The following is a 72,089-nucleotide window of genomic DNA, read 5'->3' as shown; positions in this document are numbered from 1 at the left end:
TAGCATTGTATGTTGTTATTGAAATCATCCAGAAAGGATGCTGTAGAGAAGGAAATTCGAGGCCCTTCTTCCAACCACACGACACCAAAAAAGAAACTGGACTTTCCCTGGGAATCTTATGTTGGGACAAGGACAATGCTGAAGTCTGTTGCTGACCAAAGGAGGGATTTGGTTTGTCGGGATAACTTGTCAGACCACCTTGGTGGGAGAGGTTCTTTAAGATACTTGTGGGCTCGAGCTGGAGAGCTGTCTCAGTGGTTAAGAGCACTGACTGCTATTTCAGAGGTCCTGAGCTCAAACCCCAGCAACCACATGGTGGCTCACAGCCATCTGTAATGGGATCTGATGCCCTCTTCTGGTGTGTCTGAAGACAGCTACAGCATACTTACATATAATAAATAAATAAATCTTTAGAGAAAAAAGAAAAAAAAAAGATATTTGTGGGCTGATGAACAGTGGAACCAGGACTCGGTCAGAACTGCTTAGCTATGCATACCTCTTACCCACTGCTTAAACCTAAATCAGGTCAGGACACTGAAGTTAGCTATGCATACACCTCTTACCCACTGCTTAAACCTAAATCAGGTCAGGACACTGAAGTTAGCTATGCATACCTTTACCCACTGCTTAACCCTAAATCAGGTCAGGACACTGAAGACAAGGAGCAGGTCACTGTGCCTCTCCCTGTTTGTTTCTCTGCCTCTCACTAGTATCTGACTTCCTAATCGGCCTGTAGGAGGTGGGTGGCAGAGCCCAGCCTGTTAGGACTGCCTAGGTGTCACCATACAGTACCATATTCCCTTCTGGCTTTAGAGTCTTGCTGAGAAAACGATTTAAAAACAGAATCAGGAGGAGGCTCAGGCACGATTTTATTAGTGTTTAAGAGAATAACAAGGCAGGTAGTTTGTAACTCTCAGCCGCTTCGGAGGGCAAGTGAGAAAAGAAAAGGAAAAGGCACAGTTTCTGGAGACCAGGGCGGAGAGAACCAGCACAGTCAGCAAGGGCCATCAGTGAGCAGCAATGTGACAGAAGAGGGTGGGGCTTCAGTGAAAACGTGAGGAAGCCTGCCCACAGTGTAAGGGAACACAGGCTTAAGGGAAGGGGAGGGGAAGGGGAGGGGGAGGGGAGGGGAGGGGAGGGGGAGGGGAGGGGAGGGGGAGGGGAGGGGAGGGGAGGGGGAGGGGAGGGGAGGGGAGGGGAGGGGGAGGGGAGGGGAGGGGAGGGGGAGGGGAGGGGAGGGGAGGGGAGGGGAGGGGAGGGGAGGGGAGGGGAGGGGGAGGGGAGGGGAGGGGAGGGGAGGGGGAAGGGAGGGGAGGGGAGGGGAGGGGAGAAGGAAGGGAGGAGTCCACCGAGGTCATGTGATTAGAGATAAAATCAGACTGGAGGGAAAATGCTCCTGCAGATAGGTGTGGCTAGAGTATTGAGGAGGAAACCAATCAAACCAAACCAAATCACGGGGCCACAAGGTAAGCACCCTTTATGGTTACATAGCAACCATTTCTCTGGTTCAAATGTCAAGGGCTTTTTCCCCAGCCCGATCTTAATTATGTGAAGCCAGATGGGGAAAGTCTGTCCTCTGCCAGCTAGCCTCTTGCCTGCTGTCCTGACTCTATGCCAGGAGAGCTCGGGCTTTGACCTAAGAACTCCAGTGACATTCTCATGTACTTTTGTATCTTCTTCGGAGGGTTGTCTAATTGAACCCTTTGACCATTTTTTAATTGTTTTTTGTTCTTGTTTTCACTGCTCCTGTTGGTTTTGTTGAAGTTTAGTTCTTTATGTATTCTAGACACATATTTTAGACATGATTTGTGTATGGTTTTTTCACCTCATTTGTAAGGAGACTTTTCATTTTCCTAATAGCATCTTTTGATGCACAAAATACTTGGTGTCCATGAAGTTCAAATTTTAAAAAATATGTTTAAGAAGCTAAACATTTGAATCATGTATAAATATGAAGCTAATATGTCAGAGATTTTATTTTACCAACTAATGAGGCAATCAGTAAGATGTTATAATTGGCTCAGAGAAGAATTCTAAGAGCACACAGGCCTTCAGGAAAACTATGGTACTTTCAGACTCTGAAGCAAAACTGGTTGAAAGCCACAGGGACAGTGCCAATCGCCCCTCTGCCGGGCAAACATCTACTGGCAGTTTATATACATTTATATTGCTATCAGTGTTCTGCAGTATTTCTACCTTTCAGCACCACGTCGCTACTGAGGACAGTTTGCTTCGGCTGGGGACTGCCAGGTGGTAGGGCTTGTTCAAGCTGCCTTTCCTGTTAAAACCAGCATAGAAGGGGTGTGAGGTTCCTGGTCTCGCCCCCTTGAGCCTTACTCTCCAGAAGGAGACAGGAAGAAGGGAAGCAAATAATTACAACCTGTGATAAATACAACAAAGGCGAGCAGTTGCTAACACGGGATCACACAAAGGGACCTCAGCCTGGCTGCCAGGTCAGACTATTCCCGAAAGAGAACTTTTAAGGCGAGACCTAACCAGAGGAGCACTTAGAAGTGCATGGTAGGCGTGGTCGTGGGTAGGCGTAGCCATGGGTAGGAGTGGCTATGGGTGGGCGTGCCCGTGGGTGGGCATGGCTATGGGTAGGAGTGGCAGGAAGTCAGCCCACTGGTCAACTCTGTAGTCTTTCCTCACCCTCTGTGCTTCTAGGGACTGGCCTATTGTGACTGCAGTTATTGCTTATTCTTGCCCAAAACTTAGAAGGTTCAAATCCTGCCCTCCCAGCCGTTTGACTGTCTGGTTTTCAGTCTACTCTCCTGGAAGTGTCGAAGAGAGGAGCCAGCCCTTCTCAAATCAGCTCCCCCTACCCCTTGGTCTGAGCTCTTCTGAATCACCCTGTCTGCTAAGGGAAGCTTGAAATAATAGGGTTGAAACCACAAAGACAGACGTAAAAGGCTTTACAAATGCAAGTGACTGAGAAAGTGGCCGTGTAAACAGATCAGCTCTTTCCTTGGAACTAATCTGATTAGAAAACTGCAAAGCAGAAGATCTTAATGGAAGAGAAAAGGCCCAGAGCAGGGTGGGGCGATGGAGCAGCAGCACCAGTATCACCTGCCTCACGTCTAAGTCCCGGACCCAGGCTGAATGAAGTGCAACTCTGTTCCCAAATCCACGGGATCTCACTAGGAGGCTGGCATTCACCAGGGCAAGGTTGGGAACCATCTGCCCAAGTTGGAGCCATGCCCCAGGGGACAGACAACAGAGGAAGGAGCAGATAGTCTAGGGACAGTGGTACAGGCAGGAGAGGAAGTGGGAGATGGAAAACAGAATTAGAGAGCCCACAGAACTTGGCGGGAGGGGTGTATCATAGCAACCAAAGGGAAGTGTTTAAAGGAAGGATGCTGCCAATTATGTCAATACAGAGGACTGTTTCTCAAAATGTGGTTCTGAGAACACCCACGTTAGAGTCGCTCGGAGCTGGTAAGAATTCAGTGGATGCTGGCAATGCCTACTTCAGAACCTCCGCCATTGAAACCAGAACCACGCCATTTAATAGGCATTTAGGAGTTCTCCCGCTGCAGCTTCTGGAGTTCTGTTGTCCGTGATTTACTTACCTCCACAACTTGCTGTGCAAACCGTTAAGTGGAAAAATCCCAGAGATGAATAATTGATGAGTTCTAAACTGTTCCTCATGGTGAGTAGTGTAATAAAACCTCAGCCTACCTGGCTGTCAAGTCCCAAAGAAACTTGGGGACAAATGGCTAGCCGAGGTGCCTATTAGCAAACCAAAGCACATGCTGGTTCTTCTCGCCATACTCTACCCTAAATCTCTTTAGTCCAGGAGCTTGGCCACTCTTCCCTGCCGGCTTCCCTTCCCTATAGAGTCGAGGCATTTCAGCCTCTCTTGGTTATTCTCTGTCTCTTAATTGCTGTTGGTTTTCCTAGTCTGATTGTCCCCACTCTTCTTTTTCTCTCTCACCCCTGCCCCTGTTTTCTCCTCTTATGGCCTGGTTCAATCTGGACGCTTCCAGACGCCTCTGGCTGTGCCCTCCTTCCTCGATACAATAAAAACCTTCCCCCGAACCATAATTCCGAGTGGTCAGGTCCTCAGTTTATATATCCTCAGTTTATAAACAAATCACAGTATAGTTATGGTGGTTCAATTTTATTATTTATTGTATGAAGCGAAAACACAGCAAACAAGGCTGCATGTTACATGCAATTTTAGTCAGCTGCCAGGGGCTTGGCATCTATCCTCCATGGATCTGGGAAATTCCTGCAGCTGAAGTGTTAAAAATATGGGGCTATTAGGCAACTTACTTGTTTTCTCTGAGCCTGTTTTCATTCATAAAGCAATACTTAATTCATTCACAAAGTTGACTTAGGATAACTGTCACATAAGACATTTCTGTATACTATGTAGTGTTTAAGCAAAAGACAGAAAAAACTTGCAAGCCAGAAACTGACAGTTATAAGGAAATTCACTGGGGGCCAGTGAAACAGCTCAATGGGTAAGGATGCTTGCTGTGAAACTTTACGGCCTGAGTTTGATCCCTGCAACCCAGGCAAAGATAAAGGTAGAAGGAGGGAGCAGGAGAAAATTGTCTCTCTAAAAATGTCTTCTGACAAAGATTAAGTATCTTGCCCCAAGTCACAGAAATATATGTAGTAGACTCAGCTTCCTAAGCAGGCCTGATTATGTTACTAAACATTACTGGTTGGCTGTTTTCTACTCTATCTGCATGAGGGATATATGTGTCTAGTGTAAGGAAGACTTTAGTGTTGGTGGTGAAAATATTTAAGAATCACCTTAACATATTTAATCTTTTTATTGGTTATTTTATGTATTTACATTTAAAATGTTATCCCCCTTTTCCCCTTTCACCCCCTTTCCCCTTGCTTCAATGGGAGATGCTCCCACTTCCAACCACCCACTCCCACCTCATCTCCCTGGCGTTCTCCTACACTGGAAATATGAGCCTTCACAGGACCAAAGGCTTCTCCACCAATTGATGACAGACAATGCCATTCTCTACTACATAAGCAGCTGGAGCCATAGGTCTCTCCGTGTGTACTCACTGGTTGGTGTTTTAGTCTCTGGGAGCTCTGGGGGGGGGGTGATATTGTTGTTCTTCCCATGGGGTTGCAAACCCTTTCAGCTTCTTCAGCCCTTTCTCTAACTCCTCCATTGGGGTCCCCATGCTCAGTCCAATGGTTAGCTGCAAGCATCCTCATCTGTATCAGTATGGCTCTGGCAGAGCCTCTGAGGAGACATCCATATCAGGCTTCTGTCAGCAAGCACTTCTTGGCATCAGCAGTAGTGACTGGGATTGGTGGCTGCATATGGGATGGATCCCCAGATGAGGCAGTTTCTGGATGACCTTTCTTCGGTTCCCGCTCCACTATTTGTCCCTGTATTTCCTCCCTTCTAAGAAGGACTGAAGCATCCACATTTTTGTCTTCCTTCTTTTTTAAGCTTCTTTTGGTCTATGAGTTGTTTCTTGGGTAATCTGAGCTTTTGGGCTAGTATCTGCTCATCAGTGAGTGCATACAATGTGTGTTCTTTTGTGACTGGGTTACCTCACTCAGGATGATAGCTCCTAGTTCCATCCATTTGTCTAAGAATTTCATATAGTCATTGTTTTTAATAGCTGAGTAGTACTTCATTGTGTAAATGTACCACATTTTCTGTATGCGTTCCTCTGTTGAAGGACATCTGGGTTCTTTCCAGCCTCTGCCTATCATAAATAAGGCTGCTATGAACATAGTGGAGCATGTGTCCTTGTTATATGTTGGACTGTCTTTTGGGTATATGTCCAGCAGTGGTATATAGCTGGGTCCTCAGCTATGTCCAATTTTCTGAGGAACCTGCAGACTGATTTCCAGAGTGATTATACCAACTTGCAATCCCACCAACAATGGAAGAGTGTTCCTTTTTCTCCACATCCTCGCCAGCATCTGCTGTCAGCTGAGTTTTTGATCTTAGCCATTCTGACTGGTGTGAGGTGGAATCTCAGGGTTGTTTTGATTTGCATTTCCCTGCTGACTGAGCATATTGAGCACTTCTTTAGGTGCTTCTTAGCCATTGGGTATTCCTCGACAGAATTCTTTGTTTACATCTATACCCCATTTTAATAGGATTATTTGATTCTCTGAAGTCTAACTTCTTGTGTTCTGAAGCAATCCCACTAAAATCAGGGACTAGACAAGGCTGCCCGCTCTCCCCCTACCTATTCAACATAGTGCTGGAAGACCTGGCTGGAGCAATTAGACAGCAAAAGTACGTCAAAGGGATTCAAATTGGAAAGGAGGAATTCAAAATATCAGTATTTGCAGATGATATGATAGTATATTTAAGTGACCCCAAAAATTCCACCAGAGAATTCCTAAACCTGATAAACAAGTTCAGCAAAGTGGCTGGATATAAAATTAACTCAGACAAATCAGTAGCCTTCAAGGCTTATGGTTCAGCACAAACTTGAACAAGCATTAATCTTTTCAACACTTACAGGAGTTTCATGTTTTTTTGTATACTGGCTGGTTTTGTGTCAACTTGACACAAGCTGGAGCTATCACAGAGAAAGGAGCCTCAGCTGAGGAAATGCCTCCATGAGATCCAGCTGTAAGGCATTGTCTCAACTAGTGATGGGGGGGGGGGCAGCCAATGGTGGGTGAGCCATTGAGAAATTAAGAGCTCTGTGAAATGTTCTGTAGGAGCTTGGAAGATAATGTTAAAAACAGTGCAGAAGATTGAGCCCTGGTTTGTGAAATTTTGGAGGGAAGATTAAAGACTCTTGTCAGGTCTGTTGGTGTTTTGATTGTAATGATTCTGTGGTTTTGGTTAGCTGGGCTTGATGAATCAGCTGTGATTAACAAGATACCGGAACTACTAAAGCAAGACCTTTTCATTACCAGGACCAGATGCTGGAAAGCTGGAGCTAAAAAAAATTAGTGGTGATTAAGAAGAGACCAGTATCACTAAGGTAAAATCTTCTGGGAAGTGTTTCCTGAGACTACAAGAAGCTGTGTTTTAGAGATAGCCAACGTTGTACCTCATGCTGTGGCTGGACTTGGTAATGTGTAAGAGTCACCAGGTGGTACTGGATTTGAAGGAATGGAGGGGTTATGGAAAGCAGCTGAGGCTCAGCACTATGAGAGGCCATGGAAAGCCATTGGAGAAGGTGCAGCCTCAGTTGCAATTAATGCCACAGGAAGCAATGTTTTGGAGATACCTGTGCCATGGGGTGACTGCAAAGAGCAGCAGTGGCAGTGGAGAATAGGCACCTGGACCCTAGAGGACAACGTGTGTGCTACAAAGAGAAAGTGACCCAAGACCTTGAAGGAGCCCAGAAGTTCATGAGTGGATCCCAAACATTGGGTGGTTAGAGTTTGATTTTGCTTTTGATTGTGACTGTGCCCTGATATTTTTCCCTCTTGAAGGAAGAAGTGGAGCCTGCAGTTAAGAGACTTTGGATTGTAAAAAGACTGATTTTCAAAAGAGACTGGATATTTGAAAGGGATTGCAATATTAATATGTAAGAATTTGTAAAGACTGTGAGACTCTTAAGGTTATTTAGATCTTGGGAATGAATAAGAGTTGAGGCTTAATGGAAATATGTTTGTGTGTCAAGTTGACAAGGGGTCAGTTGTACTGGCTGGTTTTGTGTCAACTTGACAAAAGCTGGAGTTATCACAGAGAAAGGAGCCTCCGTTGAGGAAATGCCTCTATGAGATCCAGCTGTAAAGCATTTTCTTAACTAGTGATCAAGGGGGGAGGGCATAGCCCATTGTGGGTGGTGCCATCCCTGGGCTAGTAGACCTGGATTCTATAAGAAAGTAGGCTGAGTAAGCCATGGGAAGCAAGCCAGTTAGTGACATGCCTCCATGGCCTCTGTATCAGCTCTTGTTTCTTGACCTGTTTGAGTTCTAGTCCTGACTTCCTTTGGTGATGAACAGTGATATGGAAATGTAAGCTGAATAAACCCTTTTCTCCCCAACTTGCTTCTTGGTCATGATGTTTTGTTCAGGAATAGAAACTCGGACTAAGACAGTTTGTTTGTATTTTGTTTTGTTTTTGTTCGGATCATTCTTTAATATTCTTACAAGCCAATGCAACACCCACTGGGAATTAGAAGGAATCAGACTTAATCAAACCTCAGTGGCTTTGTCTTCCAGACTTCCTACAAAGAGTTTGGGATTTAAAGTTGACAACTCAGAAGCCCAATGTCTCTTTCTTCTATCTCTCTTTCTGGTACCTGGTTCTGTTCCTCAGGCCTTGGGTTTTCTTTGCTCTTTGTGGGAGACACTAGTGCCACCCAGGACAAAGTTTAAGACATCACACTTGAATCATTCATACTGATGGGAACCTAATCCAGGCTAAGGCATGAGGAACCAAAGCCTTAAGTGGCTGATGTGAGAATGAACCCAGACCCAGGTCTCCTGAGGCTCTCATGACACCAGCTCACTCCTTCCCTCTTCTTGAAATATAACAAACAAGAATGCAAAACTAAAATATTTTGAACTCATAAGTACCCGGACCCTGGTCTGCTTAAATGTGCCGAAATATGTCACAATCCAACATCTACAATTCAACATCTCCATCAATTCAATAATCAAACAGCACTATCTAAGCAGGCTTAGCTTAGAAAGGGGAGAAAATGAAGAATTTTCAAAGTCTTTATGTTGTACTTACTATCAGCAGTAATTGGTATTCTTGGGTGCTTCTCTAACACATCACAATGGTTCTTCTCTCTGAACCATGTCTGTGTTTGCCTTGTAATCAGTGTACAATCTATTAGGGGTCAAACCTGCTGAGAGGGAACGACCACACCTCATGTATTTCTCATTTCCTCCTGGTTGCCTGGCCTGGTTTTAGCACATTGTTCCTACTGAGGTTCAATGTGGCTTTTAGTTTTCACAAGTATTTGCTGTATGACAACTCTTAAAGGAACCCAAAGCCAGTGTTTTTGCAATGGTTACCTTCCAGATTTAAAGGGAGCCAAACAGCAAAACGAATGTGCCACATCAGTGGGGGAGTTTAACAAACTGCCTTTTAAAGAGGGAACAGCTGAGGAGGTGACAGGCTCAGATACACAATTCAGAAATCAAAATCATAAGATGAGTCAGAAGCGTTGGACCAAATCTTCGGAGGCAAATTAAAATTTCAGACCATAGCAACCTTGGCGAGATCAAATCAAACATCAAATTACATTTAAGCTAATTTCCCTTTCTATTGTCAACGTGTTGTTTTGAGGCAAATAATAACACATCTAAGGGACTGGATGTATTGGCAAGTTTTGAAAGAAACACTGCCTGCTTGCTTTCCTGTTGAAATGGGAGAAGGGAAGGGAAAGGCTCCTACACAATATTGCTGAAACGTGAAACCAGCTCCCCGGCCAATAACTGAAAAATGAAGGGGAAATTGTGCCAAACACTCAGCAGCAGCTGGAGCAATTAAGTAAGCACCTGCTGCCAGCTTCATCTGCTGCCCCCCACCACCACCCCCATACCACCTCCACCTCCCTGCTTCATCTGGGCTGTTTGCTGGGGTTTTGGGAAATATCTGCAACTCACTGTGCAAGCATATAGATGTGACTTTCTTCTCCATGTGTCTTCTGTCCCCTTGGCTATCATCGTTGACTCAAGACAACCAAGTAGCAGGAAGCCTCAGGCAAGATGGTGACAGCATCTGCCTCTTACACTCTTGAGCTTTCAGACTGACAGGAGAGTGCCAGTGTCCCCTTCTCTGGTGTCACCCCAGAGAGACCCTGCAAATGAAGAAATAGATTAAACTCCCTGAGGGTGGATCACTATTGATTTAGCCTAGAACAAAAGCAAATTGGGCTGCAGAGATTTGGGTTTCCAAATTGCTGCCCGTGTAGCACATGGTTAGCGTGGTAGCCTTAGAAGACACATGGCCAGGCTGCGAATTGCTGAATCGTGCAAATGCAATGCAGGTGTTAGCATTAAAATTTTTATAAAAATTCAACCAAAGGGAATAAAACAATAAGTTAGTCCTCTACCAGACGTGAACTAACAGTCCAGAGCCCCGGGCTGCCATGTCCTCTTGCTGTCTATAAAAGCTAGCTAATGATGTTCTCTTCAGAGGTGTCTGTGAGGTCAGCTGAGATGTATACGAGAGACACTTGGCTCCATGTTTCCCTTATAAAAAGATAATGCGTGAATGCGAATTGCATTTCAAGTGGAGAATCAAGTTCACTATCCTGAGGATTCTGCCTGCTCACGGTCCACTAATAGATGCTTCACATCAAATTAGATGTTTTCAAAAGGGAAAAATGGAAGGGTTCCCATTAACACTTGACAATCAGTGACGCTGGCTACTTCTCCAATGGAGGGAACAAACCTGAGGGAATGTGACAAGGACCCACTTGTCCCTCAATCTTAAATGTCAAATTAACAATTTTCCATCCATTCAGATTCCTACTCTGTTCCCTTGGGAGGAAATTATTTTAAATCCGCTTTTGTGTTCCTCCTAACGCAGCGAGGAACCTGCAAAGAGGAGTTCTTAGAACACAGTCAAAGCTTCTGGCTACAGTCTCAAAGCTCCCTGAGGGCAGGAGCCACTCTGCCTGTCTGGCTCCCCTGCCATCTTCCAGCATCTTCTAGAACGCTTCCCACACTGTGGCTCTCCGTTCAGTTACAGCAAGGCTTCTGTGCACCACCATGAGGAGAAAGGAACAGAGGAAGAAGACTAAAGTTGTTTGTATTTGTTGACTTCACTGGCATTCCCCACACTTGTCTTATTGTTTAAATCATAACGCTGACATTCCTAATTTGTTGGTGGGGACATTAGTCTTGTTCTTCATAGCTCCTTGTGAATAAGACCCACAGTTCTAGAAGAAGAGTCTTGAATGGTTAACTTACTAATTGTCAATTTGTTAACAGAGTTCACAGAAGAAACCAGAAAGATTACTCAGTCCCCAAGTCCTGATAGTCTAAGGGCTTAAATGCTTCTCTCTCCCTCCTCCCTCTCTCTTTTCCTCTCTCCCACCTTCCCTAGGTCTCCTCCCTCCACCATTTTCTCCCTTCCTCTGGCTCCCTTCTTTCATTCCCCTTTCTTCCCATTTCTCTCCACACCCTGGTCCCCTTCTCCCTTTCCCACCTCTTGGCTATCCTTGGAAAACCTGGGCCAAACAAGTAACAAGTGTGAGCTTCGGGTTGAAACATACACACACACACACACACACACACACACACACACACACACACCTCCCTCACAAACTGACATAAAGCCTCTTTGTCCTCAAAGCATGTCTATGATGCCTAGGCAGCTAGATTAGCAGATTCAGCATCCAGCCTACCCTAAGCAGCATCCAGCTTACCACATCCTCAGAGTCCTGCTTTAATATTCTCTCTCCTATAAAGCCTGGGGCTCCTGTGCTCAAGTTCAAGGGGAAAGCATTGAAGCAGAACCTTGGAAATAAAGAGGGAAATGAACATGGAAGAAAGGGAAACTGACCTAAGACAAGAACAGGAAACCCAGAGCAAAAGCAACTCCATTTGTCTGGACACAGTCAGATAGTGTGGACAGCCAAGAAGGCAGGGCCATTGAAGTAGCTCTAACACCATCATGGACTGAATGGAGAAAAGAGAAACCAAAATTAAAAGCAGTCTCCATTGTCTCGGGTATGACAAAAAGCCTAGACAAAAAGCACTATTTATATCAATGTTTAGCTCAGGGAAAGAAAAAGAAGTCACTGTCATGGTTTCAGTGTCCTTCAGATCAGTGATGGCCCCAAAGTGAGCCTAATGACTTATAATGGCACGTGGAATGGACAGTGTTTCAAATCCATAAATGAGACCCTTCGGTACAAATCTGTATAACATGGACTAATTCTATGACAGGAACCTACGAAAGATGCCTTACGAGCCCTGGAAAGCATACTGGGGTGGATCTAGGACAATCAGGGAGTGACAGATCAAGAGAGCGGACCCTCTTAAAACTCATCTATCTTGGTTAGAAAAGAATATATTCATTTGTCCATCCAACCACAGAGAATGTGTGTGGTTGATTGGCTTAAGCTGATCCAGGTCTGGGGGTGGGATCAGAGAGCATGAAATGCTGAGGAAACTATTCACAGTTCTATATAGCTGGAACTTTGAGAGAATGAGGAATGAGCAAACAAACTCTTCACCTTAGGTCTGAGATGACCCACGGAGGGCTGCTGCTCCTTTGTCCCCAGGTCTAGAATGTGGCAGGGATCCCCATAGTTCTAGAACAGCAGAGGGTATTAAACAAGGGAATAAAAAATGTCCAGGAAAAAAGGGCACAGCCATGGTGAAGGTGAGCTCAGTTGTACCTTCTAATCCCTAAGGAATGAATGAGCCAGGAGGCCTGCTGATGCCCGTGGGGAGATGGAAAGCTAGAGATGCGCATGCTCGGATCACCTGGTCCTCACACTGTTGCAACTTCCTTCCTTCTGTTGCGGTCTTGAAAACTGTAACATCATGTGTTAACTTTCAAATGTCCTGCGATGGGAGACTGTTCTCAGGAGGAGTGACAGTTTCTTCTTTAGCTTCAATGCACCTAACCTGTAGTCAGGTTCTTAGGTCCATCCCCCCACAAGAACGAATTGCACCAAGAAGTTGTCTGCCGCTTGTTTGCTGTGTATCACTGGGCAAGTTCCTTTACCCACCTTAAAGCTCAGTTTCACCTATAGTATTGGTGCAAGCATGATTAACTGTTTCTTTTACCCCTTGGTTATTTCCAGTGAACATTTCTTTGGGATATTTTGGTTTTTTAAAGTGCAATTAACCTATATGTACTAATAAAACAATTATAACACACATTAAATGATAATGTGCATATCAAATGCTTGATAAATATTTATTATGTATTTACGTCACTTGAGGCACCTGGATTTTTCCCATGGCGACTTCTTCCCTTCAATCACATGACTGTGGTCCCTGAGTGTAGAGTGCTACCTCATCTTTTAACCTGATCACTATTTTAGTGCACGGTCTCTCTCCAGACCTTGATTTTCTAACTCCATCTTCTTGCAAAACTCTGGGAAGGGTGCAGAGGGGATGTTTCTATTGACAGGATAACAGCTCTGAAGTGAGTCAGAAGCACGAGGCCGTCCAACTGGCAGGGTTCATCCCAGCTCCGTCTTCGCTCTCCACGTTTCTGTACGAAGGCTAAGGCTGGGAGTTAAATTAGTGTGGGAGCTGACTCCATGATCAGCACAATCTGCTCCTCTGGGGAAAACATTTCACAGAAACCATTCCTGTCGAATTTTCGTGCAACTTCCAATTTTTAATTAGAAACAGGGGGAACCAGATGGGCTTCGAGAGGAACTTAAGGTAAAGAGGGAGAGCAAGTGCTCGTAGCCTGAGGTCAAAATCAATAACTGTGGTTGCTGGTGACATTTCATCGATATGATTAGAGTAGTTTCAGGGTGTGCTTTCTGGAGGACCTCCGACGTCTCTTGCACTGCAGGTCGGCAATGCCTGAAGTACTTCCCAGCCACTTTAAAGTTTGTCTTTGAGATATGGTCTTGCTATATAGTCCAGGCTGGTCTTGAACTCATGATTCTCCATGTGCCTATCCTCCCAAGTGCTAGGATTATGGATGTGATGATTTTTAGACCTTGCACTTCTCCTTCGAGTCATATATATATAGTCACAGATGAGGAGAATCCATAAAACCAAGGCATCTGTACAAGCTAGTAAAAAGCAAAGCAAAAACTCCTCCACGTAGCCAGGTGTTGCAGAAACTCATCCACATAACAAGGCGTCATAGTCTTTCTTGGGTCTGCTACTGTTAAGGTTTCGTTCCTCTAGATAAAACATTTCATAAGTAATTGATCACTCAAACAAAAATCTTATTCAAATCTTAATATACAACCAGAAAAGATTCTGGTGTTAGTAATTTAGGAATGTAGAGGTCAGCCCAAGAAATGAAACATGTAAGCTAATGAGGTTAAAGTACCAGTCCTTTGTTTAGGTGCAAATAGCATGAGCCACTACAGGCACTTTTAGATGATGGATCCCCATCATCTGAGAGGAAACGGTTCAATAACAGGCCCAGAATAAGCATCTCAGAATATAATGAAATGGGGAGAAACGAAGGGAGGAGAATAAGACACAACTTCACGTTTGCTTCAGGCTCGGTCTGATTGTGGAAGGATCTAAGTAAGATCTCTAGCTAGCAGAGTTCACAGTTCTCACCACCGATGCTTCCAAAGTGTTAATGGAGAAATGGGGGGAAATCTAGGGTTCACAAGAAAAACAAATCCCAACCTAAAAGGCCTTATCTTCCCTTAAAGTGTGTTTAAACTCTAGAAATAATGGAGTCCTTTGTGTGCTTTTTAAAAGGTCAATGGTCTGACCTTTATGTAAACATCAGTGGTTATGTGTCAGGGCCTTGTTTGGTTTGTTAGTATAAGATGGTAAAGGTGGCTCAGAGGAGAGTTGAAGAAACCTGCATCATGCAGGAGCTGGAGAGCAAACATCATAAGAGCAGCTCTGTAAGACCAGTTAATACGTATTTGAGCAAAACCAAAGCCTCAGGCAACCTTTTAACCAAGCCTCTGTTAACCTTTCAAATTCATTCATATCCGTGCTGAAGCCAGGGCTGCAGGCTGAGCTATGGCTTCTAGTCCTGAGCCTTTGACTACATGATATGAACAATGTAAAGAGAGAGGGGTTTACTTTTGGTTCCTGGTTTCCATGGAGGCTGGTTGTGTTGTGTCTGGGCCTATGGGAAGGCAGTGTTCACTACGATAGAGCAGGGCCATTGAGCTAATTCGCAGCTTCAAGGAAGAAGAAAAAGCAACCGGAAGAGACAAAAGAGATCTTCCTTCCTTCCTTCTTTTTTTCTTTCTTTCCTTTAAAAGAGAGTTTTTTGTTTTTGTTTTTGTTTTTGTTTTTTTTTTTTTTTTTTTTTTTTAATTTTGTGTGCAAGCATATGTTTGCTTGTGTCCTTTGTGGCTTTCTGGAGAACCAAGAATGCTGATTTGCAAGAAGCAGAGAGGGGATAAAAATGAGCCAGTAAGCAGGCTGATGGAAGACAGAGGGGCGTGAGCACTGACTTGTGACTTGACAAGGGCCAGGACAGGATCTGGCAAGTTGAAAGAGACAGAGGCACTCCTCTTGTTTCCTTGTGTGGTTCTTGTCATTGATAACTCTTACCAAGGATATCTGTCTTCCTTCTGCCCAAAGACCCTTGCTAGAAACAGTGTCACTCTTACCCTTAGGGGCATTTTTTTTTAAAAAAAGAAAAAAAAATGGCCTTAATGAGAAATGACCAGGCCTGGCAAGATTGCTCAACTGGTAACACTGCTTGTCCCTAAAGCCACTTCAATCCCTGGGACCCAGAAGGTAGAAAGAAAGAACTGACTCCTCCCACATACACTGTGACACCTGGGCACACATCCACAGACAAGTAAATGAATATATGCTATTAAAAAAGAAAAGAAATGACCAATTAGATCTCTTTGGGTGCAAATCTTATTTCCGCCGTTGCTAAGTTTGTGAGTGGCAATTCCATGACTTTCTTTACTGAGAACATGGGTGCATGCTCAGTGCAGACCTCGGAGAGATGCTGTGAGGAGTGAGTGGTGGAGTGTGGTACATTCTAAGACTCTCAGTGAGGGTGGAGCCTATTTTCTTGACCACCGTTCTTATTTGCCATTCTCCCCATTCTTCTCTGGTGTCCCGAAACCCTTTGCAACTTCTTTGTGAGGACTTGGAAGGTGAAGCAGGGAGGATTGTCCCTACTCTTTCTGAAGCAAAATGGCCAAGAGGGGAGCCGTCCACTGCCACATCAGCTTGATGGGTGCCACAGCTAATAGGCCAAGGAAAGCCACAACCCCTGTGACAGCCCATGGGACAGACTGAGGCAGTCATAGAGACTTACGTATAAATGTGACCAAGTCAGTCAGAAATTTGGGGGCCATTGCTGCCCCCTAGACTGGCCTGGCCCTTCCTCATACATTCTGTTCTCTCGCTTGCCTCTACCTCAGGATCAAATGAGGCTTGAAGTCAGGAACTCCGCAGGTCTCTTTTTGTATGAATGTCTAGTGACATGCTGTGTTTCACATGGAGGACATATACTTGTTGAAAGAAGTGATGAAGGATTAGTGTGTTCACCATGAAGAAAAAAAAAGTAGAGTTAAACAGATTCAGTGTTGTGTAGGTGTCTTAATCAGGGTTTCTATTCCTGCACAAAACATCATGACCAAAAAGTAAGGTGGGGAGAAAAGGGTTTATTCAGCTTACACTTCCATATTGCTGTTCATCACCAATGGAAGTCAGGACTGGAACTCAAGCAGGTCAGGAAGCAGGAGCTGGTCCAGAGGCCATGGAGGGATGTTACTTACTGGCTTGCTCCTCCTGGCTTACTCAACCTGCTTTCTTAGAGAACCCAAGTCTACCAGCCCAGGGATGGCACCACCCACAATGGACTGGGCCCTTCCCCCACATTGATCACTAGTTGAGAAAATGCCTCAGAGCTGGATCTCATGGAGGCATTTCCTCAACTGAGGCTCCTTTCTCTGTGATAATGCCAGCTTGTGTCATGTTGACACAAAACCAGCCAGTGTCACTGGACTTTCTTCTCCCTATAAACTTCTTCCGCAGTTCTGAATCTGTTCAGCGGCCTTGGCACTCCTGGCGGGTTTCGGCACCACTAGTCACGCACCCACGCTTCCCGCCGCTAGGAACAGGCGTGCAACAAAACAAACAGCTTCTTCTGCGGATAACCTTTATTGAACAGCACTTTGAGCAGGGGCTTCATGAGCAGGAAACTTGTCTCTGAGTCGGGGACTCCCTACCGAGTTCTACTGTCTAGACAGCCTCTCACGCGCAGTCCCCCACGAACGATCTCTCTGTCCAGTCTCTGTCCACGCGGGACCTCCCGCAATCTCTTTTACCGAGTCTCTCTCCACGTGGTGCCTCTCCGCCATCCCTTCACGTGGGGTCTCCCGCAATCTCCCCACTGTCTTCCTCTTCTTCTCCTCACGTGGGGGAGAAAATGCACTGCTATACATGCCTCAGAGACTTGTGTTGCTACCTGATTGGTGCATCCTCCTGTAGCTCAATCATGTGCCCCGGGGGTGGGCTGTGACTTATGTGGCGCATGCGCATTAAGTCTCTTGGCTGGGCAACAGCTCTGTTTGCTGAGTTCTCGGCGGGAAGCCAGCACCATGTTTGGGTGCAGCACAAATGGCTCCCTACAAGCCAGTACAGTAGGTACAATCTAGGTAATGTAATATACATCAGTGAATCTTAGACAATGCACAAGCCAAACACTCAGTCAAGGCCTGTGCTCTCACCAGTGTTAACTTAGAAGAGTAACAAAAAGAGCTACTTTCTTTGTAATATGTTAAGTATGTAGAGTTTAGAATCATTTGTTAAGCTAATCCTTCTTATATCTGACTGCACGTTAGAAAAGAGACCTGAACTATGCCTCTCAATTGTTCTGAGACTTACCCCTGTGCTGCAAGAGGAGTCCCTGGAACACAGGCCTGAGGCTCAGTGGGTACTGTCCTCACTCAATCTTACCCAAAAAAGCTGAGAATCAATGGGGGAGCTGGTCTTGATCTGGGTTATAGATATTCACATCTGTTCTCTGGATGCCAGGACCCATTTTTTTTTCTCTTGCCCGCTCCTTCCAAGACCCTTTTGACAGATTCAGGAGGAGGCTCTTAGGTTAGGTAAGGAGACATTGGATAACAGGAGGCAGGCTACCATGAGCAGTGTCTTGTATATGTCATTTCTTTGTCGTAACTGTCCTGAGAAAGCACATATTATATCCACGCCACCAGTTTAGAACTTAGAATGCAAAGTCATAAAAACTCGACCCAGTGCCCAGCTTATAACTAGAAAAGCCAAGACCTGAGTCATAACCCTCACACTAGATGTGTCACATTGACTTAAGAAGTCCCTCAGGTGTCCCCAGAGCCTTGAGAGCCAGTAGGTGTCACCTGAGAGCCTCCAGAGCAAGGAGGAGCTCACATAGATAAGGACTGTCCACACTTTATTTCATAGGTTCTGGAAAGTAGAAATCACACAATGATCAGTTTGGAAACGGACAGAAGGCAGAATACAAAATATCTGTTCCTCGGATTATCTCTGTAGTTTCCCAGGTGCCTGGTTCCTCGCCTGTATTGTGAGAACATTGGTGCCCAGTGTCCAAAGCTGGTGAAATAGCAGTCAGGATAACACATGAGAAGCTCTAGGCCTGAAGGAGACCCAGAAGTCTGACTTTCTCCATCTTCTTGCTTCCATCTCTCAGAGCAGCTGGGCCCTGTGAGACCAAGCAAAAGCATGGCTCAGAAACTGTTAAGGCCCCACCCCCCTTGCCCTGGACCCATGGGGCATTAATCCTATGGTCATAGCTTGTTCTCTCATCCCCTTGCTATTTTCTGGGGTCAAACTCTTTGCTTCTTGGGTCACCATTCCTCCAGAAACTAAGGGGTGTAAGAGAGGCAGCAAGTCACTGCAGCAATAGAGCACACTCAGTTCTTCCGGAATGAGAGCATAAGGCAAGACAAAGGGAAACAGAACCCTTCCAAAGGCGAAGACAAAAGACAAAAGCCTAAAACCCAACAACATACAGTCCAAGTTTCTGAAGCTTTCGCAGCCTAGCTGTGTGGTTTTCCACTTAACTTCACAAAGCCCAAGCATGACATTTTAATAAAAGTAAATTTTAAAAGGACAGTTAACGTTTTCCCTTGACTGCTGGGAACTGTCTTCAGACTGACTCGGGTGGGCATCAAACAGAAGGAAGACAAACCCACATGATTTCTGTTTTATAGTTCAGTGACCCAGCCTCGTTCCGAGGCAGCAGCTCTGAAAACCACGACTATTCCATAGCACTACCCCAAAGTACATTTTAGCTCAATTGTTTTTATTCTGCCCATGGTTTAGAATTAACCTTACTTTATTCCCAAGCAACCTTGTTTTGTAGAATAGAGTTCTGTCTCAGGGAAGTTCATGGACAGAGTATGTGGATCAGATAAAATTCAAATATTCATACATATTTCTGAAAACAGAAACACTGGGTTAAGATCATACTTTTTTATCTGAGATCACTTCATCCTGTTTATTTCTTATTTATTGTTCTTTACCATAGTCATTGTTGTTTTGGACAGGCTTTTTATGCAGCCTAAGCTGGACCAACTAGAAATTGTTCTTTAGTTCAGGCTGGCCACAAAGCTACAATCCTCCCAGCTTCCCACAGGCCAGATCACAAGTGTGGATCACCTTGTATGGGTGATCACAATTATTACTCCATACAACTCGTGTATGTTAAGGGTTTTACTGTGGCATTTCCACATATGCATATGGCCTGTGCTGTTCGTTTTTAGTTTAAACTTATGCATTTTTGTTAAAGGAAGTACACGCGTTAACCATTCACAACGTGAAAACATTTCTAGACCTTGATTTTTTAGCACAGTATTTTTTTTTTTTTTTTTTTTTTTTTTTTTTTTTTTGGAGAGAGAACTTAGGGAAGTCAAAGGATACTAGTCCTATAAAGATGGAGACAGTAAAGCCTAATAAAAAGATGACTTGGCTAAGGGCACGGGGCCATTCCTCTACTCTTATCAGAACCGTCCACTTGTTCTGGATTCTGTATTGGCAATATGCAGGTTCCCCGAATTAATGGATAAGTTATTGATCAATGTTCAGAAAACTACACCAAAGGATTCTCTGTGTTTTCAACCATGTCATCCTCTTCAGTTCCCTCTTGGCCAGAGACCTAAGCACATTTGGGACAGGATAATTCTTCACTGTGTATGAAGGACCCAAGATTTGTAGCCTCAGCACTGTCCATTCAAAACATGCAAATAAAATTTTCTAGCTAGGTTGGTGGCAGAACTCCCCACACACATTTCCAAGGACTTCCTAGAAAGGCATGAGTGTTCTGAATTAATATCCAAACGCAGGATGGGAATCCTGGAGCCAAACAAGAAGTTCTCATGTGCTTCCACATCCTCTGCTTCCACGGCCTCCTATAGCATTCTCCTTGCTAAAGAATGACTCATTCTGTCCTGCGTTCCTTGAGCATGCAGGAATATCCATAAATAATGTTCATCTATTCACTAGCTACAAGTCTGTAGCGCCAAGCAAAACAAAACAAAACACTGAAGGGAAAAACAGCCCCGAAGGCAACCAGACCTAATGTCTTCAGATCTCTAGAATACTCAAGTAGCTCTCCGCTCATTATTTTTCAATGTATGAAAACCTGTTTGACACAGCCCTTGCCTTTTCAATAATTACTTCCTAATTGGGTTTGCTGGCAGGGGCAGTTTATAAGGAGAGCATCATTAGAGATAACTCGGCCCAAGAACGTCCTCGGAAAACCAGCGCAAAGGCATTAAGAGTTGTACCCAAGGTGGCACTGGTTGCAGGTTCGTAGCAGAAACCAACCGTAGTCCATCACCTTTCCGTTATGGCTCAGAGACAATCCTCCAATGTTCCAGCACTCCCAAGACCCGGTGCTGTCTCTGCAGCTAGAGCAGTGTCCCAGCCCAATGCTCACCATCTCGTGAAAGCCCTACAATCACACAACTTTCGCTGTGGACAGGGTGAGATCACCTTGACTCTCCTTTATTCCAGGAAACCACTGTGGTTTGTGGAGACCGGAGGAGATGGAGAGATTATTAAATTTATAGACTCTACCATTTGAATGTTTTCTTTTTAAGCCAGCTAGCTAACTAATGTTGCTGAGCCTCAGTTTCCTGACTTAGAAACTGGGGGCCAATAACCAATCTATGTTATAATGACTAAGTGGGATATTTTATTTTAAAACATATAAAACAGTTTTAAGAACAATATAAAGCAACAATATTGATTGATTGTCATTTACCACCACCACCACCACCACCACCATCACCATCACGCTATTTATCATCACCAAGATTAGTTAACAACTGTCTTTCCTTCTCTGGGAAGTAATTGAATCAGGCAAAAAGGCAAGGGTGGTTCAATCTCTGCTGCCAGCATAAGCTCGGAGTGGCTCTGCTCTCGAAGAGCTAAGCAAAAGCCACCAATCATTTTCTACTTGGCCTTGGAACATGAAGATGTATAAAGTCAGCAGCAAAGGCCAGTGGTACAATTAAGCAAAATGTGATTTAATTTTTTTCCAAGAGTAAACAAGTGTTCAAGCTCGTACCTCTAAGCCAACATTTCTTTTCTACACAACCGTTTTACTTCCTTTCCCTGGTGAGTGACTACTCCCTTAAAGGAACAGAGAAGTATGCTGTGTGTCTTCCCTTTAAATAAGCCGTCAGATTTGCTCCCTTTCTTCTCACTTGACTGGGATGGGCGAGGAATCTTGGTGAACAAAACACCCTGGACTTCATTCAGTTCCCACTTGGCTTTCTCCTTGTCCTTCTGTTGGAGACCACCACTCCTACTGGAGTTGTCTTCAAGCTCCCATATTGCTTATAGTTCTTTTATGGCCCGATCAGCTTTCTACTGGAGAATAAATGGGTAGAGGACAGGAGGGAAGTATGTCTTCTTTCCTATACTCCAGTGTGTTGGCATCCAGGCCCAGGCTGAACTGGAGGGACCGCCTTTCTCTAGCTAATTTCTAGAGATGGCAATTGACTTACTGAGGAGGGTGTGCCTTTCACATACAGAGGGATCAATGCAGGCCCCCTTGCCTGTCACACACCGCTCTATCAGGCTTTCAGACTCCAGGCCCCATCTGATCACCCCAGCCAAGAACCATAAATCCAGGAACAGCCTTACTCTGCCTCACCTATTTCTTCAGAAGAGCTTGTTTCTCCCTGTTCTGTCTGCCTCTTGGCCAACCCTGTCACCTCCCTAGGTATCAAGCTGGGCCTCCTGTTTCATGCCTCTACACGATCCCTTGGAATTCACTGGGAGATTCCCTCAAAAGTTCCAATGGGTAGACTTTCAAAAAAAAATAAAAACAAAAAACAAAAACAAAAAACAAAAACAAAAACAAAAAAAAAAAACCAACCAAATCATAGCTGGGCATCATGGAGCACATGGGAAGCAGAGGTAGGTAGATCTCTGTGAGTTTGAGGCCAGCTTAGTCTACAAAGTGAGTTCCAGGACAGCCAGAGCTAAATAGTGAGACCCTGTCTCAAAACAACAATTAAATTATAACCTCTCTGTGACATAGGTATCACTAGATTTCAGATTTTCTCGTGTGATTCCAAAGTTTAGCCAAATTTGAGACCCATGTTGAGTTTCCACAGTGTACGTTTCAGATCTTCATTGTGTTCAATCTCCCATGTCTTCTTTTGGACACTGGAAATGCAAAAGCTATTTTAACCTAGAAACTCATCCAATCCACAACTACCTTCACACAATTGCACAGACAGTGCATAGAGAGGTTGAATTTTGTTCTTGAAAATGATTTTATGCAAGGCAGTGAGAAGCTTCTGGTGAAGAAGGAGTTAAGATGAGAGCTAGCTCAGATGCATGCTGGGAATTGTAGTTCAATAGCAATGCCTTAAGGTTCTGGTACTGTTGGCCTCCAAAGCAACACACAGCATATCTCATTCCCTATGGATCATCAGAAAGGCAGCTAATACTGTGGGTATCAGTCAGAAGTCCCAGGTTAGAGCCCAGGACCAATCTCACTAGCTAGGTTCACTGAGCCAATCTTACTGAGCCAAGTTTCTTCCGCCTGCATTTCCTTTTCTGTGACTATGGGGTAAATAATAATAGTTCTTTCTAGAAGCTGTAGGGGTGAGAGAATAACAGCACCTAGCACATGGGAGTGCTGTGATTTAGTGCATGGGATGTGCATTAGGATGTCAGCTGGCATCGGACAGCCATTATATAAGCATCTGATTTCATGTTCATTCTTTTCAACCCCACCCTGAGCCAAAAGCTTTATTCTCTCGGGTCAGAAGAGGTGAAACCCCACCGATGCTCTCATTGCCGGAGCAAGGTCTAGCTGTCCTTTGAGAAATGACCCATAGCCATTTGTGCCAACGGTCTTCTCACCGTGTCTCTGTAAAGCAGCGCAGCTGGGCGTGGTGTGATGTGCCAGAGAAACAGCAACAATTAACTAACAGATCCAGGTGCCATGGTCTATGCCCCTCGGTTTCACCTGCCCAGCGCCCATTCCTCTGCCTCTATAGCAGCAGCAGTCCTTCCTTCAGGAAGCACCCCTCTCCATCGTACACCTCCGTGGGAATGTCAGCCAAGACGCTTGTGATTTCACAGCTAATGGGTGACAGGCACCTGGCACCAGCAGCTCAGTCCCCAGTCTCTCTCCTTTGAGGAGATACAGAAAGATAAAAGAATGCCACCAAGGTCCCTATGCTCTCACAAGTTTCTCTATCTTAAAAGCTGCTTGGCCAGCCCTTTCCTGGATGCATGAGGCTATCACCATAGAAACAGGTTCCTGTATGCTTAGGTTGGCAGAGGTGTAGCAGAGTCTCTCACTTGCTACCAAAGAGTCCTAAATGATACTACTCCTAAATCCCCATAGAGAGCTGGCCCTCCTCTGGCCATCTTTACCGCTTCCTACGTAATTCAGGCAGAACCGTCAGTCACTGAATACCTCCATCACACACACACACACACACACACACACACACACACAGGCACACTCCATGCATATAATTTATTCTAATGTTAATAACGTAAACATGGTATTATTTTGTCCTTTCCATGTAGAAAGTGAGACACAGAGAAGCTAAGCAATGTGTTCACAGCCACAGAGCTAGTAAATAGTAGAAACAACATTCCAGCAGGTCCAATTTCTGCCTCCCATCAGCAAGTGAAGGTTACTGGATCGTTTCTCTGCTGCTTCAGAGATCCAGGGGTGGTCAAAGATTCTTAGCCTATTCTAATATGGTGTGTTAAGGGGGGTATTTCCTTCCCTCCCCCTTCCTCTTCACCTCATCTTCTGTAAGTCACTTACAAGAGACACAGTTTCTGTCGGCACAATGGACTCACGCACACGTATTGGATGGAGTCAAATGATTCACCATGGCAATGTTTCCCTTACGAGAACAGTCCACTGCAATTTGGAATCACATACTTTCAAAATCTGCTCGTACCCACAAGACCGATTTCCATCTAACTGCTTCACCTGACTCTCAGCTTCAAAAACCCCTGATCTACTCAGAAGGCTGTTTTAAATGACACTGGTTTGCTTGCCTGGCTGTTTGCAGAAGGAGGTGGGGCCAGGCCTGATTCTTTAGGGTTCCTAATGATTTGTTTACCACAGTTAATGTGGGGTTTCCTAGGCCACGCCAGGCTGAAGGGAAAATTGGGCTCCTACCCACAGCACAGGCTGTTCCTCTCTCCTCCGCTTTCATCCGCCCTTCCAGATCACCAGCACACTCCTGGGACCCACTTCAGCAGCTCTGAGCATGGCCAGTTCCTCCGGTGGCTGCAGCGTGGGCCACCAAGGTTGCAGTGCTGCTGCAGCAAAGCATCAGTGACTGTTGACTCTCAGCCTTGGCCCTGGATAAAGATGTCATTTGCCTCATATCTCTGCATCAGCCTGGTCCCTCCTCTGTGTGCGATTGTTCCTAGTATACACCACATACACACACCATGATGATGTCTCTAGCTAGGGGAGACACCCACCTTGGTACAGGGATCTCGAAACAGACTCCTCTTACCTTCTTCAGCACACACATGCTCAAGAGCAGTGGGTTAAGAAGAACCTTCACCCTCTCTCTTGGAAACCTCTTTTTCAAGCTCTGGACCATGTCTAGGTCAACCCTAGGTGTGTAAACTCTCACCAGACTAGTGGGGTTGTTTTGGTTTCTTGGATCATTTTGGTTCCTTCATGTGGCTAAACTCTTAATAGCATCAGCACCTGCCATCTTGTGAGAAGTGGCAGCTTCCTAGAGTGACTATAGACCTCAACTGATGGTATTTATGTGACAACATCGCTTGCCAAGTACTGGGAGCCACATGATCTGAAGTCATCTTGTTTTGCTGTTGCTGCTGCTGCTGCTGCTGCTGCTGCTGCTGCTGCTGCTGATGATGATGATGATGATGAATATTTCTTATTTATCAGAGTCACGCCAAGCATTTAGATATGTGATCTTCTTTACTATTCTCAGCAGCTCTATGTGCCATGTCCCCATCAACAAGGAAAAAAAAGAACCAACAACTGTGATTTAGGAAGTTAAGTAGGTCCACGGTCACACTGCTGGCAAGGTACAGAGCCAGCCTTGGATTCTTCTCAGTTGTTCCTCTGCAGCTCAGACTAGGCTCAGAGCCTGTTCCAAGCAGTCTTCCAGCTCCTCTGGGTCTCCCGCCAATTCCGCTTTCATCCTTTCTAGGACCTTCTCCCAAAGACAACCAGAGTCCACAGGTAGGTCGCCAACTCTATCTAGGGACCTCCAAGTTGTGGAAACTTCTAGCACCACATTCTCCACTTCTTGTATCTGCTCTCCACGCCCCAGGGGCTTCCCAGGAGAGCAGGATGGGAGGCATCACCAACAGGATGGCCTGTTGTCTGACCTCGGGTCTCTCAAGATTTCCCAAGTCCCTCCTCAGATTCATTTCCAGAGCTTCTTCCCAGAAAGACTGTCTGCATCCTGCATGGCACTGTTTAAACCGTGTGAGATCTTGGTGGGCATTTTAACTGAGTAAGGAATTCAAGTCTGGGCCTTAAATGCCATAGAAAAAAATAAAAGGTTACTGCCTTTCAAAATGTCCATTGTAGCTTGTCCTTAGTGTCCCACTCCCCAATGGTCCTTTCTCCATTTGAACTGGCAAATGGGCTGAGCAACTGCACGGGGATCATAGAGACATAGTGTCTTAGTGGCATGTGTCATCCTCCTGGCTTTACCACACCGAAAAAAGAAAGACTGCTTGGCTGTCTGGGTGCCCAAAGCCAAAGGCTGGTCAATCTTGATGACTGGTTGTATTTGAGAGCCAATCCTAGAGAGGGAACGTCCTGTTTGACCACATTGATTGTTTGAACCACATATTTACCATTGTTTTGTGCCATGCAGAGTAGTGGCTCTGTCAATAGGTTTTGTGTGTGTGTGGGGGGGGGGCTTAGTACCTCAGTTTCCCCATCAATATGTAATATGCAGGGATTGAATCCAAGATCTAAGGTGGCTGAAGATGTTCAAGGCCAATGCTTTGTTGTTACGAACCTTATTAGAAATCAGGGAATCAAGAGAACAACAATTTGAATACAAGGACTGAATAAAGCACTCACAGTGTGGTCACACTGTACGTGGAGTGATCCCATCCTGCACTTGCAGGAGGACTTTTAAAAGATTCAAATTGTGACCAGCTTTGAAGTGACACTGTACTGTTTAGCTGAGGCTTGCCCACGGGTCTGGGTTTCTAAGAACGGCCTCTTTCCCCTTCTCCAGTGAGCAGTGTTCCCTCCTCCCTCACTCCCTGTTGCTTTATGGAAGGGTGCCCCGACTTCTTTGACCAAGGCAACTCCCTTTATCATCAATCATACTGTGGGGCAATTTGGAGTTTACTGTGAATAAACCATGCTCTGCGCTCCCATGGGCACGTTGGATGCCCACCTTGTACACAGTGAGTGCTGGCCCTGGTTTTGTAGCAGTTTCTGCTTCTGTGGAACTTTTAATTCTCTGGAATCAGCAGCGGCAGCATGACCCCCATCATCGTCATCCCAGCAACCCAATAAGAGAGTGAACATGACGGTCACGCCCTCCTCTCACAAAGCCATTAGGAGCAACTGAGCCTGGAGTCATAACACCTACCTGTAATCCCACAACTTTAGAGGCTGAGGCAGAAAGAACACAATCTAAGACAGCCACAGGCTACAGACAGACAGCAAGACTTTTTCGAAGCCAACAAACAAAAGACTTACTGGAAGCTGGCCTAGGGTCATCTACAAGGGGGAAGGGAAAGGCAGTGTACAGACCTCTGATAAGGGTGGCTTTGTTTCACAAAGGCACTTGAACAAGTCATTTTATACGGTCAAGAGAAGGAAGGGCCGTGCCTGACTTACCAGAGTGGCTGTGCCACTGTGAGGGATGGCTGCCATCAGCATGGTCAAAGGACACTCTCTTCTACATCCCTACGGATATTTTCACCCTCTTAGACTGGACCACCCCACACCAAGGCCAAGCTCTCTCCATTTTGTCCTTAAAAGAAACTTTCTTTTCCAAGGGAGTGTCTTCTTTCCTGCGATATATGCCAATAAGATCCTGTGATTTTTATTTGATTCCCAAAGTCATGACAAGACCATCTGTCATATCGTCCCCATTCTACCGGCAGGGTAGCTCCCTTGTCTGTAAAATCCGTTTCCAGATGACCCTGGATCTCAAAGCGGGGTCTCTAGCTTACTCTAGCATTTTCCCCGGATTATCGCAGCCTGCTGGGTGAGCCAGGCCCACTTTCAAAGCCCCAGGAAGCTGGAGTTGGCTGCCTCCTGCTGGCAGGGAGTTCGTTCCAGCCTTTTCGAAGGAACTCTGCCAAAGAGGGGAGAGCAAGAAAGGAGGAGACAGGATTATACCCAGAGACGCTTACAATTCTGTCGCCTCCGTCATCGTGGAGGGAGGAGTGGACATGGTCGGGGGGGGGGTTATAAAAATCAATAATTCGTAATAGTTGGTAAGTGTCAGGGAAGTATTCAGTCACATGCATTCCCCTGAAGTAGACAGTCTCCGTGTGTCCACCGGTTTATCACTCAGCGGTGGCATCCACCAGGTGGGCTCCGCCAGGGAGAGCACGGATTTAACGGCAGACAGTTTGATTTAATTTCACCTTCCCAGCAAAGACTGGCCCCCAAGCTAGTTTTTCTCACTAGGCTGTTTGCTACATGAAGAGCAAATTCCCAGAGGTTCCCTCCCGAGATTGCCCACATCCTATGCCAAGATGACTGCTCCACCGCCCGCCCACCCACCCACTAATAAGACATAATGCCGTTCTATTTTTGGTAACAATTAAAGGGCCTCCCGGTGAAAGCAGAAAGTGTTTATTTTCTGTTACATCACTTCGCTTGCCTTCGAAGACTGCTCTGTGCTCCGTGTTTTCTGTGAAGTGAGTCGGCTCTCTTCCTCCAGCAGTTGGCTCGCTCCCACCTCACAGGTCTCTTCCCCCAGCCGCGCGCTGCCTGAGCGAGGAACGGCTCACGAATCAGCTGGAGGTCCCTGTTTTGAAAAAGCAGATACAGAGGAGGCGAAGGGTGGACTCCTATGTGACCTGTTCTTAGAGCAAGACAATCAGCAGCTGAATTCCAGAAACCCTGTTCATGTGTGGGGATATTTTCTCGACTGCATGGAATCGGAAAGCATCAGAAGGATGGGAAATGCCTGCATTCCCCTGAAAAGAATTGCCTATTTCCTATGCCTCTTTTCTGTGGTTTTGCTGACTGAGGGGAAGAAACCAGCGAAGCCAAAATGCCCTGCCGTGTGTACTTGTAGCAAAGATAACGCTTTATGTGAGAATGCCAGATCCATTCCACGCACCGTTCCTCCTGATGTTATCTCACTGTAAGGCCCGTAAGCATTTTGATGTCTAATTTACAATTTAAAAAAAAAAAATTCCAGCTGGTGGATTTGGGGATTTTTGTCTGTATTCTGAGCGGGGCATGGAGCTCGTGAGACAGATTCCTCTTGCATGCTTGACCTTTGGACAGCACTAACATATGCTGTATTTAAAATGTGGGATTTTGATTAGCTGCTAGGGAACATGCTTAGCTAGCCCCCACCCTGGACATTATCCCGAGGCACCTGGAGCAGGCTCGTCTCTCTCTTGCTTCATCTGGGAAGGAACAGAATCCATACTTTATAAAAAAAAAATTAGTGTGGAAATATAGCAACTGTTATTGTAAATCAGATTAACATAAGATCTGTTCTCTGTGTGTGTCTCTTTGTGTGTGCGTCTGTTTGTTTTTTTGTGTGTGTGTGTTTTGTTTTCTTTCAGATCCTTTGTGAGATCTGGTTTTACTGAAATCTCAGAAGGGAGTTTCTTATTCACACCATCGCTGCAGCTCTTGTGAGAAACATTTATATCATGACTATTTTTGATATGGCATATATTTGGATAAGCCTTCTAGTAAAATGAGCTTCATATTGTTTCTGTTGAATGTGATGTTGCTTCTGAAAGGGACGAGGACACTGGTAAAGCAGGAGGTAGATGGATTGTTTGTAACTTCATATCCACCGTGCAGGTTGAGTCTCGCGTGGGTAAATTCACTAACCCGTAACGCTGTCCAGTTTAATGGCTGTTTATGAAGTTGCTGGGACAATGCAACAAGAACAGTAATTTTGATGGTCTTACTTTCATTTTTAACTTGGGAACTTGGGTTATTTTGCGCTGGAGTTCTTGGGTTTGTCAGTACAGAGACCAGCATCACATATGCGCTCAAGATGTTGTCTCGCGGGGATCCGGGGCAGACAGCTCCTCTGTATGATTTTCCATGTGGGGAGAAAAAGGGGAGAAAACACTCTTGGTTCTTTCTAGGTAATTTCTTAAAATACTAATTCTCAAGAGACTGCTTTCTAATTTATAACTAGTCCTCTCACAGCGAGGGAAAGATGATAGTAACATAGCAAACACTCCTTGTTCTATGTTTTGAGATGGCCACAAGGGAACCACATATTCAGTCCATGCCTGAAAAATATTCAAAAATAGCACGGGACTAGGAAATCAGACCTCTTCACAGGGAGAGTGAAATATGTATAATTTGTTCTGATGTGTAATGTTTGGCAACTGGAGTCTAGTTCTTAATGGGTTCTTAATCACATGAGAGGCAAGGGGTCTCCCCTGCTCTAGGATCATTTATAGGCTAAGGGATAGACATCCCAAGACAGTCAACTGTCAATATACTGATTGAAGGTATTCTAACTGTGTGATTAAGGTCCAAGTTTTTATTTGCTTTCTAGATTTAAATTTGTTTCTTACCATCCAGGCTAGCCATTGTGTTGACATATTTGTGCACAGGCAAACACTGTGAGTTTGCCATTGGAGAGCCCCGTGTTCAAATCTCACCCCGCTAATCTCATCTCACTAATCACTGGAATTTTGCCATGTGGTCTTGTTCAGACCGGCTCTCCCTCCTCTCCCCTCAGCTCTCTTACCTACCAAAACGGAAAGGATAAGACAGATTTTTGAAGTGTTGGGATCAGAAAGAAATAAAATTTAATACATAAATTTTTTTTTTTTTTTAAAGAAAGGGTCTCACATAGTTCATGCTGTCTGGCCTTGCCTGGAGCTCTACTGGCCTTCATCTTCTGATGTTCCTCTGATGTTCCTCCCTTTTCCTCCCCTCCTCCGGGATCAGAGGTGTGAACCACTGCATGCAGCCTTAGATTAAGCTCAAGATGTGGCAAAGTCTTACATGTTCTATAAGGCTGCAGCTTTAATTCTCCACATCAAGACAAAAACACTAAAAGTTACTTAATATGTTCTGTGCTCTGTCAGAAATCCTAAAACCCCTCCGACTGGTTGATTGCAGTTACAAACTTGATCAGGTGTTTCGACGTTATATAACAGAGCTAGTTATTGTCCTTCCTTGGCTAATGCCTTTGGTTGATTGGCAGTTAAGTGCAGAATTCCTAAAGGTTTATTTATCCCTTTGATTTAAGGGAAGTGTTAACATGTCAAAGAAAACAATTTCATACAGGTTTGATCATTCAGAGAGGGGCAAGGTCTGTAAGTCTGGGATCCTTCTGCAGACTGCTCATCCGGAGAACACAATCAGTTTGCTTACACTATTTATTGGTCAGATAAATGGCTTGTTTAAAATATGCTCTTTTGTAATGTGCACTTGGGGTAGTCCGATAGATCAGTCCTTAACTTTCAAGACCTCTCAGTCCCCCCCCCCCCCAGTGCTCTCTCAGTCTGACACTAGGGGGACATTAGCTAGACGCTGGCAACTTGGACTAGACTCCACTTGTTTTTGTTGGGTGGACCCAGGCGCTCTGAGCCCAGATGCTGGGCAGTGTCGTAGAAATAGTCACCGGCTGCTGCAGGGCAATGTGATTTCACGTATTTAGAATCACAGAGGGAAGCCAAAGGCCTGGTTTTAAATAGCCCACACTGAGTGTGTGCCATATCCCTCAGTCCCATGCTCAGAGTTCCTATGGACCATTCCAGCCCTTATTTCTAAAAGCGGTTCATGTTTCAGAGGTAACAAGGGAGCCAGTGGTTCCGTCCTGTGTGTCCTTTATTACCTCATGTTAGCTGACCTCGGCAGAGTGGTTCGGAAATACTGGTTTGAGGTAGAACCATCAAACGTCAAAGTTTATCCGTAGGCTCCAGGATCATGTTCGGAAGAATCCTAAAGTCGTTCTCTGCTTCTGCCTGTGTGTAAGAAAAAGCCAAATAGAAGCATTTTCACTAGTAAGAGGGTACATAGCTCTGGCAGGCTATGACTGGAGACAGAGAGCGCCCTGAGGACAGTGCTGCTTCATACCCCAAGTGCTGCCCCATGCCATTGGAACAGGAAGACCAAGGTGCCACTAGCACTGTGTGGGGTTGGCAGTGAATCTAGACCATGGATCTATGGATCCATTGTGTATCTGTGAAGAGAACAACTTCAGGATCGATTCTGCATGACCTTTGTTGAAGGCAGTCAACTTCTTTGTTTGGATAGAATATGACATGTCTGGTTCCAGTTAGGCGTGGTACACCCCTGTGACCACAGGAGAGCTTGAGAGAACGAGGCAGGAGGGTCTAGAGTTTGAAGCCAACCTGGATAAAAAGAATGAAAAAGAAGGAGGGGTCTGTCATGGGGTGTTTCATTCCTGTCACCCACTGTTACAATCTGATATTATGGTCATAGTCCCAGGTGCTTCTGACCTTTCCTAAGCTAAGAGGGATGATGAGGGCTGTGGCTGGCTGTATGGCAGGTTATGTTGGAGAGCAGAAAAGATAAGACCCATCCTCTACTAGAGAAGAGAGAAAAATTCAACTGATCCGATAAAATTGGATCAGATCAGCTGTACAAAACATTCCCTTTGTGGGGGAAAAAAAGAAATGTTCCCCAGCAAATGTTTTTCTTCATGTTTTTCACAGGACCGACTTGAAACATAGCCAGTGAGCATGCTTATGTATTCCTGCTTGCTCTCTGTGCTGGAGAGATACTTTCAGTGAATGCAATTTGGAGAAATGTGTTTTCACACGTTACGGCCCTGTTCCCTCCCAACTACAGACAGGACTTCCCGGTGATGTGGGCCCATGATGGAAGACTCAGACTTAAGAGAAAAAAAAAATGTGGCTACGTTGCCACTTGTTTATGACATTTTAATGAATTAAGGCTCTTCAACTCCTAAGACACTCCTATTTGCTGGCAGTGAATTTCAGAAGTGGTTCTTAGTATAACTCTCAAACACATAACAAAAAAAAAAAAAAAAAAAAAAACTGTACAAATTTAATAAGGCCAGAAAAAATATATCCACTTTTTTTTTTTTTTAAAGTGAGATTTGGCCTTGGGTGAAACATAGAATTTACCTTTAATATAGAGAAAATAGCATTTAACAAAATTAATGCACAACTGACACATAAATATATAGTCCACAGAGAATCAAAACTCAAAAAAGAAAAGAAAATGGCATGCATAAGCAATAAGCTTATTCTTACCTCAACACTTCATTAGGACCTAGACTGTCTTATTTGGTCAAAGAAATACCCACAGCAGATCTTGTTCTTTAAAACCACTGGGTTCTCTACTGTAAGAAATAGGAACCCAATTTGGCAGTGTTGAACAACTATTCAAGTTAGACTGGTCAGCTTCCAGGGTATGAGGACACTTTCTTAACTGGTTATGTGTTGATGAATAGGTCTTGATTTGTATCAAGTAGATGCTCTTGATGAAGATACCTGCCCCTCCCCCCAAATTTCCCCTTTTCTCTAAAATCTATAGGTCTGAATCTTTTTTTTTTTTTTTTTTCTTTTTTTTTTTTTTTGAGACAGTGTCTCACTTGCTCCAGGCTCTTCAATCTAGCATGGACAATCTTGAACTTCTAATACTCCTGTAATTAAAGGCATGCACCCCCACACCCGGCTACCAAAGGCTGTTATGTGCTTCTGGGGATCAAACGTGGGGCTTCATGCATGCTTTGAAAGCGTTCTGCCAATTAAACTACATCACCAGCCCAATTACACAGAATCCCAGTCCTGTGTAAATTACCTTTGGGTGAGGAGAGCTTCCACCGAAAGCATGTTTTACTCTTTTCACTTATTAGGGCCAGACGCTGGATGGTGACCTGCCTCTCCTCCCGTGATTCATTTTCACCCGGGAATTCCCCTTTCCCAGCAACCTGAGAATCCGATTCTTCCTCTTCTCACCTCCAGCCGCCCCCTCCCCCACACACCTCACCCCACCCCCCAGCTTTCAGTTAGAAGCCTTTGCATTCCTGTTGACTTCTTTGAAACAATAGCTGTGATGGTTCCATCCAAGTGCTTGGAAGCTGTTAGTGGTTCCCGGGAAGGAAGAGAAAGTCAGAGGACCAGAGCTGGTGTTAATAGCACTTGGCTGTTTCCTGTTTATCCAGGAGTATCAAGCACAAGACTGACCCTGACCTCTCCCACCCCATATACACCAGGAATATTCATGTGAGAATGGAGTGCTCCAGTCTCTCTCTGGTATCTCCCATTCTAGATGCTGCTAAATACTGTCTGAAGTTGGTTACTTATTGTTCTTATATCTGGTCCATGTCTAACATGCTGGGCCAGAAGAGAGCCATGGCCTAGGAAAGAGCCTTGGGGCTGTAAAAGGTCAAACTTTGCTTCCTAAGTTTTTGTTGATACTGATCACCATAGCCACGGTAAAACATTTTGTTTTAGTACCTTGGTCAAATTTCCAGCCTTTCACCCCAATTTCACATAAATTAGTGGGGTAGAGTCCTGGGAAATGGTAAGTCACCAGAAAGTGGCCTACCTTCCCTCCAACATGCACACGACAAATGCAAGGGTATATTCAAAGTTCTCTGGAAAACATCTCCAGCACTTAGAAGGGACACGGCTAACCCCATCTGACACCCACTTTATGTTTAGCCCCCTTCTCCCACCCTTGCTTCACATTTAGTTTCCTGGGTTCTTAGTTTGGCTTTCTTCTATGAAGGGTAAACAGTCTGTTTACTCTTCCCATAGGAACACCCAAACAGACCTGGTTGAGAAGCATTAAGAAGAGAAAAACCATGAAGGCATCATTTTCTTACTTATTCGAATATGCTTAGTTGAAACCCATGTTTGTTCGGGACCAAGGGAGAAAACAAAGCAGATAAGTCTTTCCTGTATAGTTGCAAGCAGTTAAAAAAACCAAAGCAAGGTTTTTCCACAGCAGTAAACGAGTTCGAAGACCCTACTGTGTAGCAGGCACAGTGGCTGACTTCTTGAGGGATGCAAAAGTGACTGGCCTGCTGTCACTTCACCCCAGCATGGCAGCTCCAGGCAGGTGGTGATGGACGGCAGGCACATTGTATTTCAGTTGTTCCTGGATGCACTGTAACGTCTCAGGTGGCCCTGCTAACCTGTGATCAGAAGGTGACGGGATGGCAGCTGGGGGTGAGGTCCTGGTTAACAAGGGCAGCAGAATGGTTGCAGGGCAGGAGCTGGGAAGTCGCCCCTGCCTCCTGGAGAGCTGGCACTGTGGCAAGTGTTAATAGCTTTGTGGTCAGATGCTCTTGAGTACCAGCTTCCTTTGATGCTTATTAGTTGTGCGTTTTGGGCCAAGCTTTGACATCTATGAGTGTGAGGTGAGAAATATGCATTAGAACCTAGTGCATTGGAGAGCAGTAAGGACTAAAATTCACAGAGGACACTGTTCCTTTAAATGAGTGAATGCTGGATTTATGACGGTGGTCGAATTTTATTATTATTGAACCTATCATAGCATTACTATATGATCTGAGCTTGTCTACGACCCCGGCTTTAAGGTTCTGTGGCCCTACACACAGGTCTCTGTCGGACCTGCTGAGAAATCTTCCATCAAGTTTTTTTTTTTTTTTTTTTTTTTTTTTATAAAATGTGCATCATTTATCATTAAAACATGTTTAACCCTCTCACTTCTTCCTCATGAATAAATAACCACAACCACAATTTATAAAACAGGTCAGATTTTGCTTAAAGTAATGAACCTGGGCCAGTCTTCAGATGAGAGGTCCTACGGTAGGATGCAAACGGATCTAGACTAGGATTTAGACATAGGAGTCTGAAATCCGGTATGACCATAAGTAGACTGTAACTTTGGGCAGAGTGCAAAATGGTGCTGGGCCTTAGATCCTATAAGCATAAAACACCAAAGGAAGAAAGAATGGGTTCTGGCTTTGAAACTCAAGTATAAGTTGGGCTGATGAGATAAATAAAGAAGGCAGTTGGGTATGAGACAGGAAGCGGAAGTGATGGGTAACCAGTGAAGATACGACTTACATGAGAGTGACATCCTCATCTCCTCTTGATTATTGTTGATGGATGAGCATGCGGTCATTGTCCTCCTCACTCTTCAGGGAACCTGGGATCAGATCTGAAGCAGGAGAAAAGCAAAACAAAGCACTGAGTTGACATTGGAGGATCTTCACTCTAATACTTCTTCCAATCTTAAAATTCTACTATGTTCTGCGGAGTTGGAGAGATTGCTCAGTGGGTAAGGGGATCTGCTCTTGCAGAGAACATAGGTTCAGTTCCCAGCTCCCAAATAGTTGTTCACCTCTGTCTCTAACTCCAGTCCCATTCTCCTGGCCTCTGTGGGAAATGCACACACATGGGGGACCCACATCCTCAGACACATAGAATAGATACATCTAATAAAAATAAAATTACAAAAATATACTTTAAAATCGATTCTATTCTAATCTATGAATACTTTACTATAAGATAGAAAATCACTTTGTTAAAGAAACTGATAAGAAATTATTATATCAATTCTCATAAGACAGTAAATTAGGTTGGTAATCAAAAGAACCCACAATATAGAATTGGCTCTAATTGTTAAAAAAAAAAATACTAATGAATTGCTTTTATGACACTCTGGGTTTGGTCCCCAGCACCTCTATCAAAAATAAATCAAAACAAATAATATTATTTCTAATCTCCTAAATAGCGTAATGGCACCTAACAAGGCCTTCTGCATGGTAGTTGAAAAGAAACCAGATTTAATATCAATCTCATAGGTCTACAATTCAAAAGGAATTGTTGGACCCACTTACATAGCATGATGGTGGGTGTTTGATTATGTAACATGCAATTAAAAAGCAATAAACCGGGGCTGGGGAGGTGGCTCAGTCTGTCCTACTTGCCACTCAAGCATGAGGCCCTGAGTTCAAGCCCTGGCACCCAAGAAAATTTCCAGGCATGATGGCTTATACCTATGCTAGGAAGAGATAAGAAGATCTTTGGAGTTTGCTGACCAGCTACTCTGTGCACCCCAGATTCAGTGAGAGACCCTGTCTCAAAAAAATAAAGGAGGGAACAATAGAGAAAAACAACCAGTATCAACCTCTAGCCTCTACATGCATATAACACACACACACACACACACACACACACACATACACACAGACACACACATTTGCACATGTGTACTTAAAAAATATTAAGGAAATCTCTAGAAATTAAAGTGTATAACTGCAGATAGGTCTCAGAGATTTCCTCAGGAAGAGCCATGGCTACATCCCATGCTTCCAAAGTCAACTGTTTCCAGTCTCCTTTGAGACCTTTACTGAAGGTTTACGGGCCGCACAAGAAAATCAGCAGAGCTTTTGGCTAGAGGCACTGGTTACTTTTATAGTCTCTACTGCTGCTCACTGTAAATCTTTCAGTTTTTATATCATTATTGTGACCTCCTGAGGTACACACAATTTTCTCCAGAGGAAGTACTAAGTACAGAGAGGAAGTACTAAGTACAGAGAGGAAGTACTAAGTACAGAGAGGAAGTACTAAGTACAGAGAGGAAGTACTAAGTACAGAGAGGAAGTACTAAGAACTAAGTACAGAGGAAGTTGCGTTGAACTCTTCGCCCTTACTGTCAACCACTTCTGTTGCCTTCCTTCTGACATGAATGATCTTGGGTGAGTTTGACTTTGCGGTAGTCTTGCTCCCCAAATCAAATCCCATCTGGCAGGGTCAACCCTTGCCATTAATGAGGTTATTCAGGGGAAATGTGCCCTGATTCCTGGGAACAATGACTGAAAGGGAGTTTCAAAGGCTCTCTGAAAAAAGTGGCAGAATCGCTGGCAAAGGCTTCTCAGTTTCCCTAGGTTTCATCCTCATTTGTATGTGTAAGCCCTGGCCTCCTTGCTTGAAAAGAGAGACAGACAAGCTGACAGGAGAGAAAAAAAGAAAGGAAGGAAGGAAGGAAGGAAGGAAGGAAGGAAGGAAGGAAGGAAGGAAGAAAGAAATAGTAAAAGAAAGGGCCTTCTCTCTCTCAGAGTCATGTCAAAGCACCGTGTTCTCCAAACCTGTGTCCAGAGGAACAGTTATCTTGCAAGGATAGAATTGGGTGTCCCAGTGAGGGTAGCTGCATGCTCCACCCCTGCTTGGCTGGACACAGCCCACCTCAGCATGGAAAAGACAGTTATTAACGTTCTTCCCAACCTCCCCTAGAGTACGGGTTCTATGAAATATCTTTTGGAAATGCCCCACACGAAACTCAGTTATGAGCTTACTTAACTATACCTCACTTTTGCTCTAAAGCAATGGTTCCCAATCTTCCTAATACTGCAACTCTTTGATACAGTTCCTCATCTTGTGGTGAGCCCAGCCATAAAATTACTCTCATCCCTACTTCATGACTGAAATTTTGCTACTCTTGTGAATCATAATGTTGAGGTGTTTTCTGGTGGTCTTAGGTGACCCCTGTGTAAGGGTCATTCAACCTTTCAAGGGGTTGTGACCCACAGGTTGAGAACCACTGTTCTAAAGAAGCCTGGTGGCAAGGCACAGACAGATCATATCTACTATTCTAAAGGAGAAATGGAAGCCATCTGCTCCCTAAAGGAATGACCTCGAAATAATTTTCTCAAGAGCCATGCCTCACCACCAGGTTATTCACCTGGTCAAGCAGCTTGGTATAAGTCTGCCTTTTCCTTAGGGACCTCCAAGTAGATGCCCCCTCCCAGGAAGTAGATAAGTACTTGCAGTTTGGTCATCAGGGGAAAGGCTCCAGAGCTTGAATGTGCTCTCTGGTTTTTTTGTTTTGTTTTGTTTTTAACTGAAATGACTTTTCTCATTGTCATTTACTTTGTGGCTGAACCAGCTCTGCTCTGGAACCATTCCATGAGACACTCGGTTTCTGTAGATTTCAGTGACTGATGGATCCTACTACCAATTAGATTGAGAAACCTGCATGTTTAATTGCCCTCCAAAGAGTCTCTCTATTTAAGGGAAGAAAGGACATGCAGAGCTAAAAAGCCCGATTACTTTCTTCAACCCACTCCTCCTAAACTTAGCTGCCTTTTCCTCTGCCTGTGCCTCTCTCAGTCCCTGAAAGGTCTTGGGTCTGAACACAAGGGGGTGCTGCCCGGGAAATATAGGTCAGCTCTTCTGGTTTATGGCTAGTCGGGAGAGCTGGTGGGACCAAGGGGAGGAAGCCTGCTGTGTCATGAACATTAACCAGTCCCTATGGGATGATCATGCCGGAGCCCAGAATGCCAGCTCTACCACATACAAACTCCAAATTATCTTACCACCTCTCGCCTCAGTTTTCCCTCTGTTTTAAGTGGAGACTATAAAACCCACCCTGCCTTTGAGGATGAAAGAGGTGCCAAGCTGCTGAAGATGAGGCCGGGTACAGACCAGGCTTCAGACACAACTGAAATCACTCCTTGGTATTCCAGGTGATACCAGATGACTTCAGATAAACACGGGCGGGGGGCTGTCTGCTAGCTATGCCAGTTTCTAGAAAGAAAGCATTCTAATAATCCTGAGAAGGCACTGTATAATAAAGGGGCGGGCCCAAGCCCAGGGAGTACTTACAGATATAAAATTTATATTCTAATTCTGGCCTACCTGTGACAAATTGACAAATTAAAGAAAGAAAGGAAGAAAGAGAGAAAGAAAGAAAGAAAGAAAGAAAGAAATGAAGGAAGGAAGGAAGGAAGGAAAAGAAAGGAAGGAAGGAAGAAGAAAAAAGAAAAAAAAACACCTTAGTCACATTGTTCAACCTCTGCCAGTCTCAGTTTCTTCGTCTGTCAAAAGCAGAATTTAGATTTCATGTCCCTACAGCACCTCCCCCTTGGCTATGTAGAACTAAATGAAGGTCCTTTGTACCCAATCCTTACTGAAAAAGGTGGCAGACTTAAGGATTAGCTGAATTACATTGAAAATTTCTCAAGGATGAAAGTCAAAAATAGCCATCAAATAATTTGCTCTTCAGCAGAGCTTCCTATTTTAGTACTCCTCTGTCTTGAGAGAGCATACTTTAAAATATTCAAATGTAAATTATTCACATGGCACATGCACCCAGAACATGCGCGCTTGGCTGATGTGAATCACCAGCTTATTGCTAATTATTCCTCACCCTTCTTCTGGATAGTGAACATTACTCACCGCCGGAGAGTCTGAAATAGTTAAGCCCGGTTCTAAACCCATTGACAAGTCCCTCCAACTGTGCTGCTACATCTTGCAACAGCTGTAACATGTCCGGTGTGTTCTCCTTAGCGTAGATATAGGACACATATACACAGACTCATACGAACCTGGTTTTGTGCTGTGCATTCTCACGCGCTGCGGTTGGAGGCTGAATAGCCTGGGCCAGACTCATCAGACTTATCTGGCAGGAATGACAACCCTGGACCTCAGTTTCTTTCACTGCTAGTGTTTTCTTTTGTGTAGATAATTCCTGACAGGGAACACTGGAGACAAGCTTATCTACATTCTCACGCAGGATTCCAGAGGCTCATCCAGGGAGTTCTCTTTATTATTATAATTCCTGTTTTAACAGAGCATGAACATCTTCACCTACTTAATGTATTAACATACAGTTGTAAGTGACAAGGACAAGCTTTGAAGCCAGATTCCGTATTCCATGTCCCATCGATGCTGTCTCCAGGTGACAGGATCCTTCTTCCTCAGCCATTCCTCTCCTCTGTAGCCAGAAGAAAGTGCTCCAGGTGAAATGGAGGCGGTCCTTTCATGGGCCAGTGTCAGTTCTGATGTTCCGGTGGCACACAGGGTCTGAGTGAATGTTCCAAGGGCCAGGGGCTCTGGCACAGAGCCAAGTGAACAGTGTGATTTTTCTCGGCAGACAGTGCACACCCCCATAGTTTCCGTCTGCAGACAGACCTCCATCCCAGCTTGCATGCCTACAATGCCACAAGCCTAGACTCATGTCTTTAGAGTTAAAAGTGGCCGATTCCTTTAATAAGACAGAAGTAGCATGCATTAGTGCGTATAGAGGATTTATGGACAAGTGGCAGTCAAGTCCCAAGCTTTGTGATCCTTCTGGGGTGTTCCTTTCTTGACTTTTGTGGGGAGAAACTATTTCTGGGCTCATGTGCCTGACCTGTCCTTTCTCTGAATGGGCCTTGTCTCTGGTTTGTCCACCTAGGACAACCTTAGCCTTGAATTCATATGACCAGACCTTTCTTCTTTGGTCCCCTGCCCCCTCATTCACGTCTCTACTGCCGAGTGAGCCCAGGTTCTATTTTAACCTAAGTTCCCTGGTAACCGTGTTGCCTACACTTCTCCTTTAGAAAGCTGATCTTAGCCTTCATCCAGCCAAGACCAACCCCACCTACATACACACACACACACACACACACACACACACACACGTCCAATGACCTTATAGCCATGGGAAAAAAATGTTTCATAAAGAGCTGTGCCTTACCCCTATATACCATATACAAGCAAGTGGAAGAAAGAATTGCAGCCTAGGTGGGGTCAGTATATATCAAGTCACAGCCTCTGGCCATGGTGTAATTGTCAATAAATTTATTAAATATATTTTAAGATCTATTATTTATTATATATATTTATATATTTATTTATTATATATTTAATATATATATATATATATATATATATATATATATATATATATATATATATACTGTAGCTGTCTTCAGACACACCAGAAGAAGGCATCAGATCTCATTACAGATGGTTGTGAGCCACCATATGGCTGCTGGGATTTGAACTCAGGACCTCTGGAAGAGCAGTCAGTGCTCTTAACCCCTGAGCCATCTCTCCAGAGAAAGATTAGTTTTTAATGCAGTTTCAAAAATATTCTAAATTAGATGTGGTGGCATATGCCCACACATTATATTATAATTATATATCATGATAATCATAATATTAAGGAGGCAGGGGCACATGAATATTTGTGAGTTCTAGGCCACCCAGTGTTATATAGTAAGACCTTGTCTTGAGAGAAAGAAAGAAAGAAAGAAAGGAAGGAAGGAAGAAATGAAAAGAAAAAGGAAAGAGAAAGAAAAATATTCTAAATAATGCTTAAATAAAATATGTAATTTAAAGCTCATTACAAATCAAAATTTGATTGATATTTTACACAGTGGTGAAGCCATACTTCTGTATGTTTCTGTCTATACAGAAAGAATAAAATATGATTGAGTATTAAACTCAATAAGTATCAGGAGAAAATTACAAGAAAATAATGATGAAAAATAAGCAATTCATTAAGAAGCCGTGGGTATGACAAATAAGTCCCAAATTTCCTTATTGGAGGGGGAACTAGTATAAAATGATAGCCATTTAGAAAGAACAGCACTGACAGTTAGAAGTCCTTTAATTACTAACAAAGAGCAGAATGATGTTTAAGGAGGAAACAAGGAAGTGACATCATGGGGCTAAGTCCCGCGTGAATCTAAGAGGTCATGACTTTACAGGGACAAAGCGATAGGTAAGTGTTGGTGAAGAGGTTAGGAAGCAGACCTTTCTGTACTCAGAGTCAGACATGTGATTCACATAGATAGCATGAAGGCACTTAAAAACATCCAACAGTAGAAATGTGTAGGTCCATCCTAGGAAATAGAGGGAAGAAAGGTGTTTGTACCCAAAGATGGTTATAGTAGGTAGTAAACACCAGAATTCTCACTAGATGGCTACATTATATTATGCCATGATGTGAAACACAGTTATCTGTTCAACTATATTATTAAAACGTCATCATGAAAAAAACTGTTCATAATTACATGAAGAAATGGAAACACACATTGAGTCAGGTGCTTAGCACACCTGTCATCCTAGCCCACCTGTCATCCTAGCCCACCTGTCATCCTAGCCCACCTGTCATCCTAGCACACCTGTCATCCTAGCACACCTGACATCCTAGCCCACCTGTCTTCCTAGCTCACCTGTCATCTTAGCACACCTGTCATCCTAGCCCACCTGTCATCCTAGCCCACCTGTCATCCTAGCACACCTGTCATCCTAGCACACCTGTCATTCTAGCCCACCTGTCATCCTAGCACACCTGTCATCCTAGCTCACCTGTCATCCTAGCCCAACTGTCATCCTTGGAAGGCTGCAAGGCAAGGATCACAAGTTCAAAAGCCAGTCTGGGTAAAAAGTAAACTCTAGTGTGAACTGTAAGGTGAGACGCCCCAACAGATACCCAGATCCTGAAACAGAGAAGAGGGGAAAAATGACACAGAACAATACAGAGCTTCTGTCAATTTGATAAACATACACAGGCAGATATCATGCATGTGCTATGTGTTATGTGTATGCCTGTCAGTATGTATCTCTGGATAACATAACAGTGTTCTCTACTTTGTAAGTTTTTCTATATTTTCCTGAACTTCTATGAGACATTTATATAATATGCAAACTGCATTCAAAAATTTTAAACTTTAAAAAATACAGATTGATATAAAATCTTGATGTAACTTTGAAACTACTTACATGGAACACTTAGGACTCATAATTTTTGACAAAGCTATGAGTAACTCTTTGGATCTTGCTTTCCTCCTGTCCAACAGACAGCAATACTGGACCTACACAACATTGTTCCAAAGCCCACATGAGATGCTCCAACAAGGAGCTAAGAAGTGTAGACTATTTTGAGGGCAACAATTACCATTTAAAAAGGAGCCAGAGCCTGCCTGAAATTAGTTGATCTTTGCAGTCTTTCTAAATCTTCCTCCCAGTAAGAAAATATACACTCTCTTGTTTTCAAAAAAAAAATGAAACAAAACAAACAAACAAAACCTCCCCACTCCTCTTACAGCTTGTTTCATGACATATTTTTTTAAATGCTTATTCCTTAAGGGGACTTAGAGAGGTCAAAGCTTATTCCTGCTGTACATCCATCCAAACTAGTGGGAAAATGCCTAGTTTCTTTTCTCCTTAGGAAGAGAGGAAGTGGCAGAGACTTCAGAGGTCTTATGGGACTTAGGCAGAAGCAAACCATATACGACCTCTTCAAACTGGAATATCTCCTGGCAAGTCTGTTTGCTCAGACCTCTGATCTCTGCTTAGGGTAACATTGATCCCCACAAAAGCCACCACAACACAACACTGCTATTGTGATGTTTGTCCCATCTGGCTCATATTATGACAGGCTCTCATTATGTGTAGTTGGGGACACAGGGAAACTTATAGCCCTTCTATGCCTCATAGCAACCATTGCAAGGATCAGAGGACTCTTGGTGACCATCAGCACAGGGAGTGTCACAACTGACCCGGAAGCTTCTCCCTGTGCACCCTAACTGCAAGCATCCACCCAGGCAGCTTTAAAATAGCTTGGGCCACACTCCAAGTGTAGAATTTAACCAGAACCCTTGAGAGTAGGAAGGAGTTGTCAGTATTTTTAGTCTCCTTGGGTGATTCCAAGTGCATTCAAGATTGAAAAGTACTGGTAGATCCGACACAGATCCAGGCATTTCCCCATGTGCCTCAACACTCTTCCTTCTGTAAGGGCTCCATACGTGGTCAGTCCATATGTGGTCCTCAGACACCAATACGACCTTTCTGAGCCAGGCCATTTGAATCACAGACTGTTATCCAATATAGGAATTGGCTACACTGAGGGAAAAAAACACCAAGTCTTTCGTGCCCTTAAAATTCACAGAAAGGACCATAGAGGTTATGTAAAATAAAAGTACCAATCTGCTCTGCCACAGCACTGTATAAATATGTGCAGGGGAGGCACTAGTTCCCTTGATAGAGAGTATAGAATACCTGCTATATCTGGTTTAATCACAAATCATAATATTGAAATAAAATGCATTGCTAAGACTATAAAAATTAAAGATTTGAGTTTTTCTTAATAAAATATGATCTATTTGTGAGTGTTTTCAAGTTTACATTGAATACTAAAATGGTTATATTGAATACTAAAATACTAAAAGTCACTTAAGTATATTCAGAATGCATGTAGCATTTTACAATCCCATGTTCATAGAAAACGCCATCAAATTTAGAATTAAAAAGCTATGATATTCATTATTAGCTTACCCAGAGGAAATCTTATTTTTCGCTTTTATAACAAAAAAACTTTACATTATTTATTTGTTTTTATTTTATGTCTTTGGTGTTTTACTTGCATGTATGTCTGTGGGGGGTATCGGAAGCCCCAGAACTGGAGTTACAGACAGGTGTAAACTGCTATGCGAGTACTAGGAATTGAACCAGGATCCTCTGGAAGAAGAACCTTAATTGCTGAACCATCTCTCCAGCCCCATAAGGAAAACCATTCATTGAAGTGTTATCATACATAAAGAGAAGGGCACCATCACAAATATAGCACTCTATCATGTCCTGGCTTCTTTCCAGGTTGCTTGTAATTATAGCTTTAGCCAGAGATTTTACTCTTTGAAATTTAGTTCGGCAAACATTTTTTTTTTTTTCAAAACCAGGAACTGGAGTAGAGTTAGGAATGGGAAAACAAATAAAGGCAGGTCCTAGCTTTAAGATTACATTCAGCATCCTAACCTAGCAGTGGCTAAGTGAATGCTTCTTTGTTTAACAAGTACTTTTTCAAATATTTACAATGGGATGGTTACTATCACAGGTTATGGGTAAACACTGAAGAGGCCAACAAAAATGTGAGAAGAAATCCTATCTTTCCTCTCTGTGGCATACATAGGCAAGGGATGATGCTCCCTGGTACCCACCTCCCAGCCTGTCTGCTTCTGATTTTAACCTAAGGGATGAAAGCTATTTCAGCTCTTTCTTCCACAACGTGGGAGTGTAGGATGCTGAATTCCCAGGTATACCACAGGGCAGTTTGCAAATCACTGAGCCGGAGAGGCACTTCTCTGTCTCCGTAGCTACTGGATTCTACTCTCTATCCTTGTTGCTGCCCTTAAAGAGAGCAGCAAAACCCTGGAGCCTGCTCAAGCCTTTGGGTATCAGCTTACCTCGGAGTAAGGCTGAGAGCATCCTGTTGCTTTCCAAAACCATAAATCGAGACAAGACAATTACCAGAGCTGTGATGTAAGTCGTGAACCTTGGACCTCATTTTAATAAGCACAGGCTGTTATGTGTGCCTGATTAGTTACTCTTGGCTTTTCAGGGCCTAGTGAATTACTTGAGTTTAAAAAAAAAAAAAAAAAAAGCCATGATGTAAGAGGGAAGAGGGATTCGACGGGAACTCAGCACTACTCCAGGATTGATAGCTTGGGAAGAAACGGGAAGAGGTCACTTCATTTGGCTGGCTCCGCCTCTATTCTTTCATGGGAAAGTCTCTAGTCTCTGGGAAAACAGAGCTGATAGTAAAAAGTCACACACCTGTGTCCCCAGCCTTTAGCTTTGTTTACCAGCTCCTGCTCAGTTCTTGGCGAACCCTCCCTTGATTATTGTACCCCATAAATTACTCATTTCCAACTCCTTCAGAAAGTAAAAATCTCCAGGCTTAATCTCTGTTAAGAGGCTCAGGGGGAGTCACTTGGCTAGTCACCAGCGGTTGTATTTAACCCCTACCTTCCCAAAGTAAAACTATCACAAGATTTGCTAACAGCATCACTACATTATTATTAAATTGTCTGACACACAAACCTGTTATTTAGCCTTAAAAAAAATACCTGTTTTCAAGATTTTAGCTGGAAAACTGGCAAGTTCTCCAAAAGGTCCAGTGGGTGTGGTGACAGATTAGTTCATGTCCTTTTTCCTCCAGGATTTTCAACCCAGGTCCCTGTGGATTTTGAAACTGCTAATAAATTTGCCCAAGTCAGAGTGTTTCTTTTAATTATTTAGTAATAAGATGGCCTTGGTTCCTATCTTCAGCCTGTCCTGTTTTCAAATTATTGATTTTTTTTTTTGAAAAAGTTGGTGTTTGCTGTTTATGACCGATGTCCACTACAGCTGCTATAAGTTATTATACAATATGCATGAAGGCCCACTTTTTCCTACAAATCCTAGTATTAAATTCCTAGTATTGATCATTAAATGATGATTAAAAATCATCATTTTGGCCCATCAAAGTAAAATCCAGAAGTTTCTAGAACATATGTTCCCATGAAAATGACTGCCAGCGTCTTTGTTGTAGGACCATGAGAATGTTGATTTGGTCACATCTGCTGCCAACCTCCTCTGCTTGTGCCTCTAAATGCTTCCCAGGACATGTGACACCTTGCCCGAAGAGAGGAGCTTGCAAGCACCCCTTCAGCGAGCACTTCAGGAGGAGACATTCAGGAGTGAGAAAAGCTGCCAAGGTTTTCTGTATGAACCACACTATAGAAAACACAGACTTACCTGTGTCAGCCTCCACCTGGTTCTCTGAGGGACCAAAGCCGCAGAGATGAGCGGCTGACTGTGTAACTGTTCTCACTGTGTGCACCTCTCTCTGGGCAGGTTATTCACGTCGAACTCCTTTGATGTGATCAGCGACGATGCTTTTATTGGTCTTCCGCATCTAGAATATTTGTAAGTAAGAAAGATCTCCCCCCAACCTTGATTCGGGATAGGCTCTCTTCCGTGCCTACAAGCTGTCTGACCAAATAAGAATGCTGTTGCCTTTTGCAGATTCATAGAAAACAACAATATCAAGTCCATTTCAAGACACACTTTCCGGGGACTCAAGTCTCTGATTCATTTGTAAGTATAGGTGATGTTATTATTTTTTAAAGCTTCTTTGTTTGGCTGATTTGGGTTTATTGAGGTTTCTGCAGTACCGAGATCAACCTAGAGGCCTTATGCATGCTAGGCAAGCCCTCTACCACTGAGCAATGGCCCTAGCCTCTATTTTTGAGCTCATGAGGTTAAGGCACCCCCCTTGTGAGAGTGCCCATGAAAATTCAAGAGCTCGAATCTTTCTCTTCATGAATGCTTGCCATCTTCTCTGTCATCTATCAGCATGGACTCGGGAAATTGATTACAATTACTATTTTTAGCCTAGATGGAATATAATTAGAAAAGCAATCTATGTAGGGAAATAACATAACTGAAATAACTTTTATCACCTTCATCATCTCTCACTTCATGGAGAATTATCCTTCAATTTGATAGTCACTGTTTAAGGCCTGACTCTATATGCCTTTAACCCTGATGTAGCCACAGGCAGTCTCTGTATAGTGCAGGAACAGTCTATTTGATAACTGAAATTCTGAATTATTCAGTGGGTGATTTGAGATTCATATGGGTGATACAGCAGCCATTCTTAACAATGGACAATTTTGTTTCCCAGGAAATGCGAAAAAACGCAAGCTGTGCTTTCTTGTCACAATATGGGACTGTTACCAGCACATAATGGGTGGAGGGAAGAGATGCTGCTCATTAATCTCTAACATGAAGGGCAATCTGTGCAGCCAAGGATGACCCTGCCTGGAATGGCACAGGAGGGAAGGGAAACATCTCAACCACATGAGCCACATGCATTTCTCCTTCTAGCTCCTTCCACCTCTTTAAGACAGGGGGCCGGGAGTTATTTTTAAGGAAAATACACATTTGAGATGAAGAAACAGTTTGTGATACTAGATACTAAATCTGGAGCCTCATGCCTTAGAAGTAAGTGTCCTACCACTAATGGAATCCCTGAACTCCCACTTATTAGTGGCAGTATTTATTTTATGACAGCATCTTACTAAGTTGCCCAGGATAGGCTTGATCTAGTTCTGTAGATTACATGTATCTTGATGTTATGATCCTCTTGCCTCAAACAACCTAGTAGTTAGGATTACAGATCTGCACAACCAGGCCTAGCTTAGAGACAGAATCTTGAAGGGGGAATATGATTGTTGAACTGATTTCTTACGGAACTATAAAAACACCAACTCAGTTGCTGAACTGAAGTTTTATTGTCTTCATCATTCATTCATTCATTCATTCATTCATTCATTCATTCAAATCATTCAACGGCGATTTCCTAAATACCTGGTTTGAGTCTCTCTGTGCTGACAATGTAAAGAATCCGCGTGTCACAGTCATTCTGTCCACTTTGACCTATTCCCGTTGTTCCTCAGCCCTGATCTGCTCTAAGCCTGATGAAGCTAAGCAGCATCTGCCCTTTGAACCCACTCCTAGTGTGTCCGTGTGGCTCCCCTGCTATACTTGCCAGGCCCTACTGTCTCTTGCGTTTGGATTGCAACTAGAGAGAGAATAGCCAAGAGTATTTTATAAAATCCAATTCTGTCTTCCAAGACTTGTGTATGGTTATCACAATAAGAACACAGTTTGCAGTGCCCTCCCTGTCAGTGGTATAATACGATGTGACGATGGCTGTGTAACAGGATGAGCACTATGTAATTATTTATCGTGGAGTCTAGTTTGGCAGAATGTTTATCTGCAATGACAAAATGAAATAAAATAAAATAAATAAGCACATAAAAGGTAAAATGAATATTCATTACCTCATGTGGTGGTTTGAATGAACCCATAGGTTTATCTGTTTGAGTACTTGGTTCCTACTTTGTGGAGCTGTATGAGAAAGATTAGGAGGTATGGCCTTATTGGAGAAAGTATGTTGCTGGGGCAGGCTTTGAAGTTTCAAAAAGCCCACGTTATTCCCAGTTAGCTCTTTCTTCCTCATACTTGTGGGTCAAGATATAAGCTCTCAGCTGTGCTTCAAAGCCACACCTTTCTGCCTGCTGCCATGTTCTGTACCACAATGGTCACGAATTCTAACCCTGTATAACTGGAAGACTCGGAAAAAGCTCTTTCTGTTATGTCCTTGGCCATGGTTATCTCTTTGCAGACATTGAAGAATAACTAACACAACTTAGTCTGCGACCTACTTGATGCATATACATCCCACCCAGCAGGGCCTCTGCCTAATCCTAAGCATCGCCATGCCTCTCAGAGGCTGAGAGAGCCATGGTCTCCCTAGGAAGCTGAAGCACAAGTGTGCTGTGCTCACCTTGCTAGGGTGCTCCAATCTTAAAAGGCTTGTGGCTGTGGCTTCCCTCAGATTCTTTGTATAGAACAAGAGAAAATGTTCCCTCTGTCTTACCAAAAAAAGGATGGAAGAAGGAAGGAGGTAAGCAAAGAGGAAGGGAGAAGGGGAAAGAAGTACAAACCAGGAAGAAGGAAATTAAAAAAAAAAAAATCTGTGGAGCACCAGGCTGACGAGTGAATGCTTTGCTTGACTACAGCTCATTTTGCCCCTCAAACGAAGTGGGGATTTGGGTTTAGAGCTTTAGTGGTAGGGAGACCATCAGGACAGGAGACCTCTGCACCCTGTGATAACTCTCTAGAACCATCTAAGGTCAAGGACAAAACCAAAGTGAATCTTCCAAGAGAAAGGCATCTTAAGGATTACACAAGCCTACAACATAGGTGGCGCTGTAATGGAATAAGGTTATGGTTGATCAAGCAAATGGGCCTTGTAGGTTTTTTGCATCTTATTATTATTATTATTAAATACCATTTTATTGCAGATGGGAATATTTTGGAATAATACAACTTTCTTTTCTTACGACTTTATTTAAAAAAAACAGAGATACATGTACAGATTTTTAAAGGCATTTTGGCATAAAGCTATATGAATATATTTTTGTCAGTACTTGATTTTTTTTAAAGGTTTGATAGTATGCATTGAAATCTTACTAGTTACAATAAGCATAAAGTACATGTAAAACAAAATATAACATGGAAGTAGTCAAAGTTTTCTTGGTGTATATAGATTAAACATAATGATTTTTAAATATCAAAAATTGCTACAAGTCTAGGTCTTTTGCATCTTAATCTATGATATTGCTATTATTTTGATCTATAAAAGTGACAACACCATATGGGTCATTCTAAGTCATAACTGCATAGGGTGCCATTTGAGCTTTTCAAGAAGTAGGTAGGACTCACGAAAATGAGTGTGATGCACCCCCACCTTGGAGGAGCTCCTTCTGTAACAGGGAGAGCAACTGGGTGGATGGATATTTTCTCAAACATGTCTTTGTCTTCAGGTTTTTCTTCTTTCTACTTATGTTGTTCTTGAAGGTGAATTTTCTGCTTCTCTTGCTTTCTTTCCTTTAAGGAGAGAGTTGGAGCTGGCAGCCTTTGAAAACCAAACATTCCTCTGCCTGCTCCATACATTAAGTTCATTTCCTACTACTTATTACTTATAGGTATGCCTGGGGTTTCTCTGCACCAATGTTTTTTTTTTTTTTTAAGGTGTGGGGCTGCAAAGAGCACTTTCTCCACCTTTGGGAGTCTTTCCGATTCAAAGGCAAAGCAATTCAGGCAGTGAGGAATTATTAGTGAGCTCTCTAGCCTGTGTACACGACAGGAAACATAAAGCCTCTTCAGAGTCTTACCTCCTCGTTATCTCCAGGTGACATTTTGGGAGGCATGGGAATCAATCTTCCGGATGCATAGGAATGAAAGTGTGAATTACGCCCGAGTGAATGCTGCTCCCCTTCTCAGCAACAAAGCCAGATGTTACCCAGTCCTTCAGCAAGGCATCTAGTGAGGGCTCTACCAAGTCAGTTAAAGCAGAACACAGCTCTCCCATCAAACTACATACTACCACATAATTTGTGGTGTAGAGATGCGGAAGCTGGGCCAGAAAAGGCTTTTCCATACAATAGGCAGATTACAAACTCAAAGGCCATAGACCACTGGGAACAAACTAAGATTGATAGTAGGAGTATTCTTTAAGCAACCCAATCTGGCCAAAGGCAAACTTCTAAAAAGAAAACAGTGGACAAAGAGAAAAGAGTTGTGCAGCGCATGGTATTCATATCAGGGAAGATGACTGGATCAGCCGCTACTTAGAACAAAGTAGATTGCCTCAACACTCTCTACTATAGAAAAGTCAGTCACAAGAGTTGCTAATGTGTCAGTGAACATAGTTCTAAGTGACCAACACAAACAGTCCCTCCAAAAATACGAAGAAGAAAAGCAGCTTTAAAAATTGAGGGAACAACAAGAGAAAGCTAAATGCAGAATAAACACCTCCTGCCCCCTTGGGGCTCTGACATTTACCCCCTCTCCAGAGTCCCTAGAATTCCAAACCGAACTATGTGCTGCTGTCAACGATCACACCCCTGCTAGTGCAGGAGGCAAACCATTATCATCCACTGTAAAACATCCTCTTGTCCCACACCTGAGATTAAAACAAAATATGTTCACAGAACACAACTTTCTTTTTTCTTAAAGAAACCAGAACTCTCACTTGCTAGAAGCCACCACCTGGCCTGGAATGAGTTGAAGCCAGACACAGAGTCGATCGATGCAGGTGTAGTTTTAAAGACCAGTGGTCTCTGGACGTTCTAGCTCTAACTATACTGAATGCTTGCTGATAGCATCTAAAAAGTCCTAAAAACTTTCTTGTTCTTTCTGAGGGTTAAAAGCCACTGGCTTAGGCAACAGCAGGGTTGGGGGATTTGAGTAATGTAGCCTTTGTTCTATCTCTGCAGAAACTGCAGCAGCTCTAACTTCTAGCCTGCTAGTTTAAGTCATAGGAAGAAAAGAGGGACACTTTGAAAAGTGATTTGGGTCTTTATTTCTAAGATCTTCAAAAAGTTTCTACAAAAGTTCTCCTCCAAAAAGTTCTCTCTAAAAAGTTCTCTCTGCGCTCTTCTAGTCCTGCTCTCTCTCTCTCTCTGCTCTGATGTCACAATAATTCCCTGATTCTCAATGACTTTACTCCCAACGCTATCTTTCCTTCAAAGCTCTTGAGTTCTCTTCTGTCTCCTCTCTTTGTCCTCAACACTTACACATCTTTCAGAGTACATGAACACATGGTAAAAAGTTCACAAATTTACACATACATTCAAATCATAAATTAAATAAGAAGTTTACAACAGAGAATGTTTACATGCAAAGCCATTATCTGGCTAAACATTTATTATCTGTCACAAGCTCAGCAGTGTGCTACAACATAACTTTTATGCCTAAGTTATTAGTGAAGTTTCATATAGATAAACCCAGTCAGTATTTTATCTTCTGTTTTTGCACTTATAGTAAATCCTTAGTTTCCTTTTTATGACCCTTGGTTAATTGTTTTACAACCTCTTGGAATGTGTTCTAAGTTGTAGAACTTGCCTGCTTGTTATCTCAAAAGCAATTAACTCATGACACTGAAGTCTCACAGAGTGCTTGTTGTGAATTTGTCATCAGAGGATTTAATGCAGTCTTATTTTTAAAGTGATCAATAATTACTAATATAATTTCAGTAATTCTTATAGGATCATCATTAAGAATCAAGAAATCATCTATTTTTCTATGTGTATCACTTCAAGACCATACATCTTTGTTGTTCAGCAGAGATCTGCTCAAAAGGTTGGGCTAATACCTAGTGACTATTATATTTTAATAATAACAGGAAAAGCATATTAATAGAAGGAATCTTTTCTAAAATGAAATTCTTCTTGGCCTTGCCTAAAGAAATATTTCCATTATTAACTTTAACAGTCTGTGGTGGAACCATCTCAGGAAGATCACCTGCTAGTTTTTAGCTTCTCCTTGATGGCTCCTGTTACTCACTTCAGAAAATGACCAGAGAAGAGAGGGATCTTGGTGTCAGAAAGATGCCTTGGTAGAGGAAAGTGCTTGCTGCCAAGATAACCTGAGTTGGATCTTAGGACCCACATGATAGAAGGAGATACCAACCAACTCTTTGTAAATTATCCTCCAACCTCCACACATATACTGTGTTGTTTACACACACACACACACACACACACACACACACACACAAACACACACTCAAACACACAAATAAATGTAATGAATAGTTGAAAAGAAAAATTAAAAGAGATCCTGAAGACAAGAGTCCCGCCCTTATTCCCATTCTCCAAAGTCAGGGAGGTAGAGTTGGATAAACACTTTTTGAACAAACTCATTCCACTCTAGCCTGATATTAAATCGGCCGCAAAGACTAGATCCATTCCTAAAGAAACATTGAACTTTTATCATGTTATGTGTTTGCCTTGCTAGGTTTACTTCCTAAAGGGCATTTACAGACAATTTGAAAGCCGCTATAGATAACTCACTCAGTAGCTTGCCTTATGTGCCTGGCATCCCGTGTTCTAGCCCCAGCAAGTACATTTTTAAAAATAGCCAGGCATAATAGCATACTCTTGTAATTCAGCCCCTATAAAAGCATTGAGATGCTTTCTGAATTGCTTTGTTCTGGGTGTCCTAATATTATATAGGCATACTTTTATTATGCTAATTAACACTGGAGGATTCAGCCCACAGTTTGGAAAGGTTTGAGGGTAGGACACTGGGGAGTGGCTCACTTCTGGTGATGGCCTTCTTATTGGCTGAATTCTAAGAGAGCATACGGCATCTTGTGGCAAGGGATCTGTAGTGACTGTTTGTTGTGTACCAAGACACAGAGTTAGGAAAAAAAGCACACAGCACTGTGGATGTCCATGGCTGAGACCACCATCTCCCCATCCTATGGACCTGCTTTTACAAACGCCCTCATCATCCCCCAGTTTCCCCATAGTGACAATTCCAGGGCCAATAGGGGTTCCTGAAAGTATGGCTTCACCTCAGAGTGCACCTACAGCCCAGGGCTCAGATAACCTGGGTCATTGTCCCCACTGAACACCTAGTTGCCTTGAGGCTAACTGGCCAGGGTCAGGCACTCTGAAAGGCAGCTATCCCATCATTCCATCTGCCATAGTGTTCTCATGGTTTGCCTGAGAAAACCTTTGATTGTGGCAATGGAACCTACTGGAAAATCGCCACTATGGGCAAACTAGGCTGGATCAGACAGCACATTTGTTTCAGTGCCATGGAACTGTGCTGCTAAGAAAGCAACACCCACAGCCATCTGGGGTGCTCCCACCCCCTGCAACCATCCTCAACTTGAGCTTGTGTCTCTAGGGGCCTGCAGCTTCACACGCTGATATTCTGGTTTGATACAAAATGCAGAGAGGGCACAAGGGCACTGTGGCACTTGCAACCTTGATCTAGGACTGACACGTTAGCTTCTTCCTGTGGATGCTTGCTTACCACTGTGCAGCTGTTCTCTCATTTAATCTCCAGACAAGCTTGAGAGCCAGGTGTTCCCAAGTACCTTGCTTGCCTCACTGTCAGTGAAGATGAACTCATTATTAACAGTGATAGGTAAATTAACTGGAATTTAATAGCCCTCATCACTGAACATTGGGGACTCCTTTTCTCTTAATTGCTCATACCTGAGAAGTGCTGGTTGACCCCAGTACCTACTGTAGTGTTTCTCACTGTCTTTTCCACTGAGCAACTTTGGCCAAGAGCATCAGTGATACTCTGAGATCAATTGGTTTCCAACTCTTTTCTTTTTTTCTTTCTCTTTCTTTCTTTCTTTCTTTCTTCCTTCCTTCCTTCCTTCCTTCCTTTCTTTCTTTCTTTCTCTCTCTCTCTTTCTCTTTCTTTCTTTCTTTCTTTCCTTCCTTCCTTCCTTCCTTCCTTCCTTCTTTCTTTCTTTCTTTCTTTCTTTCTTTCTTTCTTTTCAAGACAAGGGGGCTTATGTGCCCGTAGCTGGGCTTAAAGTCACTATGTAGCCAAGGAAAACCTTGAACCTTCCCATCTTCCTTCTCCCAAGTTATGGGATTAAGGGTGTATGTCACCATGACTGGTTAGTGCTGTGCTGGGACTTGAACTTAGGGATTTGTGTATGCTAGTCAAGCACCAAGCATCCTAGTAATTTATCTACATCCTAGGCAAGCAGTTTGCTTTCCAAGCTGCCCCCTCAGCCCTCACCATAAGTTTACAGATGGCCAACACTTACTCTTACCTATGAGTAATCTGGAAACAGGAGGACTAATGAACTTCCTCAGGCTTTGAAGCTAGGCGGGCTAGTAGCAGAAATTCCCATTTATCCACTATACCATACATCTTCATAAACCTGTCAACATGAAGGCTCAAATGAAGACTTCTTAACCTATTTGGAACACAGGGATTGCATTTGAGTTATTGTAATCATTCTTACTACCCCTGTTCCCTGCCCCTCAAAGTGTTCAGCACCCAGCAGCTATCCCACAGCAGACAGACTGCAGCCGCTTACCCTCTAATACCTCCACATACCTGTGCACAGTCCTGGCTCCATGGGGCCACAGCCATGGTGACAGTTACATGTTACTGAAGGGAGAAAGAGTCGCTTAGTATTATCAGAAATCTATGAGGGTGTTTAGAAAAGTGCTTGTTATTGCCCATAAGCTATTCTTTCATTCCAAATTTAAAAAATAAAAGACTTGCTCGTTTGAAAAATTCAAATCTATACCAACTATTCAGATCTTAACGTTAAATATGCTGCCATGGTTTGAGTAAGATTTTCACCTTTAAGCTCATAAAAGAGTGTAATCCTCCCCAAATCCTATGCTAATGGTATTAAGGGTGGGAAATCAGCCTGGGTTTGGTGTTGGTGGCAGTATCTCTAGGATATGGTTTAATTTTAATTAATGTCTTTGGGGATAAACCCACATAACTGAATCCTGGAAAAATGTCATCTGCTCTTTCCTATGTCTAGATAAGCGAGCTTCCTCTCACCCACTCCAGACTCCCTGCCCCTCCCTCCTTCCTTCCCTGCCCCTCTCTCTCCCTCCATCCCCTTTTCCCTCTTTGCCAAGCTGCCCCCTCCCTCCATCCCTGTCCCTCTGCCCCTGCCTGCCTCTCTCCCTCCCTCCTTCCCTGACTCTCTCCTGTCCTGCCTGCCTTTCCACATTCTTTATTCATTTCGAGGTATATGCTGATGGCTCTCAAAGCAGAACAATCTGAGGAGCAGCTAGCAGTGAGGAAATGCTTTCCTTGGCCTCTCACCTGATACTCCATGTCTCTAGACTTCCCAGAAATACCTTGTCAGAGGCAATGACTCCTAAGCACGTGGCTTAAAGCACTGCTGCCAGAATCAGCCAACTGTTGTTAAAGATGGAGCCGTAAGCCTTTCACGGGGGTGGGGGGTGATGTGATTTAGGAGCAGGATTAGGACTTGGAGATCATTCTGACCCTAGAGAAACTGTTTTCATAGAAACCTGCCAGAGCTCAGGCCTGCCCCCCCCCCCATTCCCTGCGCACACCAGTTTGCACTGCACTCTGGAGCTGATCTGGAGAGTCTTACAGTGACTCTGATGGAGGCAGGTTTGGGTCAACCTACTGTTCCCTGCTCATCCCAGCTGAAAGACAACTGACACCTCTGAAGGTCCCCTCTGTCCCCAGACCCCTTTCTCTTCTACACTACAGATTTTTCTAACTCTTACTCCTAGGAATAATTCTCATGGTTAGTATGAAAGCCTGGCTCTGATTTTAACTCTGGCTCTTATCAGAGTGTCCCAATGAAGAGACCAAGTAAGAGAATCATGTGAACCTGGTTCTCCGTGAAGCTCGCTGTCAGGCTGTGGGGAGTGGGGCATGCACGGAAAATGTGTACAGACTGGAGAACTTGAGATGGAATACAGGGTCAGATAATCCTGACAACTGCCAGGAAGCCTAAGCTTAAAGCAAACAGTGTTCTCTCTGCAGTTGTCCCAGCTAAATATTAGGCCCCAGATCTCCTTCTCTTCACCCTTTCGGGTAATAAAATGTTGAGCAAGCTGAGAACTTTTTCCCCTTGGTAGCCCTGGCCTGATGCCCTAGGTGTCTCCAGTCCGTGGAGAGTCTCTCTGAAGCCCCCAGGTGCCTGTGGTCGATCCAGGAGGCCCTAAGCCCTCTTCACTGCTAGCTCTATCAGGGCACAGGACTCTCAATCAATCATTTGTAGGTCTCTCCCTAGACCTTGCTTTACACATCTACAGACCTACATCCTCTCCCTTCCTGGAGTCTATGCTGTACATACTCTTCTCCAGTTATTTTCATGTAGGCATTTTATAGTGCACTGGGATGGCCCCTCTTTGTAAATCTATGAGATAGTCTGTGTTAATTGTGAGCCATTGTTTATTTACATAATCCCTTATTAGAAGAGATGTGAGTTGTTTCCAATTCCTCACAGGTACAGACAAAGGCAGATGCTTGCTTATGCACCAGAATGCTAACATTTCCACTTTCTCCTCATTTGGGAATTGTTAAACACCCTTAACTGGCCCTTGGGTAGTTCTCTAACCCAGCTGGAGCTTACCGGTTTGCCGATCCCCTCCTGAGCCCATGGTGTGTTTTTCTCTCCACTTACCATTCAAGTTGTTTTAGAAGATGCTCTTTCTCAGAACCCGTTCCATTAGCCATAGAGCTATTCCCAGACCCTGCCAGCTTTGGTTCCATGGTGAGTCTCGGTTCACACCTCTCTGCCTGTGTTCTGCTCATCTAAATCGGTCTAAACCGATGGCTCTGGGGCTTCCCAGAGACCTGGGGAGGCTATCTGAAAGCCAGTCCAAGGCTGAGCAGACAGGAAAGCCTTTGTCCCATCTTCTGTAACTAACCTTCACATTGTTCATTATTGCTGCTGTATGTGGACCGCCATGACAGTACATTCACGCAGTTTAGTTTTCAAAAATTGCTTCCTGGACAATATGCACTTAGGAGCCTTCACCCTTTCTCTTGCCCTCCCCCTCTATCTTCTCCCTGCCCCCGAGTTTTAAAGAGCAATCTTGGTGCTAAATATTATCCTAGGCTATCTTGTTTTCTTTTTCATTTTTCTTTTGCTAACAATACCTGAGATGAGACGCTGTTGCTTCCACCTAGAGAAGTTTCAGTCCACGCTTGGTCCGAGCCCACGGTAGCATAGCCTGGTGGGAATGTGCGGAGGGAGGAGTTCGAGTCTTAACAATTAGAAAACTGTGTGTTTGTTACTTTTCTATTGCTGTGATAAACACCACCACCCAAAACGACTTGAGGAAGAAAGGGTTGGTTTGGCCTACATATCCTGAATTGCAGTCTCTTGAGGGAAGCCAAAGGAGAAACCTGAAGGCAAGCACTGAAGCAGAATAACATTTGAAATGTAAATACAGAGAATATCTAATAAAATATAAATAAAGAATAAATTAGTTTCCTTTCCATTGTGGGAAAAACAAACAAACAAACTGAAGCAGAAGCCAGCCAGCTGCTTACTGGCTTGTTCCGCATCTTTCTGACACACCCCAGAAGCACCTGCCCAGGGATGGCGATGCTCACAGTGGGCTGAGCCTTTCCACATCAATCATCCATCAAAAAAATGTTCCACAAGCCTGCCTACAGGCCAATCGGATAGAAGCATTTTCTCAATTGAGGTTCTCTCCTCTCTGATGCCTCTGGCTACGGTCAAGTTAACCAACCCTAACCAGCAAGCATAAGGTGTTCTTTTGAGGACACAGCCCGGGGGATCTCCCACGAGGTTCCACTTCTTAAAATTTCTACCATTTCCCAACAACACAACAGAGGCTTAGGACCAAGCCTCTAGCACATGGTCTCTTGGTAGATATTCAATACCAGAGCGGTATGACCGTTAGAGAGGATGCAGAACAGACGTCATCCAGCTACAAAGTGGTGACGTCCTGATTTCCACCCAGCTCAGACTGACTGCAAAGCCACGCCCTTCATTACTAAACCCATTGTCATGGAGACCAAAATGTTAATTCGTATCCCATTCCTACATTCCATGGCTCACTGAAAAAAAAAAGTTTTGACATCTAGTAGTGATTTCTAAAACTAACCAACAGCATAATGAACTTTAAAATAAGTTCTAAAAAAAAAAAATCAGGAATGCTTCAATGTGAAAAATCCCATATTTAAGTAGAGGAAGTAAAAGAGATAGAACCTAGGCAAATATTTTGAAAGAAAATCGACAGAAATTTTTAAGGGCTTTTGAGACCAACGAGAGGCTCTTCTGCTCTAGACTTAAATGTCACTGTGAGAATAAATCAAATGTGCTAGCAAAACCCCTTAAGTGTCAGTATCTTGTGCCCTCTCCAGAACTTGATCACTCATGTCCCTTTTCCTGTGATGTGTATACATTTCTCTTACCTTGTCTCTATCAGCACTAGCTTCTGGTTGGTAACCATTATCAGACTCATTCTAGTCATTTGCGGAGCAGTGACTAGGGAAAGAAAGAAAGTAATTCTGTGATGACAGGGTAAGAGTCAGAAAAAAAGGAATAATTAAAGAGGATGGATGGACATTAGTGAAAAAGCTTTTTGCCAAGATGGAAAACCAGAAACAAGGGAACATAGTTCAGAAAGAAGAAAGCACACAGGGAAGGAAGGACGTCAAAGTCCCAGCCAGAAGAGAAAGGGCATTTGGAGGTGGACATTATTATCCAGTGTAGTCAGGCATCGCTTGGGAAGCATCTTCTAGGCTGGACCACTGAGTAGGAGTCTCAGATGATGAATTCTAAGAGGGAAACCCAAGCATCATTCTGCTGATGCTTCACTGTTGCTATTGCCTCAAGTTGATATCAAGACATATCAAGTGTTGCGTCAATGCTAAGTGGATATTGAAGCAAAGAGATCACAAGTTGAAAATTCAACAACAGAAATTTGAGTAGTGTCTTGGGAAAATAAAAGTACTACATTTATAATTGATAAGTCATTTTTCCTTGTGTGAAATGAGCCAATTCAAGCCAGATTAGAGTGTATATAAAGGCAGGTCTGTTGGGAAACCTTTCTCAGGCCAGTTCACTGGTCCCAAGGAGCAAGGCCAGAGAAGTCACCATGAGGAGGGGGAGAAGAAAGAGAAAAGTAACCAAGGAGAGAAGTAGGACCAATAGATAGAAAAGAGCCTCTTGGGTAGGGGAAGCCCAGCGCCTGGACTGGGAAGTAGAGGGTGGGGTACGCCAAGAAGGGACTGAGGGATGCTGGGAGAACCTGGAGACCAGGTCCACTTTGTTATGCTATATGAACCTCAACTGCTTGTCTTGGGTTTGAATCCCAACAATTTATCAGATTGAAAATGATTTTTAAAAGAACTTATAAGTAAGCTTTATCATTTATTGAATTTTTCACTACATTTTTGTATCACCTTTTGTTTGTTTTTGTTTTTTCTTTTCCTAGGAGTCTTGCGAACAACAATCTCCAGACACTCCCGAAAGACATTTTCAAAGGCCTGGATTCTTTAACAAATGTGTAAGAGGACCTAAGAAATCACTAACTAATTAATTTAAAATAATTAATGAGACCTGATATTGATGATTAGTATTTTTAATTGGCATTAAAATTAGAATGTTTTCATTGACATCACTCTTGAATCTACACAGACTACATTAAACTCCTTTGTGATTTAGCATGGGAAACTCTGAATACACAGTACCCAGGCATTACTCTGACCAAGTGTGTGCCTATCTTTAGGGGCAATCATAAGGGTCAGTGGGAGAGCCTGGAGAGAAGAGACCTCACAACAATTTCAAGATCTCTTTTTTTCTCATGAAGTCCAGGAAGTAGGGCTACAAAGAAAAAACGTAAAGGAGTCTGAGAAACTGACAGAGTAAGATGAAAGGTTACACCCATGGGTTGGTCAGGCAGCAGAAATGGAGCAGGAAGTGGGGGAAGGGAGAGGAGCTTGCCTTTTCTCTCATTAGCCTGAACAACAACTCTAGGCTTAATCCCCAGGAATTTGGCTTAAGCCCCGGGAAGGGAATGAACTTAATTACTTTTGACCCCTTTTCAAACAAAAGAGCTTTGAGACTTTGACTTTTAAGCCTCAGAGTGAAAGATCTTTGCAAGGAATTTGTATATTTTTCTGTATGCAAAGCAAAGTCTATATGCTCAATCCTCCCAAAAGCAATTTAGTCTCCTTAAATGTCTTCCAGAACATTAGCAGAGCATTTACATGTCATAGAGCACAGTATAAATAAAGTAGAATATAGGGGACAAATGAGAAGATGTGTGAGAGCATTTTTTACTATCGTTTACTTTGCTAAAGACTATAGAGAGAGGAAATTAAATAAATATAAATGTACCACGATGGAACCAATAAAGTAAATATAATAATACATGTACACAGAGAGAAAGAATATATCAATAACCATATCTCCAAAGCAGCTTTTTCTAATAACAACAAACTCTGAGTTAATTTCCTTCTAAGCTCAGAATTTAGCTTCAAATCAAGAAGCTAATGAAAACCTTTCTTTGTTCTTTGCAGTCGACCCCAGCTCCTCGCTCATGCCTGCTTTCCCAATTCCTGAAAACTGGTTTATTTCCAAGCAAGTGCCAGAACCAAGAAACCTCTTTGAGAGAGCTGACAGATCAGTTACTCTTGGGAAGGGCCGGCACTCTTGGGATGAGGTCACTCTGAGAATGTTTTGAAAGTTAGACGATGCCCCATGGCTTACTTGGAATATAGTTCATGGCGGGCTTCCTTCCCATCCTGTGTCAATGTAACACTTAAAAATTGGCTCAGACTCCCCTGAGACTCTCAGGGTTTGAGCCAAATCAAGAATCATTTTAGAAGTACATGGATTCATGATAACTTCTCTTTTAGAGGATTTCCGGTTGGCTTTTTTTTTTTCTTCTTTTAATGAACATAGACTTTAAGAAATAGTTAAATGCTTTTGTGTTTAAAATGATCTATGTGTTGCATAGAGAATGGGAAGCTCCTATCTTATGAATTCTGTGTGTCCAGGGAAGAAGTGGAAAGCCAGCACAGAAGCAAATAAACAGAGAGCTGGGTGAGCCCAGGCCATGAGTGGAAACTTAAATTCGGCCATATAGCTTACCACAGGCACAGGCCGCTCTAGGTATTATGTGTGCATTAATTCTGCTATGCTGAAGTCATTTCTTATTAAACTGGAATTTGTCGACCACAGAATAGGAACAGGATTAACTATGTCTCTGAAGAAGAAAAGCCAGTGGCTCACTGGCTTTAATTAAATATCATACAGCAATCACCACATGCTGTCTTCTAGACCCAGTAAGGTCTGGAAACTCAGAGCCATGGTGCTGGTACAAATGAGGCACTGCACTTTATGTTTTACATTTATCTATTTACTTACTTGTTTATTTATGCCCAAGGTGTTGTTAAAAGTCACCAGACACAAAAGTTAGGAAAAGGATGAAGAGACTGGGGGAGATATGGCCCATGGAGGTGCGTCGAGACCTGGGGGCAAGGGAGATGTGGGGGTCCCATGTAGGGAATCCCTTCCCCTGAGGGACCAGTCATGAGACAGTATAGTACAGAATAGAGTTTATTCAGGTCATGGGAGAGTTAAGAGGGTAGTAGAGGCGGGGGGGGGGTAGAGAAGTAGAGGAGTAGAGGCCGGCCATGACCATGTGGAGGAAAAGGGGGGAGAAGGGGTAAAGGGGGGAGCAAGAGCAAGAGAGCAAGAGAACAAGAGAGGAGAGAGAACAAGAGAGAGAGGAGGGGGCAAGCAGCCCCTTTTATAGTGTCAGGTCACTGGGGTGGAGCATACCTGGCTATTGCCAGGTAACTGAGAGGTGGGGTATACCTATTGTTGCTAGGTATCTGAGGGGTGGGGTTTACAGACTCCCACCACAAGGAACTGAGCCCTGACTTTTTAATAGGCTAAGCATGTGTGGCTACACTCAAGATTTTTAATTTTTTAAAGATTTAAATCACATCTTTCTCATTTTATTATATTAGAAAATAATTACATTTGGAACAACATAGGTATATGAATCCATTTTTGAACTATAAAGTTTATGAACCCTAAACATAGGTCATTTTACTTCTGATGCTAATTTAGCATCAAAATTGAGATGTAAGCATAAACTACTCAGAAGACCTCAAAGATGAGAGCGAGAGAGAGAGAGAGAGAGAGAGAGAGAGAGAGAGAGAGAGAGAGAGAATGGAGTATTGATTAATCAATAGGTTATCTGAATAATGCTTATATTGATTACACCTCTAGATGATGGAATTTTTGAATGTATTAGAGTAAACAAAACTTTAAAATAAATGATAACTGTTTCTTTTTGCCTTTCTTTAGTGCCCCTATTAAAACTTATGTGTATGACTCATGCACTATTTCCACTGACTTTAGTCTTCTAGTCTAAGAGACCATTGAATCCAGACAAAGCAGGTTACTAGGTTCTGGGTGGACATTAAAGGTGCTCTGCAATCACCTTCTGAGCCCAAACTTAATAAGCCGTCAAGTTTGGCACGGATAAGGAGCATGTGCGGGTTAATGCTGGAGCTGAGGTCCTGCGTGGGTCATGACAGGACCCATGTACTGCAAATGCAGAAGAAGTTTCTGTTTCAGGGACCTAAGAGGGAACTCATTTAACTGTGACTGTAAGTTGAAATGGCTGGTGGAATGGCTCGGCCACACCAATGCAACCGTGGAGGACATCTACTGTGAAGGCCCCCCGGAATATAAGAAGCGTAAGATCAACAGCCTGTCCCCCAAGGATTTTGATTGTATCATTACAGGTAATGGGCTGAAAACCATTTTACAGCAAAAAATTATTTGAAAGGCTGCTTTTTTTTCACGTATAAAAATTGATTTTTTAAATTTGTTAAGAACCATTTGAGCAATTTAATGTGTGGACACATTCTGAACCTTTAGAACTCTACATGCTTAAAAGTTGCAGAATTGCCATTTTATTATTTGTCTGAAATGAATATATGACTTATGGGTATTTGGAATCTAGCCAAGGAGCAAGGTATTAGTTTTAGCTTACATTTATTCATCTTCTTTTTCCCATTTTTGCAGAATTTGCAAAGTCCCAAGACCTACCTTATCAGTCACTGTCCATAGATACCTTTTCTTATCTGAACGACGAATATGTCGTCATTGCTCAGCCTTTTACTGGAAAATGCATTTTCCTGGAATGGGACCATGTAGAGAAGACCTTCCGGAATTATGACAACATTACAGGTATGAAAAAAAAAACCTAATGATGTCGACTAGAACATTAAACTGCCTAGAACAACAGAAACAGAGGAGTTTATGAAGAAATACTTTGACTAGTCTTACTAGTGCCAACCCCAACTCTTTACTAAGTGACCTGAGATCACCTGCTAAACTTAATCTTAAGTTCCTCTCCTTATAAATAAGAATAGTATCTAACTCACAGGGTTATTAGTAAGGGAATGTGATTATATATTTAAGAAACTTAGGAGAGATGGCTCAGTGGTTAAGAGCCACTGGCTGCTCTTCCAGAGGTCCTGAGTTCAATTCCCAGCAGCCACATGGTGACTTTCGACCATCTATAAGGAGTTCTGATGTCCTCTTCTGGCATGCAGGTGTATATGCAGATAGAGCATGCAGACATATAAGACAAATAAATCCTTAAAAATAGAAAAGAAAAGAAAGTTTATATAGTGCTGAGCATACTCTAGAAGGGGGAATATGTTTTCTGCAGAGTAAAGCACTGGACCACAGTGATTAATTCTAATCTAGGTTCTGCTACTATTTGGCTAGACAAACCCATCATCTGCACTGTATCTTCATTGTTCTTTACTCTAAAATAAGATAAAATAAACTGAGCCTGGTGGTACTCATGTGAGATCCATCTCTTGGAAGGCTGAGCCAGGCAGGATCAGGAGACCGAGCTCAACTACATAAGACCCTATTTCAAACAAACGACAAACTGTTTTGTGTGTTTACCCAAAGCAAGAGGAGTATGGCTAGGGAGAAGGTTGCTAGGTAGGGCAGTCACTGCACAAACATGAAGAACTAAGCTTGGATCTCTCGCACCCATGTAAAAAGCCATAGTGGCAGGCATCTCTCTGTAGGTTCTGCACTGGAGAGCCTAAGGGCTGACTAGCCAATCAGTGAGCTCCGGGTTGAGTGAGACACCCCCCCCCCCCCCGTTTCAAATCAGTGAAGCATTTGAGGAAGATGCCCAACACTGACCTCTGACCTTCACACCTGCACACATAGATGAATGCCTTCTTGATGCACATATGTACAAATAATATCACACACACACACACACACACACACACATACACACACACAGGCGAGCAGGGGAGAGTGGAAGCTTCTTTAAAAAATAAAAGGAAAGAGAGGAAAGTAGAGATAAATCTTTTCCTATTTCTAGCTCTAAGAAAGAACACAAACACAGAAATGAGGATACAGAAGAATACAAAAATATGGTTATCACTATAATTAAATCTGCTTGAATGGAAAGTGAGTGAATCAAGTAATAAGACTGTTTTAGATCAACTTTGTTGGATATTTTCAATAGGATGTTAATGTATTCCTTGAAACAAGAAGGGGTTTGTAGACCCATAAATCTATAAGTCATCTCTCCCTCTTGGAGATTAATTATAAATATATCAGAGATTATGAGAAATCCATTTGTTTCCATGTGGTGTATCTCTTAAGTTTTGTTCCCATTTCAACAGTTTTTAAAATTGTAAAATATCAATCAAAACAGTTCTGAGAGCATTTGTTTTCTAACTAGAGTTTCTACTAGAACTCACTTACTACTTCAAAGATAGCCTCTTTTCTACGGGTGCACAGGGCGACAGGAAAGACCAAGATGTTAAAGCAACTTTCTCAAGTCCGTTTATTAGGACTCCATTGCTGCGATTTAATCACTTCCTAGAAGTCTCATATCTTCAAACTGTTCCACTGGGGATTACATTTCTATACGAACTTGGAGATTCGCACATATTCAAACCATGCAGACCACAAATAAAACATGATATGGTCGCCAGCCTCTCCACCACAGACAGGCATCACTGCCTGCCTGTGACCATGTTTCTTGCAGAATACATATGTAGCCACACAATTCTTCTCAACGCAAACTCACCAAGCAGTAACAATCACTCTGTTCATCAACATGGGCACCTGAGATGAAATCTGGTGGCCTCCCTAACACATTCTAACCCTTACTGTGTAGGAAAGAAAACTGATCCCAGAGAAGTTGTCATCCTCTGTAGGTTACACAGTAACTTTAGTTCTGAAGGAGAAGGAGAGGTAGCTTAGTTGGTAACATGTTTGTTATTTCAGTATGAGAATCTGAGTCTGATCCCCAGGACCCATAGGAAAAAAGATGGGCATGGTCATGTCCACCTGTAATCCCGCCTTGAAGAGGCAGAGACAGAAGGATCCCTGTGACTCTGAGCCAATTCATCCTAATCAGGGAGCCCTTTGTTCCAGTGAGAGACCCTATTTCCAAAACCAAGATGGCAGCACTGGAGAAATGACATGTGAGTTTGACCTCTGGGCTCCATGTGCACCCAATACACACATGTATCTGTGCACACCCACGCATCTGTGTGCGCGCATATACCATATACTCATGTACACACTTGTATGTGGGGGAGGGACACACCCAAGTCCCAATTTTTTTTTTTCAATTAGTGGAAAGATTTCCTGCGGGACTCCTTCCCTCAAAGCCCAAGAGATAGAGTCAGAAAAGTCTGGGGTAGATTTGCTCTGTAGGTCTTTGGATTTCCAAGTGTTAAACTCCTTCTAGGAGATAGCACTGTATACATAAATGACATACGCTTAGCTAACAGACACCAACATAGGTCACTGGCAGGCCCTTTATTTCCCCTAAACAACTTTAAGGAGCAGTGACCTCTCCCTTTTCACAAGGGTTCCTTTGCCTTTTTCTTTTTCCCCTACAGCCAGTGTCCTAAAGCTTCAAGTCAACAAGGTTTACGGTAAACACTTGCAGGCGAACCAGGGCTACAAAGTGAGACCTTGTCTAAGTAAATAAATAAGCCAAAGACTCTGATAGGCCCATGTGTGAATCACAGCCCTGTCTCTTGGTAGCAGAACTTAGCCCCTGTGAGTCCAGATGACTTTGATCATCTAGAAAAAGAAAGATGAGCAGGCACGGTTACATTTGAGAGGAAGAAGTTGGAGATGTGTGAATCTGAGATATCCCAATCTGGTCACAATTCAGTTCCAAAAAGCAAACAGATACACGTACGCATGTGTGCACATGAGTGCTCTTGTGCACACACCCAAAGATAAGAAAAGGGAATGTAGCATTTGTCTCAACGTTATTGGAACAATGTAATGGTTTCATAAAGCATGTATTCATAAATGGCAGCTTTTCATTGCAAAAGGAGAAATTAAATCAGGCATGTCAGGGAAAACAAGACTTGCTGCAAAGAGTAGGAGTGAAGTTTTCTGGCCATTTATGTGTGTCCTGACTGTCTAGAGCAGGTTGGATGTGACATGACAATGTCATTGTTCATAACAAGGCCCAGGACCCGAGCTCAGTACGTCTTTAGCCTTGGAGATTGGTCCTGTCTAATAAACCAAGGGAGTCTCTCATTTGAGGCTGTTTTCTGTGGAAGTTTCCAACCCCAGCCTGTTTATTTATATCAGTGGTTCTCAACCTTCCTAATGCTGTGACCCTTTAATACAGTTCCTCATGTTGTATGTATGACCACATAGACATAAAATCATTTTCTTTGCTACTTCATAACTGTGACGTTGCTATTGTTATGAATCGTAATATAAAATATGTGTTTTCCAATGGTCTTAGGCAACCCCTGTGTAAGGTTTAGTTGACCTCTCTTTCATGACCCATAGGTTGAGAACCACTGGCTTGCATGTTCTAAAGAGAGCAGCCACGCATCTAACATCTCATTTGTTTTTCCTCAGGCACGTCCACTGTGGTGTGCAAGCCCATAGTCATTGATACTCAGCTCTATGTCATTGTGGCCCAGCTGTTTGGTGGCTCTCATATCTATAAGCGAGATGGCTTTGCAAACAAATTCATAAAAATCCAAGATATTGAAGTTCTCAAAATTCGAAAACCCAATGACATCGAAACATTCAAGATTGAAGACAACTGGTACTTTGTTGTGGCTGACAGTTCCAAAGCTGGGTTTACTACCATTTACAAATGGAACGGAAATGGTTTCTACTCCCACCAATCCTTACATGCCTGGTACAGGGATACTGATGTGGAATACCTAGAAATAGCCAGACCACCATTGGCCCTCAGAACACCTCATTTAATCCTGTCCAGTAGTTCTCAGCGCCCCGTTATTTACCAGTGGAGCAAAGCAACACAGCTATTCACTAACCAAACTGACATCCCCAACATGGAGGACGTATACGCGGTGAAGCACTTCTCTGTGAAAGGTGATGTGTACATTTGCTTGACCAGATTCATTGGCGACTCCAAAGTCATGAAGTGGGGCGGCTCCTCCTTCCAGGACATTCAGAGGATGCCATCTCGAGGATCCATGGTGTTCCAGCCTCTGCAGATAAATAATTACCAGTATGCAATTCTCGGAAGCGACTACTCCTTTACTCAAGTGTACAACTGGGATGCAGAGAAAGCCAAATTTGTGAAGTTCCAGGAATTAAATGTTCAGGCGCCCAGATCGTTCACACACGTGTCCATTAATAAGCGTAATTTTCTCTTTGCTTCCAGTTTTAAGGGAAACACACAGATTTACAAACACGTCATAGTTGACTTAAGCGCATGAGACGCCAAATCCCATGGCTGCCATCGGAAACTTTCTACAGTGCGTGACCTGGATGAACTCAATGCATGATGACTCTTATCACACTTGCAGATGAATACCTTTCAACACGGAGACTGCTGAAGCCATTACTACCAGTACCGCCATCCTTAACTGTCCAGTCCAGTGGTGTGGGAAGTTACCTTTTATAAGACAAAGTTTCATCATGTAACTGTTCTTTGCAGTGAAGATGTGTAAATACGCGTTTAATGGTATCTGTTACTCCTAAAAGAAATATTCATATGTACTTTTCCATTTATTTATTCACGTGTTCAGAAACAACTGCCAAATAAAATGTTTACATTTTTCTTTCATATCCCAAAGGTAATTATTTATGAGAGCTGTATGATTCTTGCTGATTGTATGTTAAGGAAATAATTTTATATCTTAGGATTATATTTGAATGGAGGATTTAAGGTATGAATACTGAGTAGAGATAACAGATGAAATTAATTTCCCATAATTTATAAACATGTTTATCTGGGGTCTATCGGTGGATTTTGAAATCTCAGAAGTCACGACTTTTAGGGACACTTAAAGGTGAAAGGGTAGTGCCCTTCAACGAGAGGGAGAGAGTCTGCTTATTATTTTAAGGCTAACCTGTAATGAGAAGGAAGACCATCCTGTCCTATCTGGTAGCCTGGGCTAAATACCACTCAGCCATTTTATAGAAGAAATTTAAGATTTAGGATTGAGTAGCCCCTGATCTGGCACTTTTTAAAGAACTAACTCTAGAGTTGCCTGACAGCTGGTAGATTGTAACTTTAAATAAAGCTTTTGCCACCAATATGCTGGCTCTGGAGGCCTCTCTATCTGTCAGAGGACATTTTGCTTCTAGACATTGGGTTTGCTGTAACTGACCGGCCACACAGTGCCTATGAGGCTCATGTTTGATTTTCTAGATTCCTACTTCCGAGTCACTTGAGCCATTAGTAGCTGGCACAATGCCTGTTATGTACACAGTAGGCTCTCAAAAATTGCTTTTCAAAGGCTGGGGACATAGTTTCATGGAAAAGTACCCATGTGGCACGTGTAAAACCCTGAGTTCAACCCCCAGCACAAAACGAAAGAGTTTCCGGGGAAAATCAGTGACTCCTCTTACAATAAACTCCACGGGTCCCTCTGACCTACATAGTACTTACTGGGTAATTGTAAGAATATGGTGTGGTTATAGAAAGTTAACACAGGAGGGTACGATGCTTGCCCTCTGTTGTCTTGGAAAAAGAATGGCAGCAGAATAAAAATAGAAAAACATCTATGGGTTAAGCAATGGTTGTAAAGAATCATCTGGAAACTCTTGATTTTGAGTTTCATGGGAATAATCGGAGCAACTTTGGGGAAGCTTTGTTTGGCTTAGAAGAAAGACGAAGAAGGAAGTGTATAGGGAAGACATGGCTGGCGCAAACTGGTTGTGTTTGCTGCCTTTATTGAGGGCTTTTGAGCCTGCTATGCTCCCACTGGATGGAGGTAGGCAGACAGCAGTACCCTTTGCCCAGGATAAGGCTGGTAGTCTGAAGCATCAGGGGTCTCCATAACAATCACACAGTCTCCAAAGAAGCAACACCCTGGATCACCATGCAGAAAGACACAATTCTATCACCCATGTAGAAAACATATTAGATCTGGCTTCAGAGTTATAGGGGGGAGGAAAGCTTAACCTCTGATCCTTCACTGGCCTCAGAACGGCTTTTTCTTTGTTCTGATAAGCACATCACTTGCTGCGGGAGGACCCCTGCATTGAACAGCCTGGATTGGAATCCAGCTCTGCTGCTCAAAGGCTTTGCAACGGGCAAGGTACTTAACCCACCCGAGCCCCCTTCTTCACTTGTACAGAATACCTACTTCTGGGGAGAAGAGGAGGAAGCAAGAAAACCTGTGATGCTATTTGCCAAATACAAGCCCTACCACACCTCGAACCCCCATGCCTGTGAGACCCTGTCCTAAATTCATTAAGAGGTAGCTTCAAACTCACCTGAACGGTTGGTGACTTGCTTTTAATTCACTGAATATGGTGAAAGTGAGAGTTTGGCTTCCATGCTAAGTCATAAAAACCTTGAACTCTTTCTTGCCTTGGGACACTTTGCCTGCAGAGCCCGGAACACCTGCATAAGAAGTCTTACTAACTAGAGGACATTGCTCTTTGTTGAAAACCAAAATCCCACAGGAGCAACCACCCAGTCAACAGGGCCAGCTGGGTGTTACAGCCAACAGCCATCATCAACCACCAGTCCTGTGAAGCCTACAGCTCCAGACCCTGCAGTCAAGTTACTACCAGACATCAGACCTTTCCACCTGAAGGGCAGTCATTAGAGAGCGGCGAGCCATCCACAATATCCCTGCTCAAATTCATGATCTGGACTCTATGCGAATAATAAAGTGGTTGTTTTAAATGGATATGTTTGGGGTGGTTTGTTATACATCTGCAGTCCTCAGAAGGTCAGTGAAACTCATGGGACAGAATGTCCCGGGTGAACACTCTCCAAACAAGAGTTACCTGGTAGGCTCCACCCGTGGTCCATTATGCACTTTGGGATGACATTCTACCTTTAAGAGGATAGCTACTTTTCCTCAACGCCATCTTGGCGTTCTTACCTTGTACCAAGCATTGTTCCCAAATGTAGAGACTGTGTATCCATGGTCTCTTGACCATGTGGTATTAGTAATTTACCTTAAAGCCTGAAATGTGGAGCTGGGAGGTGAACTGGTTCAATTCAGACTGTCATCCAGGCCTGTCTATCTTCTGTCGTAAGGTGTTGTCTTTCAATTTCCCACTCTCCAACTTATATGTGGGACTGTCAATAGGGCAAGAAAACAGTGGAGACAGAGAAAATCATTTAAGACCCTACTGAGGTACAACTCTAGCCCGCTCTGGCCACGGGTGGCTGGATCTGGGTGCACTCTAAGTCAGTTATCTCACCTGAATATTTGGAACTAGGACCACAGGGACTAGGACGTTTAACACAGGCACCAGATCTGCAAGGTGATCATCTTACATTGGGGTTTCTAGAAGCAGAGAGGTTTGCTGAGCAAGTAAGGAGCAACAAAGGATAGGGGAGGATGATGGGTAAAGACAGATAGATGCCTGGCCTCAGCCTCATCCCATGGGGACTCATCCCATGGGGACGCAAGAGCATGAATTGTACCACTAGCCCAAGAGTACAGACTATCACTTTGGGGCGACTTTAGAACAGGGTTCAGTCCACTAAGGATGGTCCTCTAGAGAATGGTACTCAGAAGCTGTCGATGATCATTGATCCCAGTTACTGCGGAATGAGTGTGTGGACTGGGAATTGGGAGTCTGAGTGGGATGCCAGGAGCTTATGTCACCTGACAGTGACCGAGGGGCTGAAGCCGAGATCTCTGAACAGTTGTCATGGCCCATGCACCAGGATCCTGGTTGAAAGAGTCAGAAGAGATGCAGAAGTGAGAAGCTGCTCGGTGTGTGGAAAAGAGCAGAGAAAAGGGAGAGGTGGGAGGGGTGCAGGGGAGGACACAAAGTCAGGCGGGGAGGACCAGTGTCAGAGATAAGAGGAGGCGTGGCACGCCAGGGTGGGCTCCCTGATAACTGTGTGTAAAACTGTTGGTGGAGCAGGTGCTGGGGAGTATTCTCAGAGTCAACATCTGGGAAGGAGGGGATGGAAGCAGGAATGGGCGGAGGGACATGGTGCTAGCCAAAGCCTCTGAGAGCTCTGTCC

At 43.5% G+C, this 72,089-nt stretch overlaps 1 protein-coding gene across 3 annotated transcripts; it reads left to right on the top strand.

Moving 5' to 3' along the window:
• Positions 1-28,140: 28,140 nt before the first annotated feature.
• On the top strand, positions 28,141-68,484 carry LGI1 (leucine rich glioma inactivated 1; the record flags this gene model as incomplete). Of its 3 annotated transcripts, none has more annotated exons than XM_080911660.1 (8): positions 28,141-28,370; positions 28,804-28,875; positions 46,579-46,650; positions 46,750-46,821; positions 60,045-60,116; positions 63,206-63,375; positions 63,659-63,823; positions 67,523-68,484. In XM_080911660.1, 8 exons carry the CDS (start codon positions 28,156-28,158, stop codon positions 68,356-68,358), a joined length of 1,674 nt encoding a protein of 557 aa, XP_080767786.1. The 3 variants fall into 3 exon arrangements, with proteins under 3 accessions (XP_080767786.1, XP_080767787.1, XP_080767785.1); XM_080911661.1 differs by having other exon boundaries at positions 28,156-28,370; positions 68,304-68,341; XM_080911659.1 differs by lacking the exons at positions 46,579-46,650; positions 46,750-46,821 and having other exon boundaries at positions 28,156-28,370.
• Between the last annotated feature and the right edge of the window lie 3,605 nt (positions 68,485-72,089).

Source organism: Micromys minutus (assembly GCF_963924665.1).
Source record: "Micromys minutus genome assembly, chromosome: 2".
Lineage (NCBI taxonomy): Eukaryota > Metazoa > Chordata > Mammalia > Rodentia > Muridae > Micromys > Micromys minutus.
Note: the sequence above shows the minus strand (reverse complement) of the source record. Positions and strands in the feature narration are given on the sequence as shown.